The following is a 72,089-nucleotide window of genomic DNA, read 5'->3' on the forward strand; positions in this document are numbered from 1 at the left end:
GCATGTTAACATTGTGACAGTGTTTCGGTAGGGAGGGGCAGCTATTCTCTTTGTGTGTTTCTTTAAACAAAACAGAATGTGTCTTTATATGGCAGTGCAGCCGTGTGCATATGAACCATCTCTGTTGGCTCATCTCGTTTCTCTCGTCCCTTTTCTTCTGGTAAACTGAAGGACCACAGTTGTCACCACAGCATACAGTGAGAACATGATTATTCAGTAAGACAGTGAACCATCACTTTAATGTGAAGAATACAATGGGTGGCATTTTCTCAGTCTCTATCAAAATATAGTCATAACCCTGCTTGTTATTTTTCATTATTAAAGGGACAATGCCAAGCTTATAAGTCGTACCTTCATGGTGCAATGTGCAACACGCGCTACAGTAATATGTATATATTTGAATGCTTAGAACTGAGGTCAGTTCATGACAAAAGCATTTAGGTCATTTTCATTCCTAATTTACTTTGTGTATTCTGACAAAATTTGCATAATGTCTGTTCCTTTTGGAGTCGCAAACCGCCTCAAACAGACGAGGGAATTTCATTTGTTTTACACTGTTATTCTCCTCACCGCTAAATGAACAATATTGTTGCTCACAAGGGATTACGTGCACACGAATCACATCCTCTCTGTCTTTCCTTATTTCTGCTTTTATCTCTCTTCTCCCCTCCCCGCCCTTTTAAATCCTTTGCAACCAATGTCTGTGATAGCTCAGAGGAACTAAACCCTGCTGATGTCTCTCCCTTGATCTAATATGTATTAGAGGAAGATCTGTTTTGCCTCTGGGGCGTAACTCTGTCATTCCAGCTGTCCTATTCAATAGCATTGTAGTACTTTTTAGTCTGCTTGGAATTAATACATATTTCTATACTGCTGGATTAGTGCAGTAGTTCAGGATTGTCCAATTCTTTCAGGTGAGTGCCTGATTTTTTTAAAAAATTTTTTTGGAGAGCAGTTTTAAAATCATGTGTGAATTATTACAAAGAGGACGATTTTTCATCCCTTCTAATGTGTCTTGGCCCATGTAAGACATAACAAGGAATGTACAGAGATGTTCATCTGTCTGCATTAGCTTGGCTGCAGCCAACTCTTTCCTGTTATTCCTCAAACTAGCACGCAAATACTTCACTTGTATGTACAGTCCACAAACAGACCCAAAATAATCCTGGCTACGTTCATGAAAGATGCAGGATGTGTGGCAGACCGATCCAAAATACAGACCCACTGATGACTCGTGGAGTTCTATTTAGTTCGACTTTGGTATCCAAAGTGTTGGAAGGCATTTGAGGAGAGGTTTATTTGCTTTTAAAGATTTCTAGTTCATATATTTTTTTGGTTGGAGAGTTCTCATTTCCTGTCATGTTGGAAGAGAACAAGATCTCTTTCAATGTGCTCCTCTGACAGTATCTGTGTATTTGTGTGTGAGAGAGATTCTCAACTTGTGGTTAAGTCAATAGGAGAAGGGTGTTTGCTGTGGCACAGTGCCCAGACAACTTGGAGATAGAAAACACAGTACGCATGAACACAAATCTCATGCATCACCCCTTCATACAGGTAGCATGTGCATGCAAAAGAAGAAGCTGATGACACTGTAAGACACATACCAGCTGCACTACATAAACAAAACTTGCTTAAATCTTGCCAGCAGAGGATCATTAAGACGGTCTACAAACCTCCCAGGAAATACAATCTGCTCCAAACTTTTTCAGTTCGGATTTCAATTGTCAAGAAGAGAGACAGGTCAACATTCCAGCACGGCACAGTCACACACAAGAGTTTCATTACGACAACCAAACACACAAACAAACACATTGGTGTTATTGTGGGGAATGTCAAGGATCACATTTATTTCTGAACATCTAATGCAAACACACAAACAGATACATTATGAGACGCGCAGACACATTCACATGTACATATCGTAGAAGCAGGGTCCTTCAAACTGTCCCAACAAATGAGTATATATTTTACTATTAGTCTTTAATTAAAAGCTAAGAAAAATTCAAGCAGTTATCAATAGCACCTTAGAAGTTATGATTTTATTTTTATTCCCATCCAAAAATACCTGAAGATGGAAGCAAGAATAAAGTAAAACAAAATGTTTTACGAAATGTAAGAACACGGCACATGATGATTTGATTAACCTGACAAGTCAAAACCCCGTTAACCCAGAAACTCTGACTTAAGGCGACCTAAAACACTAAAGGTTTAAGGACATGACAGAAGAGAAACTGCAGTTACAGTTAGTGTTTTCTTTAGTTATTTTTTTCTTTTCTTTGCACGGTCAGTATCACGTCTTCAACATTTCACAGCACAAGCTTCAAATAAAACTTGGCAGTTTTTGGAGTGAAGTGGAAACCAAGAATGTTTTGCTGAAATAAATATTTCATGAAGTATGAAATGCGAAAAAGGCAATATTTGTGTGCCGAGTGTGTGTGCGTGAGAGTGTACAGTGCTATGGGTCATTATGATAATTTCAGGCTGCGGCAAAGTTATTATTTTCTGCTGAATTGCAGATTCAGACACACCGGAAGACCAGAATGAGATGTAATATGAAGGCATCTTCTTTCATTACATTCTCAATATGAATAGGAATGCACATGTTCAGCCATGATGGAAGTTTGAATGTAAAAACCCAGTAATTTTCTTCAGTCTGTCTGCATCCACAGGAAACCCCAAATGTAATCAACCCAAAACAAAGATCCAATGGCTTTTCTATTTCTATTTATATAACACTAACATTTCTGTGTCAATCTTGTGACCAAATATAGATATCTCTGACAATTGTAAACACACACACACACACACACACACACACACACACACACACACACACACACACACACACACACACACACACACACACATATACAGACTGACTAGCAGAATCTACAGCTTTACCTCAGAATCCAGCTGCTTCTTTTCATAATGAAATATCTGAATGGAACTTTTGGATCGATTGTATGAAATGTGATTCAGACCTTCGTGGTCCCCAGTGGTAAAATCCTAATGTCTTTGGTGACTTCAGTTGATGACAGGGTACTAATTAAACTGAGAATTCTTGTCGGATTCAGATGCTTTGAGATTCTACTAAAATAGCACACGGTCTTCCTGTAAATATGATGACATGCTCACACAAAGTTAAAAGTTGTGTAAGTCCTACAGAGCTGATCGAATGATGTAAAATTGACACTTTTTGCTGAGACTGCCCTCCCAAAAAAAAAGCATCAGAATTGGTGTTCAAATGCACAAAATGACCTTCTGTACATTTAGATTTACCTGACAAGGACCTGTTGTGGCCATGTGAATTATTAGTTTTTCTGATGTGAGCAACAGCAGATGTAGCATGATATCACACTGCTGTAAAACTTTGGAAGGAGGCGGTCGGGGATAGATGGGTCAACAGAGTGTGTGGCTTTGACATGTGACTCCACACATCCGGTTTCCTACCAACAGACAACAAGAGTTTCCAGCACCAACTCATTCCCAGGGCGTCAAATATCAAACTTTTTTAACAACCTTCTCTGATATAGAGATATGAGACGCACCAGGCTTTCAAGTAACTCCGATGTAAAACCCATCTGCGGCAATATTAGACGCTCCGAGCAACTGCATCCAGAAGTCAGTTGTAGTAAAGAGCGATAAAGTCTGCATGCGGAGGATGTCGGGGTGGATGGGTGGTTTAAACAAACACAGGACTTTCCCCCAGTAAACCACTGTTTGTGTATCGTGTCAAACCAAACGTATACTTTAACTTATTTACATTATGTAAGTACATTATGTAAAGTACTTAATTTACAGCATATAACTGAAGTTACATTACAAAAGTATCTCACCGTAACCATGATCTTTTAGCTTTAGCAAGTAGATTTGTTGTCTAAACCTTTAAGTGACGCCAAGAGGCTCCCAGTGTGTTGAAAAGTGCAGAAAAAGGTCCTGACCTAGCGTCTGTATTTGACGAGTTGGTGGTTTATTTTTTCCAAAACCAACTCAAGTAGATCATCTTTGACAACCATGATGACGAAGTGGTGACAGATCAGTAAATGCTCATATTCAAATTTAAGTTACTGGTCAAAGATGTCGTCGGGTTGATATGATCAGAAATCATTCATATTGGTCTTTTTGGAAGGAAATGACAAACATCTTTTGGTATTTTGTTCTGAAGACTTGTAGCCCTACGAGTGGTACAAATCTATGGTTACTGTTTAATAGCAATCCAGTTTAGTTTTCTTCTATTTAATGAGCATTACCGCCTCATATGATCGCTAGATATTTTTAGTTCCTCTTCCTACACATTATGCACATATAATGAACACTGATAATGAGCTCTATCTGCTGAATCTGTTCCCTAAGCTTAGGTTTATGTGATGTGAGTGTGTGCTCTGTATATGTGTGTATGACTGAAAGCCTTGAGGAAAAAATTCACAGGAGAATGCAGAATGAGGAATACACACACACTCACACACACATGCATACAAAAACACGTAAATGTGAGTATAAATACACACACCCCAAAGGAATCTCTGCCAACGTGTGATTAGATACGCATCTTTTCATGCAATCTGGAGCAAGCAGCAGGATCCTGGCAAATAATATTAGTTCTGCATAATTCTCATTTTGTTAAAGCTCTTCCATCTTATTTTGGATTCTGTTTCCATTCATACGAGTTGGACGCTTCCGTGTCGTTGTGGATATATTTGTGTGTGCATTTGAGCGTCTCTGCCAGAAATGTGATCTACGCATACCTCGGGGGATATGTATTGTAGTGACAGAGAAAGTGGCTAATTTGAGCACATGTCATGACTCATGATGTCAAACAAGTAAAAGAAAATAAGAGTTTTACCCCAAAAATAGCCTCATCAAAGTGATTTCACTCACAGTCTGTTCTCCCAAGTCCTTTTTATCTAAAACGTTCGTAGGAGCGTCAAGAGCACAAAAACGTGAGCTTTTATCTTGGCTGCCACATTCTTTTTAGTCATATTTGTAAATTTTAAGTCAACCCTGTAAAACATTCAAACCAAGTAAGACCTTGAACTGCTCGTGAACTGGAAGAATTTGTTATTCTTCAAAGGGAAACGTGGCGATATAGAACACCCAAGTGACCTCTGATGAATGTTTAATATGAGCACTTTCTAATGGTGCATTAAACATATGGGCTACCGGATGAGTCACCGCAGCATGACCACTTTGCACCATAACCAAAGGGTGTTTGCTGCAGTGAACTAATGGATGCCTGCACAGCATTGATCAAATAGGCTCAATTTGAATAAATTGAGCCTATTTTTAAATAAATGTAATCTTCACTGCATGCTGACAGTAACAAGTGATTATTGCTTAAACGTAAATTAACTGCAATATTTCCTTGGGACTCAAATTGTCACTTTATCTCATGGAAATTAGTATAGCACTTCTGTATTATTCTTATAGAGCTGTAATAGCAACATAGAGCTTTTGATTCTACTCTAACAAAAGATAGAATATAGTATATATGTAGTATAATAAAGCTCTATGGACGTTACATTCATCTCTTGCCTTTGAGTGATTAACCGTCAGTTCTTGTTGTTGTTTTTGTGCTTGGACTGGTTGCAAATAGAAATGGAAACCAAGGCACTTTATTTGAATTATTGATATTCAATGAAATTATTGATAGCCCACAGAAAGAAACACTAACCGAAATAAACTGCGAACACTTGGAAAATCACTAATTTGCGTTCTGAAAGCCTGACCTCAGAGGACTGAATCTCGGAGCAAATTATTTTCGGTTTGTGCATTAATAATAAATCTTATGTAATTAGCATACCCCCCCTCTTCTCCATCCCGCGATAACACTCGCAGGCTGCGCGCCCAGTCACGCACATGTACCGCGCGCTCGTGCCTCCAGTCTTGCTGCCAAAGCCCATAGTCGCGTTGTCCCACACAGCGCGAGCAAACGGTTGTCGTTTTCAGCACGGGACTGATCCTGCACCCTCTTACTGCAATATGGCGACAGAGGTACGAAAACAAGCTCTTCCGCTGCCTTTTTCTTTTAGACATTTATAAACAAAGCCGACAAAATGATTCTGTACCTCCGTTTGTTCTTTTTTTTCTTCTTCTAAATGCAGGTTGAGAAACGCAGTCTTGTAAACTGAATATCTTGCTTGTTGTGCCTCCAATTTATGTGTTTTATTGTGATGAATGTTGAATCTTAATTCAATCAAATCGGCCGACTGGACCTGGCTTATTGCGAATTTGAAGTTGTATAGCAGAGTGCTGTCACGTTATCTTCACGCGTGGAAATATTTGTCTTACTTTCATCTCACTTTATGAGCTCTGTAATTACAGGCAGATATCCTCAGTTTTTTCCTTTTTTTAATTTTGTACCATACCAAGTGCTTTTTAATGCATTTTCTAGTAAGAAACAAAAACAATGTCATTAATGTGGAGAATATCCAGTATAGGCTCAAAGCCTTGAAGCCTGATGAGAGTGATGATGATGGTGGTGATGATGATGATGATGATGATGATGATGGAGCAGTCAGCACCATGGACAGGGAAAGTCTCTCCCTCTGTCTTTCCCTTTGTCATACTTTTAAATTAGCTTGACAAGGCTTTGTCCTTGCGTTTTAAATGAGCCACATAGTGAATCCGCTCTCAATACTCAGCTCTCTTCATGCCTGTATTACATGCAATCAACATGATTGGCAACTTACAGCATAAGCAGAAGATGCATCAGAAGAGAATTCCATGATTGGAGTGGTATTGTTTAGGCAATGTCACATATAAAACTAGTTACTCCAAACAGCACCAGGAGTGTTTGCTGGTGTATTTTTAGCCTCAGTAATGCCTGGTAGCTCTCAGGCCAGCACTTTTCCTCCCCCTCTTTGTGTCCTTGGTGATGTCACCATAATGCTGGAGACATAGCTGCCTTAGTTATCATAATTTTAATCTCACTAGAGGAGACAGCCATTTCTTTGCAAGTTGGAGCCAGTTTACACTCGTGCAAGCAATATGTGCAGGCAATAGTGTAAGTTTGTGTGTTCATGTGTATTTGGATACATCTGAAAGCATCCAATCTATAAGAGGGGGTGAAGCTGAAGTTCAAGCATAATGCTGCTGCAGGTAAAGGTGCAGAGGACAGTAAGCTGGGCATGATTTATGATTATGTTGTTTTTTTTTCTGAGCCTGCAAGACATCGACAGAGTGACCCTGATCTCCTTTGGTGGTATGCCAGCATCCCTGTCCAAGCTCCATCAATTACACACATACACGTGCACAAAAATGCATGTGTGTGCAGCCAGGACAGGTTTTATGTCCATGGTCCATCAATTATCGATGGCATAGTAACTGCAAAGAGGCTGCTGCAGTTTGTAACCGTCAGTGATTGGAGTTTGAGATGAGCAGCACAGTTTACTTCCTCTTCTTGATTTATCCACCTGCCTCTCTCTCTCTTTCTCTGTCTCATATTATATTAGAACGATGACATTTATTGTATTCCAAGTCTGAAAATGAATACGCTAAGCGACTGAGTAACACTCAGCTCATACCGCAGACTGTTTGTGCTGCATGGACGGTCTCTGGATCCATTAAGTCCACTACTGCCAGATCCTCCTCTCAGTCTGTATGCTAGCCCTGGCTCCAGTGTTGCACTGTTGACGAATAATGTGTCGAAGCACAGCAATCATGTCAGAAGCTGGAACAGGCTCAGCTCTCCACTGGAACAATGCTCCACCTTTATCCAAAAGAGATTTCCTCTTCCAGCTTTGGCCTCACAGACACTGATCCTCCACGTAGATGTCATGGAAATTTGACTGTTTTGTCAACACTGTCTAAACTTCAATGATTTATAGACCTCTGGCCAGCCCAGCTTGGCAACGAACATGAAACATGTTACTCCCAATGGCAGAAAACTAGTTATGAAGAGATGAAAAGAGAGGGCTGAAAGTAAGAAAAATGCTGAAAGGGCTTTGAAGCTCTGAGTGTATTTACTGCGCATGCTGTAATTGTGTGTGTGCCCGTTGCACTATCTGCCCATTGGCAGCACTCACCCATGCTGGCGCTATGTGTTCCTTGAGTCGGAGTGACTAGACTCAAGAAACATGTCATGGCAATGAGAGAAACACAGACCCACAGATCCAAGCTGGAGGAAATGCGTAATGGGAGGATATCAGAGTAGGAATGACACCGAAAATATAAAAAAATGGAAATCTATTTTTATTTTGGTCATGAGGGGTCATTGATACATCATGTGTCATGTTTTACTTCTGGTATTAATTGAAGTACAGTAGTTTGGTTATTCACTTCTTATTTGTCTGGTCAGCCAGTGACTATTCCGACTCATAAAATATGAAATGCATAATTTTCTGTACTTTACTTGTGTACTGTTCTGTACTGTTTTGTTCATTTGTTGTTTGCTTAATGTAATATGTTTTAATACGCCTCTTAACTGGTGATAACTTTCCCTCTCTAACTCATTTTCACTGTGTTCTTCAATGTGCAAACAAAAATTTAACATAAAGTAAACCGTGTGAGAGTGGAAGCAGAAGTCAGACAGTGCCACATGAGGCAGAGCTTCTTAATAGCGTCTTGTGTGATCAGTATGACATTTCAACATTGCCGTCTGCTTGTGTACTATATTTAGACACAGTAATAGACTGGATTTGAACCCCGATCACCCACGCAGGAAAGTAAACAGCGCTCTGCCAGCAGAAAACATTTATCTTTATCTTTATTAAGGCGAAAATGGACACAGACAAGACCGCTCTCCCACTAACATCAACACCACGTGACAAATTAAATATTTGATGAAGTCCTCTGTCATCAAAGCAGAAAGAGCACTTTGGGAGTTGTAAATAACTTGTAAGAGGGCACAAGCTCAGTCTGAAAGACGTATCAGTTTTGACCTTTAACCACAACGTCCCTATTTGATCAATCAGTTTAAACTCTGGACCAAAAGTCCACTAAAATCAGGGGAGTGGATGTCCTCAGGAATCGCATGTTTGGACAAATAACTGGACTCAGTGTTTGGCTGCCACAGAGACACATGACTCCTGCTTGCTTTGCTCAGCTGTGAGCGACATGTAGCACAGAGATGTAAGACAGAGGTCAGTAGGCCAACAACAAGCCAAAACACACCGTGATGTCCCACTGGCCTGAATGCAGAGCATGTGACACTCTGAAGCCTCTGAACTGGACTCCTAGCAACAAAAACACCGGCATCCTTTCTTCTTTCTTCCTCTATTTCCTTTATTGTTGTTGTTCTCTTTCATTATCTCGTTCTTCTATTACTTTTACCTTTCCTCTACCTTTCATTGCATTGTCCTTATTTATGTCCTTATCATACTTATTACCTCTTCCCTTCATTGGTTACTTCCATATGTCCTCATTTCTTTCTTCCAATGCTTTTAATCTCCTTTTCTTTCCATCCTACTTGACTTATTTCCGTCTCTCTTTCCTCCCCTCCATTTTCCCTAATTTTTTTTTAACCAACCTGAAAGCATGTAAATCCACAAAATTTGACATATGAGGTTTAAACTCAATTCTTAATTCAGATACTTGAGTATTTTTTACTGCTAATATCTGTTAGAAGTAAATACGTTGAACCTACTCAAGTACAGTTTGAATGCAGGCCTCTACTTTTAAAAGAATATTGTTCCCTGTTGTATTGCTTACACATATACTTCCATGTATATAATGTATACACATATACATACAGTCACCTACACACATTTTTACAGTGACGAACAAAGAACATTTCTAATCTTGATGAATCTAACTCTCGGCCAACTGACTCTCGGATAAATGTTTCTCGATCGTGATAATTGCTTCTATTAATAGAGTGACTTGTTGTTCATCATGATGGCACGAAGATAGCCGGGGAGGGGCAGTGTTAAAGAGACGGAGAAGGCAAAAAGAAGGATATTAAAAGCTCTGGCAGGCAGAACGATCTAGTGGCTGTGAGGTGATTTTGGCTTTTGGCTGACAGAAATAGCAGCTTGGATGCTATTCTTGGTTGTGAGTGATATTCCCTGTATAGAGATGAAAGGCTGCCACTGTACTCTGCCTTCTTACTTGGAAATGACTCTCTCGGGCTCATACATGCAGAGACTCTGCTTGCTTTCAATTAGAACTCTGCAGAAGCTAGCCAAACTATCCATGAAATTATGTTTAGTGAATAAAATAAGGGTGAACACGGGAAATATGTCGTTTTCATTTCATATTTAAAGGCTCTCAAATGATAACGTGCCTCTCTTTCTGTTTCTCACTATATTTTCTCTCCCCCTCCCTCTCTCCCTCACTTTACACTCCTACTGTATCTCTAATTGCCATCCTCTTGAGGGGAGTAATTTAGATCAGCAGGGGGCAAGTTACACTGGCCCACTTGCATGCTGCTGTATTCTTCTCAGGGGAATAACTGTTTGGGTGTAAACCACACCACTCACAAAAACACCAAAGTGCTGTGAAGGGGTGTCTTTCAAAGTGTTCATTATTACTGGGATTATTGATGCTGGAGGGATGCAGTGAGAGTGCTAACTACTCCTGCGCTGCTGTTGATTCTCTAACATTCTCTCACCGTGTAGCCCTGTTGCACCTGTGTTGTCAGTTAAAAATACAACTCAGATCGAGCATTCAGTATAGTAAAATGGTTTCGGGTCTTTTGTATCTCTCTGTTGTATCTGTTGTGTAGCACTAGATCTACGAAACACTAAATCAAAGAGACCTGCTACGCTATGAAGTCATGAATATGAATGCATGTTGGACCACATATTTAACGTGAGCTTTTCCTCTGTTGTGTACCTGCTCAGTTTCATAACCTTCAGGAGCTGAGGCACAGTGCATCGCTGGTCACAAAGGTGTTTGTACAGAGAGACTACAGCGAAGGAACCATCTGCCGCTTCCAGACCAAGTTCCCCTCAGACCTGGACAACAGGGTGAGCACAAATACAAACACACACACTCACATATACACAGCCAGGCAAATATGTTGACAAAATCCCAACTCGCCTGACACAACACCAACACTCTCCAACACAGGACGAGTGATGGCTCAATATAGGTAATACGATTACTACAATGGTGCACCGGATGAAAGAACACCTGTGAATGATGGATGTGGACTTGTAGGTAAATGCACTCTGTCTTTCCTCTCCATCCACAAATGGATACAAACTTGTGTGGCATGACCTCTCACATCCTGCAGTTCTATCGCAAAAGAATAAATTAGCATTATAACTTTATTAAAAGTCTTCTGTTAGTGCTCAGAAGCAATAAATAATGAGCCCTAAAGCTTTTATTTCCTCTCTCCTACTTTGGGAACTGCGAGAGAATTCGTTGTTTATTTGCTCTTTTTACCTTTCTGTATTAGCATCTGCAAATTATGTTATATAGGGATGTCATTGCAGATGTGTCTAGCAATTAGCATTTGAAGCAGGCAGTCCCCACACCAGAGCCAGAAAGAAACATGAACACAGAGAGGAACACAGAGGACCATTAATACACATTTTGAATATAAATATTCTCTGTCAGATGCTCAAACCACTACCCATTGCTGTCACACGTATGAGTAATTTTCCATTTTAGCCTCAAGTTTCTTCTTAGTCTTCAAGTGAGGTGTGTTAATAAATGGTTTGACAAAGTAGGAGTACTTTGGGTTGAGCAGAATGCAGCTGGTATGTTTGGCGGGCTGTTTTATAGCTGAACAGCTTGCTCCCACAGTTATGCCAGAACACTTCTCACTCTCGCGGTCCTTATGTGTGTGCGCATGCCTCCATATCTCTACCTGGATCTTTGTCTGTGTTTGTAAGTAGATTGAGCGAACCTTGCTCGAGGAGACGGTGAAGACGCTGAACTCTTACTATGTGGAGGCCGAAAAAATTGGAGGTCAGTCGTATCTGGAAGGATGCTTGGCTTGTGCAACAGCTTATATCGTCTTCCTCTGCATGGAGACGCGCTATGAGAAGGTAAACAACAAAATGGTGAATTATTTGTTTTTTTGTTTTTTTTGTATGGTTACTCAGTGTTTTCTTCTTTACGACGGATAGAAGAAACGCTCGCAGGCTTTGGGAGAACACAGAAACTCCCCACAGAAAGGCCCTAGTGTGCTGCCATGACAAATATTTAAATCATTTTAATATTCAAATATTAAAGATATCAAATTAATTGAATGGATCTGGATCCTCTTAGTGTGTGTAGTTGTAGGAATATTTCAGCTCAATCATAATATTCATGAACTGTACAGCTGGTTGTTATAAACTCCACTGCCCATCCTCAAGACTTATTTACTGTCCATTTTTATGGAAGCCTGCTCTCTCTAGAACCCATAAACATTCAATTGTGTGTTTTAATGCACTATGGCTCTCTGAGGTCAGAACACACAGTTATTTACACCCACTGACACAAGCAGCACAGCCAAAAAAACATGAGATACGATCTGATTCTCTCTTGCGCAATTTTCGACTCAGCTGTCCGTCCACTAGCTTTTGCAACCAGATCTTAAGCCCACACCTCCGTGTCGGTGGGCAAGGCATAGCACGCTAACTGTAACATGGATTTACCTTCCGCAAAACCAAGGTGTCCATCTTGAGAAAGGACAGGTGATTAAACCTCTGTGTGGCTGTGTTGCAGCTTGTCACTACCTGAGAGCTTGTCATACCGTGAGTTTGATTAATCCTCTTGTGACTGTGTGGGTACCTGCCAGAGTTTTTAGATGAAACTAGTGTAGCGTGAAGTCCCAGCATGCCTCTATGTTCTGATCTCTGTCACCCACAGCATTCATCTCCCTAGTCTTGTTGCGTTTTGTTTATCAAAGCGGTACAGGGGTACTGCCAGGGAGCTTGACCGAGAAGTCACAAAAGGACTTGTTGCTGTGTTGAAGCCATGCACAAACGGCCCGGCCTGAGGCTCCTTTCATCTCCCTGTCAGCTGGGTGCCGCTCCATTGAGTCGCTCAGATGCTATCAACCCCACAGGAGAGATGTTTATTTACTTGTTTAACTTGATCATCTTGGCTGGATGATGACTGACGATGATCAAATGTACCCACCCAAGTTGATGCTGTTTGTGTAGGTATGTGTGTGTGTGTGTGTGTGTGTGTGTGTGTGTGTGTGCTGATAAAGAGGCCACACACCAGTAAGCCTGGATCAGTGTGCAGATTCACTGGAGCTCCCAATGCTTACATCTCACCCTATCAAAGGACACTGATTGCGCCCAGCAAGTCAGAACAGATACATGAGCGCACAAGCATTTATAAAACTTCCCTCACGCATACTATATGCCCTCCATCTCCTATTTTTTGTTCTTCTATTATTCACAAGAATGTGCCTGCGCATATGGGACTCACTCAGACATATGTATACACACATAATTCCCTTTATATTGCACTTGGTGACATAAACAACTTTCATTCTAGCAGAGGAATAAACACTGGTTGGCATGTGTGTGAAACAGACTGTGACACCTTTGCTTCTTAGGCGATATACACACACTCACAAAGCCTTTTCCTGAAGGGCTGTCACAGACATGCCAGTACAGCAGCGGCACAGCTTGTATACTTGACTGTCATATTGTTGCACTGAAGAGGATTGAGCTGCCCTGAGAGCTTGCTCGCAGTGAAAGGATTGGCCTTTTCCCTGGACCACAATAACCCCATTAGTCAGGCCTCTGTGTGTCTCTTATTCTTCTCTTTGATGGCGTTTATAACGAAAGACACCGTTTGTATTGTGTTTGTGGAGATACAGTCATTGTTCCTCAACGAATATTGATTGCTTTCTGCTTAGGTACACTTGACATAGATCTGACTGATATAAAGCAGCTCAATGGAGCGAACCACCGGCCTTTTGATTGCTCCTTATGGCTTTTCACTAAGGGATCATTAAGGTCTTGTTTGCTCCCCGATTGTAACAGCATCCAGACGTTTTATTGGAAAAGGCTCTTCTCTTTCCTCTTCTTCCAGTGGGAGAAAGAAGTATTCGTCTGTGGTTTAGTCTCCACTAGCAGGGGTCACTATATTAGCAGCTGTGCCTGCAGCTGTAACAGGCCTTTGACATCCCAGAGGAGCGCTGCTCAGTGTGTTGCTCAGTCTCTATTGTTTTAATCTCTCAGGGCTGAGTGCTGCGCTGACCTTTAGTTAACTTACAAAAGGGGAAGTGAATCTGTCATGTTTAATAAATCAGATGCAAAGGTGTTACATCTCAATACAGCAAACTTCAAAGAATAATTGTAGTTTGAAACTTGGATCTTATTTTTGTAGTTATAACAATTAACTGATAAAAAGAAGTCAGTCAGGTTTAAAAAAACAAAACAACTAAATTATCCAGATTCTCAGGTGTAGCTATGGGTAAATGTTTGCTTTGTTTCTAGCTCAACTGGACTCGCCATGCTGCCATACCTCAACAATTAACGAATGTGCTAAAGCTACAAAAATAAGAGCAACATTGTCCCCCCACCCCTTTTAATATACAGTAGAATATACAGTATGTAATGCTGTGATTCTTTTTTTTTTGTTCTTTAAGTGATACAAATGTGTGTTGTTTTAGTACAGACAGACTAAAGATTGCGCCTCCTTTTTAAGAGTGGTGACAGCTCTCTCTGTGTACATGAGGCCCAGTGAAGCGTGCTTTAGCTGATTGACATGGTTAGGCAGAGGCATGGCACATCAGCATTGTAGATGTCCACAGAAGCATAGCTGAGGCTGAATAAGCTGCTCAAATGATGACACTTTAGCTAATATCTATCCATTTAGCATCACCGGGCATCAGTCAGCATTCATTTGGTTGCTATCAGCAGCACCATGGGACGACATCACGGTGCTTGAACACTCTTCTAGTTTTCAGGGCAAACTGGAGCGCATTTGTAATGCGTGGGAGAATGAATACAGGCATGCTTGTTTGAATTTGTGTGCCAAGGCATTGCCTGAACTCAGTGCTCAGCTTCACTCCATTGCTGCTTTGTGGTTTTTAGCACATTTGATGCAATACTCACTTGCAAAACTGAGAAATGACTCCAGTGCCAATGCAATCCAAATAAACTGTGCACCTCAAATTTTAGATTGTTTCCAAATTGCTCCGACAGTTAACCAAGGCATGACATTTAGCCTGAGAGAGCCATCTTTGGAATTAGAAACTAAAGCTTCCAAATGGAAAACTTCAGAAAGAGAAAAGCTCATGCTCGTCAATTTTAGTAATTCAATTCATACAGCCTTGCTTGACATGTGGATGTATAAAAATAACTGTCGTACTTAGAGCATAATGGAATTACTTTGAGTTTAGAATATAATGTTCTGGAAAAATAAAGATGGGCAATGACTCGAAAAAGTCAGTATCGAATGCCGTATATGCTTACTATGCGCAGAAGTATTTCAAACTTATTTCTTCCATTTTTCATTTTTTCCACCCAAGACAACAGACGAGGAGGTTAAAGTTGCTGCAGCCCTGCCCTTGTTTAGCCTCCTTTAGGTTATTACATGTAACACTTTGTAAAGCAATATGAAGTTAATAGATCCCCAGTTGGAATGTCTTTTCAGATTATTTTCTGCTAGATCACACGTTCTGCTTGTGTTTTTAGGTTTTCATTATGCCTCCAATGTTTTTTATCAAATCTGGATTTTCTCCAAATGTACCTCTGTCCTCTTCTAACCCCTCCCGGCCCCCCTGTTTCACTCCAGGTGCTGAAGAAGATATCAGGCTACATCCAGGAGCAGAATGAGAAGATCTACACTCCTAGAGGTCTGCTGCTCACAGACCCCATAGAGAGAGGAATGAGGGTTGTATCCTTAACTCATCTGCTGCTGTAAGTGTGTAACAAATAGATAAAGGATAAAGGGCAGTTAGGCATATAAAATACTGAGAGGAGGTGGTCGTAGTTTAGAGGCTACAGAAACCAGGCTTCATGAGTGGAAGGTCACCAGTCAGAATCACTGGAACTTTTAGATACATCTGGCTGGATAAACGACTACAACCTCTTCCTCATGTATTACCATCAAGATACCCTTGAATCAGGCACTTAAACTCGAGCTGCTGCAGAGGAGCTATTCAATGGCCAACTGTCGTTCCCAGGAGGAATTCTTAAGCAGGGCAAGGCCGGAAAATGCATGCATGATCCGTAAAAAGGAAACAGGGTGATGTAATATATCAGCAGATGAAGGTGTATATGCATTTGTTTGCTAAGGCCTTGTTCTGTTTTTTTTCATTCCAAAATAAGGTGCTCTATCACAATCTTTTCAAATGTTTCTAACCTGAAGAGGCCAGATATGTGTCTCTCCTTGTCAGTTGAAGTGATCCCAGCACAGCTCCTCATGTAGTTAAAAGGCAGAGAGAGACAGAGAGAATGTGTCCTGTAGACCATCACACAGATCTGGCGCAAAGAACAAGCTCCAAGCAAAAAGAAGATTCAATTGTATTCGGAGCACCTTGGAGACAAGACTGAGACAGGGCATGAGCGGAAACCTGTGACGCAGAGGGAGGAAACAGCAGCGGCAGCAGACACAGTGACTTCTTGTGTGTTTTTGTTTTATTTTGCTCATTCACTGTCACTGATCTCTCCAAGTAGGAAAATCTCATGAGTACATCTCATCTGAGATCAGTTGTTTAGGCTGCGCACCCTCAGATTAACATGACAACACCCTGGGATGAAAAATGAAGTGTGAGCAGTACAGAAACTGGTTGGTTTGAAAGTCTTGTAGTCTGCTGTAGCTTTAAGCTTGTAAGTGAGCAGAGGATTTGGATATGACAGGATCCAGACTTGTCAAGGATTGTGGAATTGTATCTGCCAGCACTTTCTTAACCCTGTATTTTAATACTCTCTCTGTCATGATGATCCTTGACATTCTCCGTGTCCTCAGCTAGAGATCAGCGTGTTTGAAGACCGGGGCTCAGGCAGCTCCAGTCCCAGCAGCAGCATGTCGTCGGCAGGCAGCGGCGCTCGGTGACTGGAGGGGCAGCGCCAGGCTTACGGGTACCACCACAGGGGCAGCGGGACGCTTACCAACATCCGCATGCTGAAACATGAGAGCACCAGGTTCTAAGACAAGTGGATAGCAAAAAGGCGAGGAGGTGATCCACAGCATTCACACTCTCCCTGCTGGGGCTTACGACGTACCACCTCGAGAACAGGAGCTGGCTTACACAAACACACTGGATAACTGAATATACAACAGAACCCACACATAGACAGCAGTCACATGTACAAGCCTGTGAGGGAATATATTTCACTCTCCAACAGCTATCCGAACCAAAGTAATCACGATTTCTTTTGTTCCAATTTTTCTGTTCACCTTTTCCTCTCATTCCATCAAGTCTGTTGTTTCCATGAGTCACAGCATTTCCGTCCTATGGCTGACTCAGCAGGCTTAGCTTTGATCAGACTGGATATTTATGCTTGATAGTTTTCAGGACAGTCACTGTCACTGTATCTATCTGCTGACGCATTGGCAGGGAAGTCTTGAAGGAGGAAAACACCCAGCCTCCTGGGAGACCCAATGTTCTCAGGTCTTGCTGAATGATTGCATTAATGTCAGGTGGTTGGGGTAAAGCCGCTTTGAATGCTGGCAAATTGGGCCCGCTGTGGGACCACTCAGTTCTATGCTCTGTTCACATGCATTTGGCTTCAATATCAAACAGCTAACAGAGAGCACCTTGGATGATTTATCCTTCTCATTCACAGCAGTGGATACTAGTGATCCACATCACAGCTGTAGGTCACACTCCCACACACACACACACCCACACAAATGTACAGAACCAAATGTCTGCCAGGTATACAGACATTCATACATACAGACACTAGCAACATGCACACACATGCATATATATACACACACCAGTGGCTAGTGGCCATGTATTCCTGCACACAGATTCTGGCAGACATGGAGTTGGAGTCGACCTAGCCAAACAATATTCTCTGTGGTCTCAGCTCATTGGGAACGCAAGCAAACCCAAGCAAACATGTACATGTATCCAGTGTGTTGTGTATGTGTCTGTGCCATCAATCCCTGTCTTTCCTAGTGTGAGATGAGAGCTTGCTAATCATTAGGGAGATGTCAAAAAGCATTTATCAGTGTCCCAAATGAGAACCGAACATACTGACACATTTGGTTTCGGGGAAAGAAAATCGTGTGTGCTGTTACTCTTCAGCTGTTTACTGAATGTTACCAGTATGACTGTTAAAAACTGGTGTGTGTAGGAGAATCAGCACACTCAGAGATCAGTACCTCAATCAAAAAATAGACATCTAGAACATAGTCTTTATTTGACATGCACACGATAGGATTGAGAAATGCAGGAAGATGTTGCAGAAGAAGATTTTATTTTTGAAATTTCTCTATCATCAAAGTCTCTCGGTCCATTGATGCCATCTGTCATTTGTCAGGTTTGTATCATCAAAAATTTAAGGGGCGACTTCTTATGACATTTTGTGAGTGAAACACAGTTGTAGCTCCCTCTAGGGTCAGACTGAGAAAGTTCTGAAAGTAAAATCACTAGAAATGCTGAACGTAAAAACAAAGATATTAGATTAATATCATTTCTAGCTCCTTAGTGAAACCTTATATTCATCTAAAACTACTTATTCACACTATCGCACTGCCCTGTAGGTTCCTTTCTAGTATGACAATGCAGCCTGAGGAGCATAAGTTCTGTCTCTCTTCGTATTAAAAATAGTGCATCCTGTCTGGCTTCTGTGTGTGTGGAGGCAGAGGACACAAAAGATGATCGTTATGTTGGAGAAATGTTGAAGCCAGTCGACAGCACTCACACACACCTACACACACCTACACACACACACACACACACACACACACACACACACACACACAATGTCTAACCAAAGACCAGAACTGAAAAGCTATATCCCTGTTTTAGTGTCTGCATTTTTTCTTCTGTTTCCACAGTTTCTGTCTCCTTCTTTATTTTTCCAATTTCAGTTTTGTTTTCTTTCAACTCGTGTCATAACATGATCTATAAATCAACTCTGGGAGTGTAGCCCTTTGCTTCTTGTTTAGCCACAGTTAGCTTTGCGCAAAACCCTCAGCAGAGCCTCTGCCTTGCAACCAGCCAAAGTGTAATTTCAACTCGACTTTTTACTTCCTGGATGTTAGAGAGGAACTGACAAAGACCACAGCAGTTGAGTTTAGTTGTGCTTGTGTTCAGCCTCCTGTTCTTTTTGATGCCTTCATGTTTCATCCCAGTGGAAATGGATACCCAACCTGGAGCTGATGGACTGACCAATTATAAACTGACTCAACACTGCCAATTAGCGGATAAAGGAGCTCATTGGACAATGTATTAAGAAAAAGAAACAATGAGTGTGTACGGGTGAAGAACTGCACTGTACATGCTTGTCAATGATTACTCATGCTGAGTTTGTGAAGTGTAAAGAAGAGGATGGAAATGCCATAATGCTATTCAATTTCAAATCGTCACTGTTGCCCAATTTTATTCCCTAAATACATTTTTAACATTTTGATATTCTCTATATTTTGGGCATCATGTGACAGAGCAGCTAAAGCATATCGTCTGTACAGCTGTGAGTTGCTGTTTATCTTCTGTAAAATGAAGATTACGTTTAATTCTGTCCTAAATAATGGTGATAATGTAGCTTATGATATTGTTAGTAATCAGAACAATGTCAGTTATTATTATGGAGGTAAACAGAGGGGTGATGATGATGATGATGATGATGCTGCTCAGGGGAAAAGTCTGAAATGTGCCAAATCCAAAGACTAAAGGTCTTAAGGGATATGTTCACATTTTTAGCCAAGCTAACGGTTCAAAGTTTGGCACAGTTGGTCTGACCTCCAGCCATATATACATTGAAAGAGCAGGTACAATTACAGAAGCAATGTTTACAACAAAAAAGAACTCTTTCAATGGCTTTTTAAATGAATATATGGGTGTGTGAGTAGTTTACTGTAGATGAACTAAAATCAAATCTGAATCTATCCTTTAAGGCCAAGGTGAAAAAGAAGCACTGTGTGACAAGTTATCAGGCGGTATGTAGCTCGTTCTTTCAAGAACGACTTTGATTAATGATGACAACCAAGGGAGTGAAGATTAAGATTTAAAATGTATTCTTGTAAAAAAGATGTGCATTGAGATATATGTATACTATCACAGAGAAGATTAAACGTTGGGTCCTTGAGCCTCTATCATGCTGACTATTAAGATAACCTCTGTGCCAACAGTTTAGAGGAGAGGCGGACATATACAACTTGTTGGCCAACTGATGATGTATAGTCCATTTCTGTATGTAAATTCCCACATTTCCTATATTTATCTTGTACTGTATTTGAGAGTGCAGCAAGTTTGTTCAGACTCGTGGAGTCATCAGTACTGTATGTATTTTATGCTGTTACAAGTGAGAGATCATTCATAGTGCAATATGATGTCTTCCTAAAAATGTAAATGAGATGTGTAGCGTCTGTGAGTTGCTTTAAGTCGTTGGGGAGACAAAACCTGCATTGATGTTAAATGCTGCATGATGTGTGTGTGTGTGTGTGTGTGTGTAAACAAAGCGAGTGCCAGATGACAAGAAGCAAAATCCCTAATCAACAAAGTCCCTCAGTTGTGCTGCTAAGAGAGAGGAATTTATATCTTATCTTGATGCTATTTATGTGTTTACATCAGATAATTCACATATTATTGAATTTTCTCAAAGCTGATTATTATTCAGAGCCTGTGGAGAGGAGTTTCACCTGCCTCCAAGAGATGAATAAAGTGTGATGAAGTTGGTGGAAAGAGAATTATTGTGACTGCCAGCTGTTGGTATCTAACAATGTTCATCTCATAGTGTTTAGAAACTCATTCAATGCTGTGTCTCTGGTCTGAGTTCATGTGAGGCGACACTACCTCTCTCTCTCTCATACACTTCTCTGGATGTCCACAGAAGGAAACTTCACAATGAGGCCAAGTCGTATCACCTGAAGGCGGGATGTCCAGGTGGTCAGGACTGGAAGGTAAACTCGTGGGCCTCAATGTTGATGTTATTGTACTTCACATGAGTGTGTCCATTTGTTGCTACTATCTGCAGTATTTTGTACATTTATTTGACAACATTAGTTACTTTCCAGATTCAGATTATAAATACCAAAGATACATCAACTAATGAATTATGAAGTTGTATTATTATGGATTAAGCTACCAGCAGTATATATAGAATATAACAGATAGCCCCACCTATACCACTGCCAACATTAGTGATGTACACATTAACACATAACTAATTATGATCCAGTGATTTGATGTTTATGATTAGTCTGTATGATGGTCTGCATAATAATTACTTTAACTTTTGGTACTTTATTACTACTATATTTAGATGCTAATACTTATGTACCTAATTTTTTGTAAAGCAAGATGAACGGCTTAGTGAAGTATGTTGAGTCTAAAAACAGAGTTTTCAATGTCACGAAGATGGCCATTACCCCCTGGCTTTTAACTATGGCTGGATCGCCATGATAACGCGTCACACCTAACTTGCTCAATAGCAGGTTGTGTTCAGAGTTTCTGATTTAAATTGTTTATTAAAAGCATCTTTCACGAATCAACTCCTTTGGAAACAGCGTGTGGATCTAGGTGCCAGAATTATAAGATGTTTTCATTGGAGGAAGAGAGTGTTTAGAGACCAAATAGATTCATTGATATTCTCTACGAATAATAGATTCTCAGCCGGGGGAATACGTTATGCAAATGTTTGAACCGTATGTTATTAATGCCTCCAAACAAAGCCATGCAATTACAGTAGTGCAAACTGTATGCATCGCCACAGGAACCTACATGTATACAGTTGGTGATGCAGAAAATCTGAACAAGAATATAGTTTGACGCAAATTATTTATTTTTGCTGCCGCTAATATTAACACTTTATATTTTTCACAGCATATCATACACTAAAAGAATGATGAAGGCACAACAACTGTATCCTTCCACTTCGGATCATGTTTTCATGCTTGGTCCTGATTTGCTGAGGTCCATTTTACACCTCTGGTACTGCAGCTGGTACAGCAGACAGATTAGAAAATGGATAATATTCAATCAATAAAGTTTCATTTAGCCAAAAAACTATAGTGATTTCTATAAGTACTTCATTGTGGTGACAGTATCAGCCCTAAATCTAATTCTTGAGTTGGAGTTTCAGGTTTTGTCAAGGCCAGCCAAAGCAAGGAATGCCCAGCTATGTTGACCTTGCTCTTTACGCCCCCCTGAGGGGCGTAAAGAAACACAGCTCTAAGTAAATAGTAATGCTGTTCCATGTTTGCTAGGTGTGTAATTGCAAATAACACTACGGCCCTATCAACTTTATAAGGTGATGATATGTTAATGTCACTGGCCGCAAGTGGCCAACAAATTATTTAATGTAGGTTGAGGTTAGACCGACTTGTTTCATTGAACATTTTTTTGCAGCGCCAACCGTCCAAACTGCTCTTTGTACACGTGTGTATGTGTGAGCATGTGTGTATAAGAGGTGTACAGTAGATCCATCATAGCCTGCTCATAAGGCCAAACATTAGCGATAACATTCTGGCAGATATTGAGGCTTAGTGTTGATCACAGGAGTGGAGAGAGTGAACTGATATTTTCTCAAAGACAGCAGAGGAGTGAAGAAACATCTCAACACCTGTGGGGAAAGGTCACTCTCACGCTAACAAGCTACTCTCTCCCTCTACACAGACCTCTTTTGTTGCTGAAAACCTTTTTTTCCCCCACCTTCTGCTGCAAGTTGTTGCTACAATTGTTTTGAGTTTCCAAGTTTTAAAATTCCTCGTTTTTTGGCTGCACCACACTTTCTCTGTCTGTTCTGCTTCCTCTACTGCCTCCCTGCTCTTTCATTCCTTGTTCTCTAAACAGGAAAAAAGTGGCCTGCTTTACCTTTTCCACAATTTCTTTTCAGTCTGAGTCACAGACGCCCAGTAGGGAAAAAAGTCACTTTCTGGTATTGATTGATTAAAATGTTTATTCCTGCAAATGACAGAAAATCAGTATCCCACCGCTGCCTCTGTGTTCCAGAAATATTTTGACTGGCAGCGGTGCCTGGCAAACGTAGAGCAGTCATTATAATGACGTTTGCAATTGTGTGCTTGCATGTAATGCATTAAACAGGAAGCTCCTCAGGAGAAGCAGTTGGCATCAGAGAAAAGTCAGGCCTGTAGTGACATTAGAGGAGGATGTTTACTCGTATATTCTGCTCTTGACACTCACCTGTGACTGGAATCACTCTCAAATACGCATTTGGTTCACCTCCCTCAACAAAAACTAACAAAACAACAGGAATTCAGTCACATAGAGTGATTTGTTAACGCTACCGCAGAGTCTCATGAGGCATCAGAACTGACTGTGCTCACTCAGGCCCAACAAACATTTATCCACATCTGCCCAAATTCAAGATCACGTTGAGTTATGATTGTGCATTAAACCACTGTGATGCAACAAACAGAGAGATTCAGTGCTACTGCTCCCTTCCAAACACAGACAGTCTGTACACAAAACCCAATCCACACACAGACCGTTTAAACATACAGACAGATTTTCAATATTTGTTTTGAAATTGTGCCGTGAAAACCACCATGCTGAGTTGCTCTTTTAAGAGACAAAAAGGTAACACATTGTGGAAACTGCATGATTTGTCTCTCATGTTTTGACCACACTTGATTTATTGTGCTAAGCTGGGTTTGGAGACTCCTTTAAACCATTTTTTTCCCCCTGCTTTACTGCTGCCCTGCCTATTGGCTTTGGCATGAATATCCGCTCATTGCATTCAACCTCTGTGTGATTGATAGCCCTTGTGTTTGCCACTGGACCTACCCAGTGCAGCCCAGAAATCCGCTACATTAAAACACAATGTTAAGCGTCCAGGGCTGGGAATGTGTGGTTCCAGTTAAAATGTCACTTCTGATCACCATGGTAATTGTGTGTCCTTCGTCTTAGATCTGTTGCTGAAGGCAAATAAATGGTGCTGTGTCAGTCACTGCTGCCTCCCATCTGACTGACCCATGTGCTCCAGCTTGAGCAGAGTTTGCATATTCGTGGCCTTGTCAATCAGGTGCATTGGAGACTTCTTATTTTGTAGTTAAAGAAAGTAATAATCAGAAATAATAACATTATAGTCACCAAGTGCATTGCTGCGATCTGGAAACACAGCAACATCTCTAAAAAGAAGTCCAAACGGGGCCAGATTGATGAGAGGTCAGACAACTATACAGGTTTAAAACAATGACTTCCTGGCTTGACTTTGACCTGCTATATTTGCCACATTTGTGCTTGCTCACAGCTTTACTTTGCAATGAGTGAGTGTTACCAACATTTTGGATGGTTTAGATAAATGGCCAAACTGTTGGTGGCCAGGCTCCCAGGTTTCAGCAGCTACTTTCTTGAGTACAATGCTGTTATAAGGGATAGAAATGATAGCTAGCGACACAAATAAGTTACAAAAACCATACTAAGATTTGCTCCAGCTTCTTGTGACTCTGTAGGTAAAGAAAATTAATAAATGGCAATGCATTAATAATGTACTTGTAAAAATGGCTTGAAATTAGCAGCAATTACAAGAACCTACTTACCAGCCAACTGTTGTGTGTGATGCCTTTCATGCTTAATCTGTAATGTCATTGATTTGTTTTAGTTCTCATTTGAAATTAGTCAAATAAATTGAAATCATATTACTTAAGATGTGCTCAGGCAATTATAGGAAGGGGTGATGAAGCGTTAATTTGATCGCCGGCTACAACAAACCCCAATGCATCACCAGAACTAGGCCTGCACTGACCTGAAGACAAAGGAGACGAGAGTTTGCACACTGCACCACTCCACTCAGGAAGCTCAGAAAAACCTGCTCGATGGTTTGCATCAGGGACAAGCTCGGCTTTTTTTACAAAACTAAAGAGAAAGTAAACATACATACTCTTTGGCTGCAGCAAAAATAAATGGCCACTACAATGTATACATCCACATTTATACAGCTTTTTCTTCTCGTCTCCTTCCGCTCCTTTTTTTCTGGTAATTTCCGTACAGTACACATATCATCTTAACATGTATATCTGATCTTCTGTCATTTTCTGTGAATGCTTTGTGGCGTGTGTACATTGTGCAATTGCTGCTTGTGGGACATTTTGTAATTAGTGGTCTGAAGATGGCAAGAAAAAAAAGGGCATTTGAGTTATTTTTCCACATGGAGCTCATACACACATACAAACAGACTGCGGACACACACACACACACACACACACACACACACACACACACACACACACTGGTCCAAACCCCCCTGATACACACACATTGAGCATTGTGTTCCAGGTTTCATTTTTTACACAGGGACATCTCCACTTGAATTCATTGATTCATTTCAGCAGAAAGAAACACAGCTGGAGCCTCTGGGACGCAAACATTGCCGTGGCAGTGACTATGACGCGTGCGCGCACACACACACACACACACACACACACACACACACACACACACACACACAGATCATCCATCCTGCAGGTCATTGGGCATAATTCAGAAAGAGTGAAAAGCTTACCTTGCTCTTAGTGACGTCTATTCTGTTATTGTAGTTTCTAATAAACATGTTGTTTTTCTACCTTTCTGTAGTCACGTACTTCCACTCTATCCCCAAAACATGCAACTCTACTTCTTGGCATGTCTAAAGTGGTTGAGCAAAATAATCCATCACTGTGAATACTGTGTTTTCATTTATTTTCTTCAGCGTTGCTTCATATTTTGAATAAATTCCAGTTTCACTGGACACAGAAAAGCTTTATATTTTGAATTGTATAATGACCTGTGATTTCAGAGACCCCACGTTTGAATGGCCACACAGTAAATACTGTAAACAGTATGTTTGGTTGCATATGGCATGGACATGTAGTTAAGAGTTGTCAAATATAGTGAGCAATCTTCAGTAGTATCCTTTCTCTGCTGTACAAACTTCAAAATAGCTGAATTGCCTCAACCCATTTCAACACATGTATAGGAAAAGATACAAACTGGATTCATACAACCATGTCTTTGACAGATGACTGCATTGTTATTTGGTTTGTGGAGATTAAGCAGGTGAATGTAAGCAATAGGGTCGAAAACACAGCTATGTGCTTTTAAAGCGTGCAATTTTGATAAATACTTGTGGATCTTACTGTTCATGCAAACTTGGAGCTTACATATAATAAGTTCAAGTCTGACCCAAGAGTGTGATTCAAACTACAAAAAAGGTTCCCGCTCTGTCCTTACAATAACATCTTTACAGCCACCTCAGTTCAACCTCTTTGACATTTTTGTTAGTGAACAATTCTGCGTAAACATTTAAATATTTGACAAATATTGGACGTGATCTTGGTATCTCTCTCACTCCTCCAGAGTCTTTGGCTGACGCAGAGAGCATGACAACATCGGCGACGTGCATCCGTGAGATCCGTGGTGAGTCATTTTAATTGCTGTAACACGTCCATCATTGTTTGTTTAATAGTTTTTCATGCTCTGTTGCTTCTTGGTTTTCATTAAAAACATCTCAGAGAGAAATAAGTTCAGTCTCTAAATCTCGACTGAAGTGTTTGATATTTACAGGTGGCATCTGTGGTTTCGGTCCAGCTCATTAGCAGACCCGGGGACTGATGTCAGTCTGGTGCTGTTTCCTAAATGGAATGTGTGAGGTTTTTGGCCAAATATTTAAAAAATATATAACACATGCCTCAGCGAGTGAATAATCCATAAATCATCACACACAGTCAGTGCTCAGCCAACACTCGATGAATCTATCCTCTGCTATGACGGTGGTTGCAGTCTAACTCTGGATGGGATGAGGAGAGGAAAGGGTCGTCATGTTGTCATTAGCATTAAATATTCTTAGTTAATGTTCACTTAATATTTACACTTCATGGGATAAATCTGGTGATATTTTAAATAAAATCTGCAATGAACTGACCCTATTGCTCTGTGCCACAGACCTCTGTTGTTGTTCAAATATTATAAAAACACAGTGAGCCATGCTGTTGCACTGAGTGACACGTTCCTTCATTACAATGAATTTGGGTAATGTAGTTTATTTTATTATTTTCTGTACACTATCCTGCTATAACAATAAAAACACAATTTACTCCTTTTTGAGTAACATTTGCTAAAAACTATAGTGCCCAGTTTAAGGAAATCATTTATAAGAAATTAAGGAGACTGACAATAACATAATATGGAATATCACCAGCCTTATCCTTTAAAGTCTGATATTATATTGGAAAAAACTATATTTCAGAAAAAATCATGGTCCTTCAAAATCCACATCTTAGAGAAATAAGCAACATACATTTGGGATTCATATTTGCAGTAAAAATATTGGAAGCTGATGCTCATTTAAAATGTACAGTTCTAAAATGTGTGCCAAATTATTTAAAAATTGCTAAATAAATTATGTTTCAAGTGCACCTTCCAGCTACTGTACTTAAAATAAATAGAATTGTACCTGCCTATTCTTGTGCTCACACACATACATGTGTGTTTATATTCTTCAGTGTGCTGACTTATTATTAATAGGTAATAAAGCGTTACCTACCATCGGAGACAGATGGTCTGGCATATGTTCCTCTACCCGACTGCCTCTTTGGGCACAGTACACTCACACTCACACACAGAATGTAAAGACCTGGTCTTCCTCAGCATCCCAAAAGCCCATAATAAGAATGAGAGGGACATTGTAAGGATTAACATAGTGACATTGTGGACATACAGATGGGGTCTCAGCATGTCTCTAATGAATGTGGTCTGTGGAGCCAGTAGATCTGTCTGCTGTACTGTATGTGCAGAGGTTTATACGCTCCAGCTCCACTTATTGACTTGGCCTCAGTTCAGGTCCTACTAAGATAAGTGCCAGGTGATGACATGAGGGCTCTGCGGGTGTGACACAGATAGTTCTGAACCCCATAGCTCCCAGCGAGCATGCTCCTTATGTATTTCTTTATAGTCCAGAGGGGGCCGGGAGCCAAGAGGTGACAAATAGCAGCGGTGAGGAGGAGGCAAGGCCGTAAATAACTGATGGAAAACGATAGCAGAGATCCACAAAGGAGAAGAAGGAGTAGATGTGGAAGTGAAAAGTTTGCTCCGAGAGTTTTTGTACATCCCCATTTAGCAGTGGAGAGAGTTGGGAAGGGGAGGAGAGAGTAACGGCTACAGTAGTCCAGTCTGGGTAGAGACGAGTGGTAGCACAGAGACGGGGAGCATCCAGAAAGAAAGGCCTGAACGCTTGCGTTCCCCAGAGGACCGCGTCCCCCCAAAGTAAGCCACCTGGGCTGCAGAGAAAGAGGCAAAACAGAGGGCAGGGAAAAGTTAGCCAGCATCTGCGTTTTTGTGGCTGAAAGAGAGCTCATTCACATGGGGGAGTTAGTCATGCAAGACAGCGGGGTGCAGAGAGGGGACACGGTCAGAGGAATGCTAGCACCTCTAAGCCTTTACTCAAAACCAGAGTAATTAAGGCAGCTTAAGGCATCTCATTCTCTGGCAGTGCTTGCTTTGTTCTCCTGATCTTTGTAATCCAGCTAAGTCTATGCCAACTCTGCCAGGACCACTCACCCACACAGGCTGACCCATCGTCGTTGGGCTCAAAGCCCTGGTTGCATCTCCTCTTGGCGCGGCACTTATAGCTGCCATAGGTGTTGGTGCAGACAGGGCGGTCAGAGGGGCACACAGTAGGAAACTGGGTACACTCATCTTCATCTGAGGGAGGGGGAGGGGAGGGAGGGAGGGAAAGACGCTCTTTGTCTTGATTCAAAACAAGGACACAAGCATAGAGTGGTCAACAGAAACATCTTTGTGTCTTACCTGTGCAACGGCCATTCTCATTCAGTGCAAACCCATGACCACACTGTAAGACACAATCAGTCTAATTAGATTAAAAGAATCCATAAAACTCGATATATATATACGTTTGTTTAATGTGATTATACAGACGGGTGACAAATAAATGGAAAAGCTGATAAAATGAGTGGAGAAACATAACTAATGCAGATGCTTTCATTCAGATTGGGGGGGGGGGGGCTTGTGCTGGCATTGTTGGATCCACTTATGCCATTAGAGAGGAGGGTTATTGCTGATCAACACAAAGTTATTATGAGGGATCAACTTAATCCTACAATGAAATATTTCTGTGGTGAGGGGAGTGCTCTCTTCCAACATGACAAGAGAGGTCCCAGAATGGTTTGATGAGTATGGAAATTGTGTGACTCATAAAGTATGCCATGGCCTTCAGTCACCAGATCCCAACCATACTGAACACCTATATGAGATTTTGGCGTGACATCATCATCAAAACATCAAATGTGGAAACATTATTTGAAACAATGCAGTTTATTCATCTAGTCGACGTCCTGAGACTTAGAGAATCAAATCCAGTGAACATGGAAGCTGCACTGGAGGCTTCTAGAGAACCCAACACCTTACATAGACATTTTATGTTTTTTCTTTACTTGTCACCCAACCGTAGCATATTTAAGTTATCGTGATGGCTTTTGTTTTTTGAGTGGTAGAAACATCAGATAATCTAAGTGATTATCTGTGAGGTCTCATCATGACCAGGCTAACTGGGGGCAAAAATGAACCGCTGATCCTCATTAACCTCGCAATCTTCACACTTTGTGTGCAATGTGTTCACTCTCTCTATGCTAGAATAATACCTGGCCTAAACATTAGCTGTGTTGGGATTTGACTTAACACAATTTAATTGGGAAAAAACTTAAATAATCAGGGTATTGAAACTAGACTTTGACTCTGGTATTCTCTTCAACACAAGATTAGTAAATGAAGCAGATGATGCACTTACCATGTCAGTTGATGTTGTGATTCAGTGGCGCTCCTGTTCTCACAGACATTTTCAATTTGATTGGAACAAACCAGGTAATGCACTGTAAGCCAGGAGTTTATGAGTTCTTTTGAGCCCCCTCATCTCAGTGCAACACTTAAATGACCATTGGGAGCGCCAAAGAAGCACATTCTCCGATTTTGCACGTGGCTAAGCCTACAAAACGATCTTTGAGATGATGAGAATGTAGTACCATGAATCACCGCTGTACCTCTATTTCTACAGTAGGAGTGACTTCTTCCTCATCTCTTGGATAGTGGATCTCCAGCACCGTATTGATGTCTGAAGGCTCCAGGGGTCGCGCAGCTGAACGACCGTCTGGCCAGTACACCTCGACATTGGTGGCAACATCCTTACCTGGTCAGACAAACAGAACAGAACAGACACAACACACACAGAGGAACATTCCTGTAGTCATTCTCAAGGGCTCATAAAGCTTCCTCTCTTTTTCACTGACACAAACACAGTGAGAGACAGAGTGGCACTCTTCTCTCTCCATTAACTACTTTAATCAGGCATAGAGACAGCCCCTCTCCAGAGGGCCTCTGCAGCCCTTAATTAAAGTGGCATTTCTAATTTAAACAGATCTTGAGTTACCTTGCCAGACAGGGATCTACACAGCAGGTGTTCTGCCTGAGAGCCAAAGAATATTTCGCCTGTTCTGCACCCGTGGGACACCCTCTCATTTAGTGGTGAGGAGTCTATCTACCAGGAGTGTTGTTTTTTTGCAAATGTGGAGTTCTTTCCTGATGCCGTGAGGTGTAGAAAGTTTGCTCATTTAGTGTGTTGTGAGGAATCATCAAGCATTCAAATTGAGGGGCCTCCAATTGGACAGTCCTGATACAGAACAGGGACAGGAGGCAGCAGTGGCTGAGCTGCCAGGCCTGGTTGACCATCAGCTGACAGTCTTATGAGGGCAGAAGGAGACAGGGACCTAGTTTCTCTCAAACCAGGACAGCTTCCAGCTGCAGCACCTGTCCACCATCTCTTTTGTCCTCCGAGCTCCCTCCCACAGACAACTTAGTCTCCCATGGGTGTCCAGTCAGGCTGGAGGTATTAAAACAATGCTTTCCACAAGGAGCTTTCCTTTTCCTTCTGACTACTACTCTCTGTTCATTCTGTCTATTTCCCTTTTCTATCCATCCCTTACCCAGCTAAAGCAAAGAGCATTGCTGGAATGGTAAGTTAATTAATCGATTAATCAATCAACAGCGACTTAGTCAACAACATGAAGTCTGTTATGCAAAAAATGGCAAACAGTTGCTGGTTTCAACGACTCAAATTCAATTTGCTGCTTTTCCCAAATGTATATGATTGTAAAGTGAATATCATTGGGTTTTAGGCTGTGCATTAAAAAAAACAATCTGAAGATGTCATTGATAGGCTACAGGTTCAGGACAATTTTGTGTGAAATTAAAACTTACCAAGGCCAAAGTGGGCGACAGGCTCCATCTCACACAGGTACCCTGAGCCGCCGTCGATGATCCGTGTGTGTGGGCCGCTCTTTTTAGTGTACAACACCACTTTAGCTCCTCTGGCAAAAGCACCAAACTTGGTCTTGGGAATCACTCGCAGCCACGCGTTTGTAGTCCCCTAAAACACAGACAGAATGAGAAAAGGGAGGATTATGGTTAAGATTACACTACGCTGAGTGCCACGCTGATTTTGAGGCTTTTAATATGTCTCACAAACACTCACCTGGTTGACTCTGTAGACAGAGAGCGGCTGTGCTGCACTTTCACCGTGAGAAATCAGCAGTTCCAGACGGCCATCACCGTCAAAGTCTGTGGCTACAGCCCCTGTAACGATGCAACTAAACACTTCAGCAAACATACCTACATAACATGTATTATCCTCATGCAGGGGAGTATAATGTTTCAACAGTCATAGAACTAACTATGTGGAACAAGTCTTTTTTTTCTTTCTATGAAGCGCATGAGGAAGCCCTAGTGGAGCTCTGGTGCCATCTAATGGTGAGATGTTGGAATAGCAAGTATGAGGTTGTTGTAAGACGGCTGTCTGTTCTGCCACTCACCGGTTCCTCGTCCTTCAGGTTCTGATGCGTCCCCAATATTCAACTCTTCTATTTGGGGGTCTCCATGCTCTCTCCTGCTCACCCTATCAAATCAATATCACAGCAATTACTCATCAAAACAGTGTAAAACATCAATACTAATGCAGTGTTCAACAGTTATAAGCAGTGTTGGAAATAACCTAAGTTAATTTATTCAAGTTCTGTTAAATTTTTAGGTAGGCCTACTACATTTACTTGACAACTACAGTTAGTAGTTACTCTACAGATTGAGATTGTAAAAACAAAACATATGATTACGTTTATAAAATGTAATAAACTGTTACAAAGTAAACTACCTAAGAATACCTAAAGTAGGTCAAATGAGTTCCCCTCAACGAGTTGCAACATTAAATTGTTGCTTTCATGTTTATGCATCAGTGCTAATACTCCATTAATGTAATTTATAATAATATTATACCTACATTTTGCTGACAATACTTTCATACTTTCATTCCTCTTCACATCAGAAATACATTCATTTTTTTGTCCCTTTTGTATTTAATACAAGAGGGAAGCACTTCTTATATGATTATTAGTATGTGTTGAGACATACTTAATAAAATATGCTACCTTAAATAATTAAGCATTGACTTTGATGTATTTATTTTTTACTCATTTATTTTTCAATAATATTGTTTGTGGTTTTATTGGATTGTAATTGTCATCTTCCTAAAAAACATTTGGTGAAAAGTTTTTGTTTTTAATTACGCCCTTGATTTAAGTTCCTTCAGATAGACATGAGTTGGAAGAATTCATGCACATTGACTTTAGTGCCTTTACCTTTAGTGACAAAGCATTTCTATATCCAAGTTTCCTCAAGTTATAATTTAATTTCACAGTGCAATAATGTGCTGATCCTGCCTGTTAAACCCTTCAGCCCAGCTAAATATTGATTAGTTGTATTGTAGCTTGGGCACAATAATTTGAGCTTTTCAGTGCCAAGGAGCAGAGTTATATTAGCTGATTCATCTTCACACTATAGAGCCACAGGCTGCGGAGCAGTGACCCCTGTCGGACATCATCGTAGACAAATTCTCCACCAGTGACCTGATCCAGGAAACCTCTGGGGCTTACACTGATTATTGATATTCAGTATGAATCATGGCAACTTTCATCATTGCTTCCGTATCTTGTTCAGAAAAATATGCCAGATCAGATTTTTATTCAGACAGGATGGGTTTATAATACTATTAAGACCTTACAATTCATATCTCATATACTGTATTGCATTTTGAAGGCTGAGTTCATTAATATTATCTAGAGAGGAAGCCAAACCGTGATCCAAAAAGAGACCTAAAACTGTCTTAATGAAAGATTCATTCATGTGTGGAGGAGGAGGCGGGATGCCAGACTAGATAAATATCCTTGGCTGGGAATTTTAAATTCTTCTCAGCTTCCAAGACATGTTTTAGAATATGAAATAAAGACACAAGAGTAGTCCATTTACCTCATGAGCAACAAGCTACTAAACCTAAGTATCATACTTGTATAACGTGTGTATCTATATATGTATGTGTATTGTGTTATTTCTGTGTGAGAACCTAAAGAGCCTGTTGGCGGAGGGACCCCTGTAGGCGATGTTATTGAAGAAGACCTCCATCTCGTTGTCATTGTCGAAGTCAGCAGCCATGACGGTGCGAACCGGGGACGGCATAGAAAACTTCTGGGATGCAATGTCCTGAGAAAGAAAGAAAACGCATGGTACATCAGTGAAACACACACACACACACACACACACACACACACACACACACACACACACACACACACACACACACACACACATGCATTTACAGAAGCCAAACACATGCATTTAGTTTTTTTATTAATTCTTGAAATGCCTTTTCAACAACCAAATTGTAATCAGACTTGACCTGTCCTGCAGATGTATGAATCATCAAAATGTTTCTTCATTGCAATGCTCTTCACATATTTGTGCATAAGGACATTTACTTCACACCTAAACCTATTGGTTTCTCTCATATTATTCAGTTGGTTTCTCTGGGTTTTTTTCCCCTTTTTGAATGAATGTTGTCGTAAATTAAATATTTATTATTATCGCTTTGGGGTTAGAGAAAGGTTTAGGGTTATTTCGTAATAATCCAACGCTTTAATAAAGATACAGTAAATGTCCTTTTTCTTAGTCTATATGCTGATGACAGCATATTCTAAAATTATATTTTAGTATTTATTTCTTTGCTGGGGAAAATGAGGTTTATAGACAAAGTGCAACGCAGGGTATAAGTGTGATTTATGCTTGCTGCATCCACGAGTGTCACAAGTGTCCACAAGGCCAAAGTGACGTCACTCCTACAGACCCTTTGCGTCCCTTCGCGAGGGTTCTTTGTAGTCTGTTTTCGGTCGTCTTTGCACATCTAACGTTTTCAAACTATGGAGATGTTTGCCGTGAGGAGAAACCTACACAGAGTTTAAAAGATCCCAAAATTTCCTATCACGGTTCCACGTCAGCACGAAGCTTCAGACCATCACAGAGACTCTCACGTATCAGAGGATTATCACTGGAACCTGTTGTTATTACAGCTTGCATCCTATATGTGATGCTAGCTGAGTGTTGTGTCCACACTATGAGCAACAAAAGCAACAAAATCCGCCTAGCGTGGCCAGCTACATTGTTGCAAGTTACTGTTGAAATGTTGATCAAGCACTTGTTGATGTAGTTATGTTGCACTGGGAACAAGCTAAAGCCATTGCTTTAGATGGAATGGAACTGGGTAAAACAAAATCATATGATTGGTTGACGCTTCACTGCGTCATTGGAGCGCTAAAGAAAAGTTGAGATCAGCTCAACTTTATTTTGTAGCACGTCGCGCCCGTCACGTGTCGGGTGTCAGCTTGCAGCTTCATGTCACCGGCTTCCATTGAAAATGACTTGTCGCCCGTAGTGTGAGCACAGCATTGGTGACTAGAGAGACTGTTCCATAACAGGAAGGTCACAAGTTCAATCTCCACAACATGTCCATCAATAATCAGGGTCCAGTCCTTGAGTTAGACGTCGATCTGTCATCTGCTCACTCACTCACCGTAAGTTACACTGGCTGATAAAGTCTAAAGATAAAAACAAAGGACTTTTTTTTTTTTTTTTTTTACATCCTTTGGCATCAGAAAGACTGCTGCTCCGAAAAAGTCTCCTCAGCAGAGTAGTTTTTGAACAAGAAAGTAACGGATATCTCTCCGCTTCAGTGACACGGTGATAAGTCGGGGAAGAGTTATAGAGCAGCCCTTCACTCCCTCCAGTATTTACTCCCTGTTTTAATTATAAGGCTCATAAAGCCGGGGCTAGGGAGGGCTCACAGTGACCTTCTGCTTCTCAGGTGAAGGAGAGGGGATGGCCAACTGAGGGCCACAAGGGAGGGCCAGTTCTACATTTACTTTATTACAGGGTGGATGAATAGATGTTCCATAAGGAAAGAGAAAGGGACTCTCACCAAACAAATATGAAGCACAGACACCTAAGATTTAAAGAATTTAAAGAGGCGAGATGGTTTCAGAAAAAAAATAAAATTTCTTCCAATAATATTTTCTTTAATATTAAATTAATAAATTATATTTTAAATGTGTTTATTTGAAAGCATGCACATATAATACAGTACTTTATTACTGTTTGATAATTTGGAAAAATCTCTTTAAATACTTACTATTTACTGTATGTGTGAGTGTGCATTTTTATGTGTGTTAAACCTACTGCAAGGAAAACCTCGGCAATAGATTTTAATTAAAGCACAAACAGGCCTAATCTGCACGTTCTACTGCCCAGGCAAGCTGCTGTTTCAGCCCAATTTAATTAGCGGTTTACTGGAGTGATACAACAGCTTCATTATACATGCCAAAGGTCAACACGGCTGGTAGGAGTGTCAGCTTGTGTGGGGGGAAGGGGTCTTAAATGTGTTGTGGATTTGTGATTTAACAATCTTGGTTTAAAAAAAAAGAAAACATCGGCTAGATAATTCAATTTGTCTTTTGTGTGTTTGTGTGTATATTAGAGTGCATTGTCTTTGTGTGTGTGTGTGTGTGTGTGTGTGTGTGTGTGTGTGTGTGTGTGTGTGTGTGTGTGTGTGTCACACTGATGGAATTGTCTCTGGGCTAAGCATCACACATTAACCCCTTATTTGACCCCTATAAAGATGTCTCGTGTGGCGTTTATCTCTTTGGGAAAAGATGCAGTCGCAGCTGCTGACAGATAAATCACTGAGCACAAAACCTCCGCAGATTTACACGCAGCAGAGACGCTATTAACCGTACTACACAAACACATGCACGCTGCTGGCTGTCTCACAGGAGTTGTCTATAGTTTAGTTTATTGAGTAAATCACCGTCCATCCCTCTTTAAATCCCACTCAATCCCAAAGTGAGCCAGCACCGACTCATGCTAATTCACAAGCCGTCCGTTAGCATTGATAACTCTCGTGATTCTTAGAGTTAATAGGTGAGGCTTGCCGTCTTTGTGCTGCTTGTTGATTAGACATTGATTCTGGACAGAGAAGAAGAGAGAGAACCACAACCTCACTCTGAAATGCCTCTGCCTGATATCCTGAGAGGGGAATCACTCGATACAAAGACTGTAGACTCTAAATGAGTGCTGGTTACTCTTGATTATCCACAGACCGACCTGTGAACAGTTTTCAGGTTTGTGACAACATGTACATTTGGTCATTTGGGTCAACTGGTAATAAAGGCCTCAATATGCTTCAAACAACGTGCTTGTCAGTTTGTCTGGTGATGTCTGAATCTAGGGTGGGGGGGGGGGGGGGGGGGGGGTGCATCTGAAGAATTTTAAACTTTTCAAAAACCAACAGTCAGACAATCATGCCCAATCTACGCAGCTACTGCCCTGGTGTGAAGGTGTGAGAGTTATTACAGTTTCAACTTTTCTCTAAAGCCCCTCTTGTTCACAATTCATATAACTACTTCTGTCACTGTTTTGTGTGTGTAACTGAAATTGTCTGACCTTATCCCTTTTCATTGTTGTTTTGCCGGCAGCCTTATCACCTTACCTTTTATGTGAACATTTGGAACAGATATATACAACCAGCCGTGTTTGTTGAAAGCATACTGAGACCTTAAAGCCTATTGATTTAAGACGTTTTTGTTAAACTATTGGCGTTTTGTGCATTAGCAGTTGTTAAATACCCAGGATTGACTGTACCCACCTTGAACTTCTGTTTGCGGTTATTCAGCTGCATATACAGGCGATGAGGTCCATTCCAGTTCCCATAGACGATATCTGTCTTGCCGTCACGGTTGAAGTCTGCCAGAGCAACCCCTCTGCCATGCTGCATTGGATCCTCCACGCCTACAGGTATATGGTAATACACTCTATCAAACAATAAAGCCTACCTTGTGTTCTGTTTTTGCAGGATGTGTCTGTGATTAACTGTTCAAAGGCTATGATCTGTTAAACTGTACATGTTCCTCTTACCAGCCAGCTGCGCCACATCAGTGAAAGTTCCATCTCCGTTGTTCCTGAACAGGAAGTTGGGACCGTACTCGTTGTCGCAAAACACATCGGACAGGGTTTGACTGACAATGGGCCCCACCACGACACCTCGCCCTCCTGCACAAACGGAACAGAGAGACAAGGCTCAACAGTAAGAGAAAATGAGTCAGTTAAAAAGAGTGTGAATGGACTGTTTTAGTAAAATTGAGGTAGGATTGGTGAAACAACGGAGTGAACAGAGGGAGAGAGACCAGCGCCACGACAAAAGTGAACAGCGAGAGATCATTACTGTCTTTCCAGACCATTTCCTCTAAGCATGGCAGGTCTCTGCTGACACAGACACTGACTCTGATAGGCTGCACACACACACACACACACACACACACACACACACACACACACACACACAGATAAACACATCTAGGCTCAGGCGCAAACAAATAAAAATAATGCAAAGACGCAACACATGCTGAGAATCTTTTGTGTTAACCAAAAGCTAACAGCAATTTTCTTATGAAAAGATCTTTGTGACTGTTCTACACTCTCAATATCGCTCCAGGATTTTCCAATGACATTCTATAAAGTGAAGTGTCTCCCTAAAGTGTCTCATCTGAGACCAGTGGAGTCTAATTATGGAGTTGAAAGGGCTTTGATTGCCCTTCCAGTATGCAGAGTCAGTGCTGTGAGTGAGGACTCGCTACTGATTTACTGGCCCGCTCCATCAGCCCAGACAAATATCACTTGCCCCCTATGGCCATAAACCACTAATGTCCCTCCAGAGATATGTAACCATTAGATATGCAACTTCGCTGCCTGTCCCTTTGCTCTGATTAACGGCGGTTTGATGACAAAGCCATCCACCGTACATCATTCACAGCAATTCTGGGCCGTCTCACCCTGCCCCTCTGGTGGCTTAGATGACATCTTGAATGTAAAAAGATCCATTGATGAAGAAGATTGATTCTGTTATGCTCAAATACAAAGTCGTCTCCCATTTCCAAAATTTACTTGGACATCAGCGTCAAGGACTTTTCAGTGGTCACAATAAAGTATCACGGCGGCAGCGCTATTATCAAAGACACAAATCACAGTGAAATCATTCATTTTGGCATTTATTGTTCTCCTCTTCGATACCAAAACAGGTATCCATCACAGGGTTAAGTGAAATGTTGATCCAACTGAGCAGAGGTGCGGTGATGAATTTCAGTGCTACTTGTGAAGTAAAAACAATCTATTTCAAGGTCATCAATTCAGCTTCAAAACCATTAAATGGCAATTCAGATTTTTTATTTTCTCACAAAAACAAGAGCTTTTGCAGCTTAAACAACAGCTTAAGTTTAGTGACAATGCAAACAATAAAAATACAACAAATGGTCGATATAAAATAAAAGATGCTAGGTTTCGGTGGGTGTGAGAGGCAGTTTATGGTATGTGTGCAAATGGAATAAATTAAACTGTTACATTTCATTTTTAGACACCTGTATCTTCCTTAAAGAGAGGATTATGTGAACTTGCTAAAATGGATTTGGCTTTTTGGGTGAATTGTCAACTAGAAATGTCCGACAGGGAAGGATGTTTCTCACCAGTGATTTTACTGGCGACTCAAACCAATCAGTAGGAGGGTCAGGAGGGATTCTTTGACCAATCTTTTAAACAACAATCAGCCACTTCCTGTCAACATTAAAAACCTTTAACCTCTGCAGAAACACTTTCAAACTGACTGAGCTGTGTTGTAGTGAAGTACGTAGTTGTATCCACACCTTTAAAAGTCTGGGGTAACCACAGCAGACTGTGATGGATGCCATCTCTGGGCCGTTGAGCTGGGCTGATGTATGTGTGTGTCGCCCTTCGCCTTCGCTTCTGTGTGACTTTGGCTGGAGTAAACAGCTGACAGGGCCAAAAGAGCCCACTAACACTTTTCTCTTTTTCTCTCTCTCTTTCTTTTCTCACGCTTACAGTCATCTTGTTCTCTTTCATCTCTTGCTTCTTTCTTTTTTTCCTCACCTGGCACCCCTCCAGCACCCTCACTGTACTGAAGTCCTATATTTCAGACTCCATGGGTACAGCAAGCACATGCTCTTAGAATCCACTACAGATGTCTGTGTAAATCAGACTGACAGTCCAGTAGTGCTGGATGAAGGTCTACGTCACACACACACACACACACACACACACACACACACACACACACACACACACACACACACAGTAATTTCAGCATACCTACCAGTGAACTTATTGACTCCAGCCTGCTCTGCCACATTGGAGAGGGCAATGACGCCCTGTGAAAGATCACTGGCTGCCTCATCCATTTCAATAAGAGCATGAGGACCCACGTTGCCACTGGCATAGTTGGCTATGTAGATGGCATACCGGCCTGTACCCTGGAGGAAAAAAACAAAAGGGTTTACATTTAGATTTGAAAAATTCCAGAATTTGAACATACCTGCAGCTCTCCGTTCTGAACACATCTGCACATGCTTCCATAGCGTGTGCTATGTGCACACGCCATATGCACACGCCATACAGTAACCTGTATAAGTGCTAGTCATTCATTTCAAACATCATCCCAATCTTTTTGTGACCCCCCCCTTCCCTTCCACTTCCTTTTCTGTGGCTCTCAAGATGTTGGTTCCTGAATATGTAAATCTGGCCATGAAGATATTCTTTCATTCAAAACTGCAATAATAATTTGTTGCACTTCTTTCAAATCGTTGTTTGATAAAATGGAAAATTCAATTATAGCCAAATACAAAATTGAGCACAGTAGCTCTAAGTAAACTAAAACATGATTACATATGTTATTCGAACATCTATTTTTTTGGGGCTATTTTTGTGAATATTATGCACAGTTTCACCTTCTCTCAATCAACCCTTTTCTTTCCCCTTTATCTCCCTTTACCATGTTTCCTACCTTTTACACCCTCTCTCTCAGTCTCTCTCTCTACTCCCTACTTCCTCTGCCTCCCTTTGGAGATTAATTTCACACTCCATTATCAGTCAGAGTCCCTGCAGACACAAACTCACAGACGGAACCACACTAATAGACTACACACTGGATTCCAATGAGCTTTCCCACCAGGCCTAACATATTTCAATCAATACAAACACATGCACATATGCAAACACACACATATATACACACCATTTCACTGATAGCTGTACTGTATTTTTACAAGACAAGAAAAGTAAATGAGTCTAGTTGATGTAAATGTCATGAAGCGTCACATTATGGCCTGCTGAGGTGGGAGCACACACACACACACACATGAGAATGAACTACAACAAAAGACCCGAAGGCCACTGGCAGTTACTTAACAAACTTAAAAGTCAACGATTTTTCAATAAGTCTTCACCCAAGGCTAATTTCTGTCACCGGAATTGGCATTGTGAATAGTGTGACATGCATGCCTGCAAAGTGCATGCAGGGGCAGGGATATGAGACTGCGTGCCCTTTACATAAGTCTTTACAGCTATCGCTGAGAAGCCTGAATGAGCTATTACCTCTAATATAGCATTTCCATTTTTTGTTTTGAAAGGTGCTTCTTATCGAGCTCATTTCAATTAATCTGGCTTTTTAAAATCCACTTATTATCCGAATCTCGCTCTTGCCTGCCAGCGCAAAGTGAACTGATCAATCAGTTCAAAGTGAGTCCCCTCAAAATGTCACATTCATCACTTTGTATAAGACTTATGCTGGGACGTCACTTTCAAGGAGACTGGGAGGGATGAAACAGTTGGATGACCAATTATCCCTCTTTTTTCTGAACGATAACACATTATTTATGAGTAAGCAAGAGCAAACACATTAGCTACCTAGCCTATTATACAACATGCTCCGGTTTTGGCCTATGCAACCCTCTGTCGTCGTTCCAAATCTGTTGTAATAATACTTGCTCAGCAATAGGAACATGTATTCTCTCTTCCGTTAGTCTGCATGGAAGAACACACATCAGGGGTTTGGCTTCCTCTAAAAGCGTTATGCCATTAAAAGCAAATATCTTTCCAATCAGTCTGGCAGCTGCACAACCTATTCATGTTCAGTGAGATGGGACTCTGGTTAAAAAAAAAAGATCTATTGTAATCCCTACTGTCCTCTTCCCACTATCACTTTCTTTATCCAATCCCCTGATTGGAAGTGAGAACTGTATGCGCGTGTGTGAGATAAGAGACAAAGACTGAGTGTGTCAGTCAGAGAGAGTAAAAAGGGAGTAAAAGAGGGAAGAAAACAACAGAAAAGAGACTGAGAGAAAATGCTACGGGCAGAAAGCAGTAGTGTGCAGTCATCACTCCACCCCTCGTACGATGTTCTATAAAACAAACGAGCCCTGGCTTCTGTAATTACACTGGTGCGATGGACAGAAGAGAGAAAATGGCACACCATTCCCCCAAATGAACTGTCATAGCACATGCAGAGAAGGGCGGCGTAGGCAGGGCATGAGTTATCACTGGTAAACAAACAGAAGCAACCATGCATGTACGCAGAAGACACTCTGGGGAGTTTGTGTGTGTGTGTGTGTGTGTGGTGTGGATCTGCATGCACTCTACTTTTCTTGTGTGTTTGTTTGTGTGTGTGTGTATGTGTGTGTGTAATACCTTTCTGTCCACACAGGCCACTGAGCGCCCAGCCATTCGGTTGGCCACATCTCTGTGTTCGTTAATGTCATCGTTCAGCAGATCTTCAAAGCGTCCATTACGGAACTTAAACAGCTTGTCAGAGTATGTTGCCCGACCTTGATGCAGAGAGACGCATAGTTCAGGAGAGGCAAAGATTGTTGAGAGAGTAAAGAGGTGTTATCTAATACAAGAACCTTGGGTGATTGGAAACACAAGAGGTTGTTGGGGCTGAAAGTGACCTCTATCATTTTTAGGTGAGGTGTTGTAGTTTTGACAGTGTGCACTCTGTAGCTCTCCGATTGATTAATAGCAGCACAAAGCGTATCTGTTATCTGATGAAGATAAGCTTAATATCTGCATACTGATTCTCCTGCTTTGTCACCGTACAAGAAAAGAGGCACGACACTTGTGAGAGTGTGGGCACACATGCATTACTTTTGTGAAAACGTCCCAGTGTGTGTGAAAGCATGGACTGTACCAGAGAAGGCGTTGTTGGTGTTAAGGACATAAATCTCCTCCCGACCGTCTCCGTCGATGTCACACGCTGTCACTCCGATGGCGTTGCCTTGGCGGTCTCTCAGGGCGTAGAACGGGGAGCTTCGGTTGTCAACAGCGATGTTGACAAGCCTTTTCTGCTGCTTGTTGTATTTCAGCACCAGGTTTGGGCCGTTGTAGCTGTCAACAGGCACCAATAGCACAGCTGTCACATTTGCATTACATAAGAGGAATTTTGAAAACTAAATCATGGAGTGGAATTTTGATCTACAAATCACTAGTAGTGACTAATGTTGCCTAAAAATCATGAAAACAATGTTTATGTTTTTTTAAATTTGTAGATGAAGATCCGTAGCCTGATGGCCTCTGGCTTGAGGCTACACTAGCCACTACTAACAATCGCCAAACAAACTGTCAGCATGTAATGTAACTCAGTAGAGTTGCATTATGGGAACTATAATTGACAGCAAGTCTCAAACAACAATTTAAATTGTCCCAAAGTCACTGTGAACCATCAAAACTCTAAATGTTATCCTTTTACTTGGTTATAATTCAGATGATTAGGATAGAAATTATTGTATTTTATTTAATGAAATTCTTGGAATTAATAGTTTTACTTATAAATTATAAGCTGCTTAGAGCTAGTGTTACAAAGGTCAACAGATCATAACTCCCTCTGTAATATCTATTTTATGTTGCAGTGAAAAAATAACCTTCAAACAAGTGTATTTATTCAAGTTTCTTGCTAAATACTCAATTTTACAAGATTACATTTGAACACATCATGGTAGTGTTATAATTTACCTTCACCAAATACTCATACTTATTTTGGACAAATTGCGGGCTTTTTTCGCTGACTTTCACACTGAATGTTTCGTCTGTGTATTTGTGTGTGTGTTGCTGACATTACGGTCTGCGCCGGTGTGTGTCAACGTAAACACCGAGCGATCGGTACATCTCTAGTAGGAGTGCAACGCCACTCTTTGAAGTAGTTTGCTATTACTAAAATTCAAAACATTCTGTATCAAATTACATTTTTATAATTGGCATAGCTAATTTTCTTTAGGGTACCAATTAAATCAATCATCCTTCGACTGCACCAGGGTCATTGTGATGCAAGGGGAAGCCTTTTGCATAGTATCTTGATGCAAAAGGTTCCCACATGGTTAATGTTGTATCATGTGGTAAAGGTTGTAAAACTGTCACAGTTAGATTTAGGCGACAAAACTACTTGATTAAGGTTTGAAAAAAGAACATGGTTAGGGTTGAAAATAAATGCAACTTAATGCGAGTCAGTGAAATAGCATCATGTCACATAACATCGTCAGTAAAAATGACTAATTACTATTCATTTCAAACGGGACACGAACGCCGATCCCCTGGATGAAAGTGTTTGAGGCTAGACTGCCAAGGATGTATGTTTGACATAATCTGTTTGACAATAAGAGTGACAATAAAAGAGGCCACAATGAACAAAAATCGGATCTATCAACACTTTAAACACTCTTCTCTGTTCTGAGTGAATAGTCAAACAAAAGTGGGACCACAGTGACTTCACGTGGCTTGTCCCTCCTTCATCTGTATAATAAAGAGTGTAAGATTAACATAAACTGAAACACTCTACCCTATGATTCTTCTAACCCCAATGAAATGACATCCTCTATGAGGTTTAGTGATGCCCTCCTGTCCAGGATAGCTGCTGAATAGGGTGTCTGAGCTGAATGACATTTATTAAACAGGGTCATTTTGGTCCATCTATATTCTGTTAAGCATTGGGAAATTCATTGCCGCTTCACTGGATAGAGGCAGGCTTGCCAAACTGTTCCCATCAATGGCGCTCTATCCAATCACATCAATTTTCATCAGCTGAGTGAGCCTCGGGCACACTACCATCTCTTGTCTTTTAGTCTTTTGCCTTTGTCTTCAACCTTTAGCTCGGAAAATGACAATGCACTTTTGTTTCAGCCTCTGATTTAGAGTTAGATATCAATCATCACTTAATTAATTGCTCTAATTGCGTGTAAGAAAAAAAGTATTGTGCTTGTGATATCAGGGATTTAGGATTCACTAAGCTTCAATGAAGAATATTAAAAGGCTGCTTTGCACAACCTGCTTCCCCCTTTCTCACCCAGCTACAAACATCTCCAGGTCTCCGTCCCCGTCCACATCGGTGACGGCCACGCCGTAGTTGAGCTGGGTGGGGTTGTTGTCATAGTCGGGAGGAAGGACGGTCTTGGTTATAGCTGAGAACATGGGCTCTGATCGCTGAGCCGAGGAGATGGCAGGCAGGAACATAACCAGCCACAACAACATCCTCACCTTAAGGAAAAAACACACTGTTTTTAACAGATGAATTTGAGGAGGGCTACTGCCCTTTGTCTATTTTGCTGCTTCAAAAACCTCTCAAATGCATTTTCCAAAGAGCAAAAGTGCAGCAATAATAGGTCTGAATTAAAAAATTAGAACAATGCTGCTGCTGTTCATCTGTAGAAAACACACACACACACACACACACACACACACACACACACACGTAAAATCATCACAATTCCCATTACACACATTACTCTTCGACTGAACTACAGCACACTGTTATTCTGGCTGTCGAGGCAAATGAGAATCTGAGAAGCTGTAAGTCATACACTTGCAAACTGCAACACATGCTCTTGTTGCTAATTCTCCAAATCCATCGTGAGGCAAACATCAGCGGATAGTTGGCACAGCATCCTCCAATACTCAGACATAAAGATGAAGATATACCACCACAATCAGCAGCGTTCTGCAGACTTAGATCTGAACAACCCATCACAGGCAGACGGCTGAAAAATTACAGGACAGAAAATCCATACATGGAGCAGGGCATTAGCCAGAGGCCAAGTGAACACAGAGGAAACCAATGATGGGATATAACAGAACTGAGATGCTGTTTCCTCAGAGACGGGGACCAAGTCTAAACTGGGCAGGCTTTTTTTGGATGAAAGGAGTGTGTGATGTATAAGTGTCCTTTTAGTGGCCAGTAGATAAAAGGTGGACATGGAGGAATTGATCCAATCGACTTGTGAAGTGCAGGCAGGTAGAGGTGAGCTTTCTGATGCTTAAACTGAAAAGAGAGAAGAGAAAAAGGGGATAAAGGAAAGAGAAAGGTCACCTCATTAAGGCTAAAATAAAACACTCATCACCAACAGCGCTGCAAAACTTCACACACACGCACACACACACACACACACACACACACACTTAATGGCATTTACAAGCTGACTACTTGATTTGCTCTGCCAGTGGATTTATGTGCGCAGCCCTCGTCATAGTGCTCGTTCCATCTGTAATGCCATTGAGCCGTTCCCATTTCTGCTGCTGCAAATTTCCCATTTTCTTCTATGTGTCCAGGTGATGTATGGCTCTTTAACATCTCCCTCAACAATTCAATTTAAGATAAAACCGCATTGCCGTTTGAGTAATACTCTCAAAAGCACGTCGGCCGGGAGAGGAAGCACCTCCGCTGACACCTGCAGAAATATGGTCCGGGCTAATGCTAGCTCTGCTGGCAGGCGGCGCAGTGATAACGCTGGCTGGAGAGCTGGTAGCGATGTGTAGACTGTGGCTGTTAGCAACAAGGGTTAATTAACAACACTGGGAGCTCAGGATGAGGCAGTTTCTCCCCATTAGAGCAGGATGTAATGACAAATGGGCTGGGCAGTTCCCAACTATAGAATGCAGCTTTACAGACTGTCTCCTATACTCCATGTTAGATAGGGCCTGCAGGCTATAAATTAAAAGAGAAGGAAAAGGAAACTTGAAAAGTAAAAAGAAAAAGTGTGGTGGAAAAGGGTTCGCTCTTTATTTGTTGGTTGACAATCCTTTTAAGATGAATAATTAGATGAGCAAACAACTACTCTATAGTCACATGTGGGCAGCTGAAATTTAATGTCCATACTAATAAGGATAAAGTATGCCAGGGCTTTATTCCCATGGTTGGTAGGTAGATAGATCCTGATGCATCAGTCTGTGTGTAGTTTTTGAACCCCCAGTACAGCATATGTACCCTCCACTTATAGGCTTCTGTTTAAAATTCCAACTGATACAGGCACAAAGGAGCTCTTAAAATGATTCAATTTGCAGCACTGAGCTCTGTATTGTCAGACGGTAGCTGCTCACACTGAGAGTACAGAATTATAATGTGATTATGATATTTTTTACCAATGATTTTCATCACAGTCTAAACCAAATGTGATAACTTTGATTTTAAGGATACATGAAGAATCCAGAACAATGGAGTTATTCCACTTGATAAGACAAAAACATACAACTCCATATGGACACAATCTATTCTGTGGAGCAGTCAAGAACATATCCAGTTAACATGAATATTCCGGTTTAAAGTGCTATCCACATGGTCACTAAGATACGTATAGGACTGAACTTGTGTAATTGGCTGGTTTTGTATAACCACTGGACTGTGATCATCAACTTCAACTGTAGCATATTTCAGTTCAACACCTGTCTGAAAGAGAAAAAGTTAAATATTCCTAATAGTTCAGCCATAAGAAGTAATAACTGGAGAGAAGAGGGATGTAGAAAAAGGACAGATTGGAGCAATTGGGGACCGGCCAGATAAAATGGTGGGGTACTACATCATCCATTCAAGGACATATAGTCGCTTTGCCCCACGTTCACTGCAGTAAGGTAAGGACACCCCACTTGAGTTGCCAAGTAAAGTTGCAATGTGACTTTTCAACAGTTGATGCACTAGGATGTTACATCTGCTGGATCAACAACAGTTCCACTATAAGAACAGGAAGCATCAAATAAAGTAATTTGTAGTAAAACAGCCATGAAATAGCCTTGAGAAAAAAAAATCATTGTTTGAAGCAGAGAAATGTTTGCGATTTGGTTATTTATGTTGGCATTAAGAGGCCATTACCACAGCGTGCAACATCAGCATGTGCTTTCTGGAGCGTTCAAGCCCAGCTCTGATCCTGATAACACTGCGACAAAGAGCCTGCAACATCTTCAATTTCAAACACACGCTTCCAAAGGCTCTTCTCTGTGAAGGACACCCTCACTGCAGGACACACACACACACACACACACACACACACACACACACACACACACACACACACACACATACAAAGTGCTGCACCAGTCCCAGTGAATTACACTTAGCAGTCACACTGAGCATTAATGTTAAGCTCCAATTCATCCATCATTTACCAAAGTGGATATCACACAATAAAACACCTCATTCCAGCAAAGACGTGCAGCAACTCACTATAGAGCCTCAACTGCTTCACAACCAAACACTGATCACATCTTTTAAAACATTTGATGGACAAATGATTATTCAGTTGCGATTGTTGCAGGAGTTTTAAAAAAAAGTTACACACTTGAATTTCTGACCAATGTGATAGGTGACACTGTATAACTTTTGAATGTACGATGTGTAATAGGATGCATAATAATAATAATAATAATAATAATAACAATAATAATAATTAATATTACTATTATTACATCTAGCTATATATAATTTTTTGTATTTTTCAAAGATTAAATGGATTCAATTCACAATTCTAAATGAATAAAAGTAAGAAAGCAAAAAGCAACTAATTGAAAATAAGAAACTCTTGGGGAAAAAAAATCCACTGTGTGTGAAGCAGTGATTCATCCGTGCAGGTGATAATATAATAGTAGGCTATTACGCGCTATCTGAATGAAAACGGACAATCAAGCATCGTAATCTGTTCAATTAGTATTCGCTCTGTGCAGAAAGTTGCTGGCAAATCCGGACGGCGATCAACTTTCTATCGGCTCTCTCTCTGCAGCAGATCCCTGCGGAGCGCGACAGTCATCCTGAACCAAGAGGAAGGCAGCAGCTTCAGCAGCAAACTCAGGTACTCACAGATGCAGAGACGCTCGGAAACTCCGACAAATCCTCCAGCGATTGACAGCAGCCAGGAGAGAGAGAGGGGGGGAGAGGGAGACTATGTTATAGTCAGTTCATTGTGCGGTGGATGCCGCAGTTATCTCAAGGGTTTTCCCCACTTATTCCCTTTACACAACTTCCAAAAGATTTGCTTTATGAAATTACTTGTGTGATATTTCAGCCAACCGCCGGACAGCTTGTGCAATATTTAAACACACAGCCAATAACAGCGCTGGATAGCAGCAGGTGGGCGTGTCCCCAGGTGCTCATTATAATGCTGTCAGCGGGGCGCAGCTGGGAAGAGGATACATTCAGTACCGTCTTTATTTTTGTATTTAAGTATTCATTTACATGTGGACCAGCTACCGTAGATCGATTAGCTAATGATTGTATTATATTATATAAATGAATATAGATATATGAATATATATTCATAATCAAATGATGCCCACAATGACGCTCTCGCTCTCTCTCTCTCTCTCTCTCTCTCTCTCTCTCTCTCTCTCTCTCTCTCTTGCTCTCTCTCTCTCTCTCTCTCTCTCTCTCTCTCTCTCTCTTGCTCTCTTTCTCTCTCTCTCTTTCATCTTTTTATTTTTACAAAAAAGTAATAGTTTGTGGGCGTATCACTATAACTTCAGGTAAAAAAAACAAAGTTTTTCAACTTCTTGATGCATTATGCAGTTGTGTGGTGTTAACTTGGTTTAGGGGGTCCTTACTCTATATGCAATTATATCTGGTCCCACCCTACAAACACTGTAGTTTGTAAACAAAGCATTAAACAGAATACTTTGTTCAATAATAATCAAAATGTTTATTTTCATTCTCAGAAAGTCTAATCTTCTTTACATTTGAATATTCTTATTTAGATTGATAAAAATAACTTATTTGCACTTAAATGTTTTAGTTTGATGTATTAATAACCTGACTGAAGTAATTAATGTTATTAAAGGAAACACTTCCATATACACCTATCCAAGAAGAACCAGAGATCTGTTTCAACTTATTTTAAGGAGGTAAAGGAATAAAACAGCATCACATTTGCATAGAGCAGAGCTACAAGCACCAACAGTAATATCCTCAAAATAATAAATAGTTCTTTGTTGAAGTTAAGATCCAAAAAGTTAGTGTGTTCTGTCTCATAATGTGTCACGTGTGCGTGAGTGAGTGTGTGAGTATGAGAGAGAGAGAGAGAGAGAGAGAGTTTGCAGGTTTAATGCTGCCAGATCCTTATGTCATGCTCCACTGAGTCCAGCCTCCCAGAGACCCCCAATGAAATGAGTTGTGTGTGTGAGAGAGAGAGAGAGAGAGAGAGAGAGTGTGTGTGTGTGTGTGTGTGTGTGTGTGTGTGTGTGTGTGTGTGTGTGTGTGTGTGTGTGTGTGTGTGTGTGTGTGTGTGTGTGTGTGTGTGTGTGTGGTTGTGCACAGCCTGGTGAAATGAGATGTTCACATCCCAAGGACGTCTCCCACCATAATTTAAACTCACCGGTGCTGGAAGACTTCAAACTGAAAGTGCTGAAGTCATAAACCAGCGCACTTCTGTCTTTACTGTTATTGTCTGTGATCTACTGGTGTAAATCCACAGGCAGGTGGCTGTGACTCAAACAATGCAAATACTACAACAGACATGTTAAGCGTCTCTATGCTGTGATTACTACAAATTTCCTCCTGGCTGTACAATTAAGTTAATGACCCAAAGTGAACACTACTTTTACTTGTTTCCATTGCTCTTGTGTTACAGTTTATCACCGTGATTTACAGGTTGCAGGTTGTTCTCTGACACGGTCGCAAAATGTGAAGGGTTAGAGAAAAAGAAAATACTCCAGGCTTGACGTACTGCAGCGCATGATACCTTCAGCTATTTACACCCTGATCTACAGTCTCTCACAGCAGAGACCAGAGTGTTTTTATTTATGAGGGGACAAAGAGACATCTATCAGCACTCAGCTGAAGCCAGTGACAGTGTATAGTGTGACTTTGAGGCGGAGAGTGAATTGTATTCCTTCCCCTGGGGCACACTGGGACAAATCCCAGACAAGATGTTGTGGTTTGTGACTCGACACACACTCATCCAGTGCTTCTCAACACCTTATTTCACCCTCACCCGTCGCCAAGGTCACGCCACCCCTCCCTCCTTAGACGTGATGATCTTAAAATAGAGCGTCTTTGAGTGAAGATGAGGAATGTAGAAAGCTCAAGGGAAGAATGGATAAGGGAGTTTTTTTTTTTACTACAGCAGGAAAAAATCTCCCCTTTCCTTGAAAGATGTATAGCGCTACAGCATCATGATGAATCCCCTCCGTGGTGGATAGGAGAACACTTTTCATATCATTAAGCTTTAGTAATGGTCCCAGTGCCGTGTCCCCTCTGGCAGGGTTGCCCGACATTCACTCCTCTGGCTAACAGCCTGCTGGCTACCGACAGTACAGAGACCACAGAGTCTGCTTCCTGAAGCAGTGGTTAGTGAAGCTGCTCAATCCAGAATGTATTCTCCACAATTTTATTTTATATGTGAAACTTACATTTTTTAGTTTTTCAGTTTTAGGTCTTTTAAGAATGCACAACATTTATGTTTTACTATTTATGAAAAGTAGAGCAAGCACACACACACACACACAGACAGAAAGTGAGTCCCATTTTGTATTGTATTAAATCTCTAAGTCAACTTTCTCTCAAAAGCAGCCAAGATGGATGGATTTCATTTGTGTTGATGGTTACATAATTATGTGTTATTAGTAATGTAGGAGTTTTGTTGTGGACACAAATGTCTGATATCTGGTTATGTAAAGTTATGTAATTGATATGTTTACATTGACAACCCCATTGCTGAACTTTTCTGTATCTGATTTGTTATTATTTTGTTCAATAATGTGTCATGCATATTTGACACAACTGCATGACACGATGATGATACATATAACTTAAACTTTTTATTATTTTTCCAGAAAACATTTTTGTTTGTTGAACAGTTCATCTCTTGTTTTTCACCCTCCCAGTCTTTTTTTTTCATTTCATGCCCAGAATACATTTGAAAACATTTGATTTTCTGTGTGGATGATTTCCATCTCTGATCTTTGAACCTGTGCACAGAGACTACTCTACTATACTCACCCTCCAGGGTGTGAGCGCATGTGTTACAGCTGCTGTTATGCACTTTCTATAGCACACACACACACACACACACACACACACACACACACACACACACACACACACACACACACACACACACACACACACACACACACACGTACCCTCATGCTGGGATATAGGTTTAGCCAACAGGGTCCTTCATAGATCAGCCTCCCCTGACAGCTCTCTTAAATGTCCTTGGCAGCCCCCCAACCCCCAGCTCTCGTCCCCTCTCTGTTCCTGCACCTTTTCCTCTCTGGTCGAGCCTCTGATGGATGCTGCCATGTTTCTCTGCCTCTCTCCTCGGGAATGCTCCTATAACCACTGGGCCATGTAATGCATGACACAATCTGTATATATCCCATTAAGTGTCACTATGTGAATGAACCTGTTTCTCCACATGCAGTTCGCCTTGTAGAATGACATGCAGAGGATAGAGGCTGAGCCTGACCAGCTCCTCTAAAGTCAAAATAGATGTCTCTCAAACCCCGAGTTAGCCGTTTAGATATTCCTACAGCTAATGTTTTTATTGGGAAAAAGTTCAGCAGCACTGAGTTCATATTTGAGTTTATACGCTGATAATTATTTACATGATCTGCTTCTGTAGCTACATTTTTACCAAGTGTCAGTTTTCTTTTATCCAAAAACAACAACTCATCTCCTGAAACTCGACGTCCTCACAAGACTGTGAAGAATTACACTTGAAAAACTGTTTGTTTTCTCTTCGCCCTCCGCACTGCCCAACTAATATCTGTTTTTTTTTACATCATGAGGTTTTGTACACACTCTCTGCGTTGCTATCAATCACATTTTTAATTTAATGTATGAATATGTGATTTATGTTGCTCAGGCAGAAGATATAAATCTATTTTGTGGAGAGAGGGGGAGGTTGGGGGTAAGAGCGCTGATGTTCCCTTATTGATTGGCTGGCTTAATAGTGTTTGTTCTTTATAGCTGATCTCAGGAAATAAAGCAAATAAATAGTTGAGAATCAGTTCAGTCACTGTGATGCTCACGAGGATGGGAGAGAGACGGAGTGAGGAGGAAAGAACAGGAATAGAATAGTAAGAGAATGAAACAGCAGCATGTCCTCATACAATATAAAAGATAAATACTGTTGATTCATATGCATATTGTCAAATTACAGACGCTTAATTCAATTCATCCACACAGTAAGAATTCAAGAATGACCTTTTCTCTTTTGTATCCTCCAAGTCCAACTAAAACCAGGGCACACGTCACATTTTGTTTCCATCACTTGTAGATGAAGCTGGTGCATTGAGCTATAATACACGTTGCTTGCAGGTATATTCCTTTGTGTGTTATTGACATCTTGCCGCAACGTCATAAGTGACAGGACATGATGTTTCTCTGTAAACCCAGAAGCCACATGGTTAGATGTCAGTCTTGAGTCACATCTTTTCTGCTAATGAAGAGTGTCAGGCCATTATTTGCTCTAAGACTGCTTTACAATTCTCAAAGGATTTGTCAAATTGATGTGAAAACAGAACTGTGGTTATTGCCCAGCACTAGGCTCCTTGGGGGAGTGATGGATAGAATTTGTCTTGACATTAGTTAAGTTAGGGAAAAAGAAAGAAATTAGTTTAGGTTCAGTATACTTGATTTTATGTTACGTATTAAAGTCATAACTGCATGGATTTAAGATCAGATTTCACGTGTTATCGTAGGAACAAATCATAATTTTAGTATTTCTCTGGATCATACACGTCGTCTGTCTCCAAACCTTAACCATAACCCATGGAAGAAAACTCTGAAAAGACCTCAGATCAGTGACTTTTTCCAACTTGGTCAACACTGAGAGGAGGAGAGGACAGCATAAATCCAGCCCATTAGCCCTGAGGTCTGTTGATGACAGTTCCCGCCCCATGGCTGATGTAAACCAAACTTCCTGTTCGGAGATGAAGAAGCCTGTCAAGCAGCTGCACCCACCTCGACCCCTGTCACCCTCCCTCTGTGCTGCTCTGGCATTAATAGCAAATCAATTCTCAATGAGGGACGAGGGAAACGAGGGAGAAAAAAAAGGATGCGTCCATCTCCGGTGGAGGGATGTGCAAAGGCGAAGATGTTGGAAGGCAGGCTGGTTGAAGAGAGCTACACAAGTTATTTTAAAAGCATGAAAACACTTCTCCTGACATCCCTGTCTTCTCTCTCCCTAGCTCTATGTCAGCTGCTAAGGATAAATAGCAAGTTGACAAGACAGATCGCTAAGTGAAAGTGAGTACAGAGGCATTCCCCGAAACAAAGAGAGCTGCAGGTTTCATACTGTGCTTGTTGCTTTCTAAAAAGGTTGCAGCTGTCAAGTGACTTGGCTGTAAAACTGACCCTGACATAACTCCACAGAATACAGGATGCACATCTTTACTGCACTTTTCTAACAAACCTGCTCTCTTTTCTATAACACTCTTCCTCATATTGTTTTATATTTCTCACATTTTTTTGTGTGTTTTTCATCACTAGAGGTTTTCTCATTTGATCAAAGTCTCCCAGTCTGCAGGCTTCTCCAAATGACCTGGTGATTGGAGTAGAGAGTTCTTTTTCATCTCATCATGCCTATTAGTGTATTGATCTTAGCCTGGAAGAAATGACATCATGTCCTTAGTTGGCCTGTTTCATCATGAACAACCCGGATGCGTTACATTTCAGACATTTAGTGCTAAATACTGTGCAAAGCCTCTTAACCTTTTGACGCTATATATGATCTTTAGTTTAAAATTGGTGTTGGGAGGCTTGGTTAAACAAAGTTTCAACATATATGCCCTGTGTTCTGTAGTGAAAAAAGAAAAGCTTTAAAACTGTCCTGCCAGCCGCAGTCGAGCACTGTTCCTCCTCCTGTGTTTCTGTCGCTGTCTCCTCAGTGGGATAATCAGCCATTCTCCTGCAAGGTAATTCCTGCTCAGGAGTGCATGTGGCCGACACTGCGGAAATTCATTTTTTGGTTTAATTTCAGGCCTATTGATCGTGGAGCGCTTTACGGCTGCATGACATCCATAATCACAACAATGGTGTGACAGGGGAGATAAATAATGTGGCAAAGGCACAGAGAGAAGGAGGGATGTAGGGATGAAAGGGAAGCAAATTGAAAAACAAGGAAGAGCCAGGTTCCATCTCTTACTGCGTTCTGTATTAATTACTGAACCCCACCCTATTACACCCTCCCAGCCCCAACCCCTTCACCTGATTGATCTCCCCTCAGAGGCCATAGATTAGTTTTCTTCCCAAACTTGTCTGAAATCTGTTTGTTTAAGCACCCATTAAAAGATAGGAGCCAGTGCTCTACAGTAATTACCAAGGATACTGTTATATCTATAATTATTATGATTAGTGAAGCAGAATTAAGTCACTGCTGTAGAAACCACAAGGGGCCAAAGCCACAGCATGATTATGAGGTTTTGCATATACTAATGCTGCACTTGAGTGTAAGCTGGAGCGATGTTGCTGAAATGAATACAAGTTGATCCAGGCAACAGTGGATGCATACTGAAAAGCAAAAATTATCAGACCAAACACTTAAATTGTAGGAGCATGAAATGAATTTGTCCTGGTGGAGCATGTTGACCAATATACAACATGGCACTGGCTCTTGGGTTTAAAATGAGATACTTTCACATTATTTAACTTTTTATAAGATATTCGTGGAAATATGCACACATTCCTGGCACGCTATTGAGTCATTTTCTCCTCAGTAAGCATAAACGCCTTACCAGTGTGGTCAGTGTTTGTGTGGGCAGAAACTTTAAGAGCCCAAAGAGCTGGTTTAGTCCAGCAGCAGAGGCCACAGTAGGTCTCCTGATTCAACATAGCCTGTTTATGTATAACTTCACCAACATTGCTCAGTTGTACCTGCCCCCAGCTCAGGAACAGCTTTAGAGCTACATTATAAATATATCATGTAATGAGATGTGATAAACTGGAGTCCAAAATGTGACCTTTGGTAGTGTACGTGCATTTAAATGATAGTGGTGTCTAGTAAACAGTGGTGCCGGTGATGAGGCAGTGCATAAAGCATGCCTCTTCTTGTTGCTGTAGTCTGAGGGGGCTGAAGGATCCCGCTCATAAAATGTCTCAAGTCAGAAAGGCGATAAGGATGCAGAGTTAATGCGACTTGGCACACAGTTTTATTTGTGCAGAGGCGGAGAAGTCCCGCTTCTGGAGAGGCATAGAGCTGAGTGGATACTGTTGCAGGACGGGAAGCAGTGGGGCGATGGAGGATGCTTAGCTGACACAGAACAAGTAGGCAGGAGAAAGAGGAACTGACCATTTGTGTTACGGTCTGATGAGAAGTACTACACAGGACTGAATCGATGTGGGACTAAGAGCTGGTCAAAATAACAATATTATATTATCACCTTTTACAAAAGAGATTCTCATTAAAAACAAAAAAAAATCAGTTACTGAAGTTTTAGTGTTATGTTTGATACTTTTTATCTGACGTATTGCAGAACTGTAAAAAAAAAAAAACAACAGTTGAAATATTTTAGAAGATTTTGCATATTTTTGCCGTATAAAATTTTTTGTTGAATCTGAGAAAATAATTCTGATGACGTCGTAGCGATCTGTGGCTTGGGCTTGGAAGTTTTAAAAGTAATTCTATTTAACAAACATACCAGCAGGTGAATTGAAGGTGCCGTCGAGTAGCAATGTGGGACATGTAGCATCCAATGTTTTTGAAACCAACAGTAAGGATATCTTAGCCTCTGCAGAAGAGATTTGGATATTTTTATTTCTATTTTTATTTGATTATATTTTTTAATAAAAATCCCCAAATTCTATAGAATCCACATCTAAACCACAGGAGTACATTGTGAAAATTGATTTAAAAAATGTTGCCCAACTCTGATGAAACTGGTCATACCAATGCTGCATGTACACATGACAGAGCTTTTATTGGTGTAATGCAACAAAAAGCAGTGAGATTATTGTTGATTTACAGTCATGAAGTCACTGTAAAAAACTTCATCGCTTGTTTTCTTTTCGCTGAGCTGCAGGAATTTCCGGCTGCTATACATGCATAAATAATGAGACATGGCTTGATAGCTAAACCGTTTCTTGTTGGCGTTAGGGATGAGCACCACTGGGAGTGAATTGTACAACAAGTCTCTACACCACTGATCAGCTATAGCTATTTGTATGTGAGTCAACACCCAGCCTGCTGTCTTTTTAGGGAGGGCCAGTGACCCTATCATGGACACGACCTGTTAAGAGAAGCAGCCGTTTCTTATCTGCATGCCCTTGGAGTACGCGCCCATTGATATGCCACCTTGACTCTATCTTCATGCCAAGATGCTTCCAATTATGCGAGCCGCTGGAGTGAGGCAGAGCATGGGGTTTCTGTACGATGAAAACTGGTCCATGGGTAATGTGATCCCGCTTCTTTTCCCCCCACAGGGATGGTTGCTGCTCATGGATGGGGGGGGGACAGAAAAAAACAGCCAATTCTCAACTCAACACTTCCCAGTTCACCACTTTTCCCAGAATCTCATGATCCCGTTAGGTAGACTGATCTATTTAATAAATGGTTCATCATCGGGGCCAGAGCTCTGCAACAACCTGCGTCTATTATATAAAGCAGTTCAATACATCATATGTGGGGATTTTTCGCTGTGACATCAGTTCATGTGTTATCAATCTTTCTTTAGATGCTTCTTTTTTTTTTCAGGCAGCCTGATGTCACTGACAGCCGGTCAGAGATGAACGCGCACTCTGGGAAGCCCCGAGACTGACAGCAGGCTGAAGTGACAAGCTCAGTGTTGGACAGCCACTGGGAAAGTGAGAGATGGATGCAGAAGAGGTATGGAGACTTTTTATAGCCTGTGAAAGCTTCTTCACCTACCAGGATGTTTGTGTCAGACATTATTCTCTTCTTTCATATCTATTTTCTTTTCAGGCTTCTGCTAATCTTTCTCTGTTCGCTCTCTTATCTCAGTTTTTACTGTGGACATGAAAAGGATCTGCATTTATTTAAATATTGACACTTTTAGTGAGAAACGTCTCCTCTTGTCACATTCTTTTTCTATTTCAAATTCTTATTCATATTCCATTCAATTCCCTCACTTCCAGAAGAGGGCAGCACTTCTTTACCAAATGTAATAGTAACCTCTGCCGTACGCGGTATTCTGGCATGTGAAGCTCTCCTGTGTAATTTATTGAGGAGAAGTATGCAGACAGAGGTCATCATCATCAAAGTCGAGAAGATGCTGCTCATTCCCTGCATGCTTCTCATCACTTTAATCTCATCTCTCCCACTTCACAATTTTGAAAAGGAAGCTATGCAGACTAAACTGTAGTGTGTCATATACACTGTGATTTATGAAAAGTGCACAATGCAATTTACAGCAGACTTCAGTCACTTCCACTTGTATTGCCTGTCGCCCTTCTTCTCTCACTCTCTCTCCTTTACTCTCCCAACTCGCCTAACTTTTTTGTTTCCCCCCTCTCCCTCTTTGCTTTTACTCCACCCTATAATCACGCCGGTTCATGGCTCTCATTTGGAGCGGTATATATAGCAGTAATTGTCAGGGTGCAGTACAGAGACTGGGCAGGTTATGTGTACTCTCTCACAGGGCTGTTTTGCAATAAATCTCATAGTAAAGAGGAGAGGATAGGAGTGATGGGGGGTAAGTAAGTGCACAAGCACGTGCGTGCACACAAAGACATGTTCACTATACTCAGGCAATGTACAGTAAGCAGAGAAGTAGATAACATTTTACAAGCACCTGAGGAAAGGCATTGTGCTAATTTGCAAGTGTTCTCTCAACGACTATTCATTTACTCTCTCAATGGGCCTGACATGGAAAGTGAACGTGTCTCATAATGTGTTCTTCACTCAACAGGGTGGGATAATTATGCTAATTAATTAATCATTCATGAAAGCATCTCCCTATATTAACAATCCCAGGTGATGAGTTAGGGCCTGTACGTCAGGTGGTCCGCTTATGATCCATGATACACTCACATACTGTACACATGCAAAATGATAATTCACTAAAAGTGTAAGAAAACACTAATGAGCATTCATCAGTTCTTAGACTTATACAGCAGCAGCTCATCACCCCTAACGTGATAAAAAGCACATCATAATGAAGGCAGCACAAAACCAGAAATATCCAACGGTTTTCTTTATCAAAGCAGCCATGTGGCTTTCAGCAAAGACATTCCTACTAAATAATCTAAAGTTTGATCGCAAAAATCCCTCGCCATGTCTGTCTGCCTTATAAAACATGGAACACTGCTCCCAAAAGAGATGACGGCAATGACCCAACCTGTTATGCACTCCAGTGTGTGTGTGTGTGTGTGTGTGTGTGTGTGTGTGTGTGTGGGACGGGGTGGGGGGGGTTGGTTTCTTGTAGCTTGTATGGACAGGTCTGTCATTCAGAAAGTGCACACAGTCTCCATTGTGGAGCTGTCTGTGGTCCCCATCGGGTCAGGGTGGGGTGGCAAAGGGGGCCTCCCAAATAAAAACACATGCGGCAAACAGGAAGTGGGCCTGTAAGGATAAAACGAGAACTGCGTGAGCGAGCGTTTATGAATGGAGGTTGGTCATATGTCCTCAAATGTTTCACCTCAAATTGCTTTCTTTCTCCTATTCTGATTCCTCTTGATAGATTGATTCGGTTTGTTTGGGTTTCACTTTAGATGGTCCACAGATGTCCGAGTTGCGCTGGAGATGTTATCAAGTTCTGACTTACAAAATCACATTCTCTTCCTTGAAACTAGTATATAGTGTTTGCCAGTGTGATGAGATCATTTGAACTCTTTCCAGGGAAGTGGCATGTTTCTAAGGAACAAGTGAAACTGCACAAAAAGCAAGTGGATTCATCTTAAACCTGCATTTTCTCCAGTTAAAATGTTCAACAGAAGAAAAAAAAAAATTCAAGACCTAATATTATCCGTGAAATCCAAACTTGCTCACAGTATGTGTGCCCTTGCATGTGTGTTTATAGGAATAGGTTGTGCTGAAAGTGCATGAAAGGATGCTGAATGTGTGTGAGTACACTCTGTGAACTCAGGTGCTCTGCCTTCAAATATTCCTTTCCTGTTTGCCCAGCATCTGTTTCATCCCAGCGAGTGACCACTTCACAGCTCCACTGTTTTCTTTCTGGGTGGACTTGTCAGCTGTGATCAAATCAGACTTTTGTTAAGAGTAAATTTCCTTTCCAGACATAGCTGATTACTCCACCCACTTTGATATGCTTGAAGTTGCTCGTTAATTCATGGACACTTTTGTGTATTTTTGTCTTATATTTTCTCATTTCCCATCAGGGGCAGTGTTTGCAAAAGATTAAGTCACAGAAAAGCTAACAGCTTGAAAGGGTTGTCTTTGGGCAGCTTCATCATTTTAGGGTAAACCTTGTAAAATAACTCACATGTATCAGAGCAGGTAGAAGGAAAATGCTACATATAATAAAGCACCTTCTATCTTCTTGACGCAGTGGAAACACACAATTCAAGCCACTTTATCATCAACAAATATTCTGCAGCACCATGTTTTAGCAGCAAGTAGGAGGCAGGAAGCAGCGGACAGCTTAGTATGTGATACTTTTTTTATTGATTCACAGTAATGATGAATGGATTGATGATTTGGTCTTTAACTGAAATTTGCCTCTGACTCAGCCAGTGACTAGCCACAGTTATCCTCACGTTCCTCCATACACAGGCACAGATTACTTTTTGTAGGAGTGTATGCATCACAGCTAAAAGCAACCTAAATCACATCACATGAGATATTATTTGTTTTCTCTTTAGATGAGGTTAAAGTCCCTGAGAGCACAGCTTTCTATGAATATGATTGTAGATAAGCACCGTGTAGCTCACACTCTCAGCTTTAAAGACAAAATAAAAGCATAACTGGCCATGGAAACAATGTCCCAGTGCTATGCCTATAGCGTGGGTACAATACAGTAATATGATGAGAGTGGTTAGTATGAACCAACTTAAGATATGGAATGGCATATAATTTTAAATAACACACAGAACAGACCGTAATATGTCAAGAGCAACTGTACACAAGCAGAAAAAACAGAAAAGCATCTCAACAAACACTCATTTTAGACTTTCAGATCCTTCTTCTTACATTAGGGTGTCCAACAGTTTTGAGTAATAGGGCTGAATGTGTTTGTGCATGCACCTATTGTTTCTAAGCCTTCTTCATGGAGTCATGAAGGCCCAGTGAGGAGGAAGACAATGTGCTAAAGTAATTTAGTCTGCAGTTGTCTTTATGAATTTGTGACTTGTCCTTTCCACAACGTGTCCTGGAAACTGGCCATTAGAAAACCATCTTAACAGGTTTGACCACTGAGACATTAAGCCAAACACATCAAACACATTAATGGGGTAAAACAACATGATTAACACAAGTTCCATGTTGTAAAGACAATGGAGTTGCATCATTGTTTGGTATGGAGTCAACGCGTTAGCATAGAAAGTGTGGAGGGATGCAGTACATTATAGCAGCCCCAGCTTTAGTACAAATAAGGCCCCTGTTTACTGTGTTGAATCGTGAATTTAGGAGTTTATTTTTTTCTCCCAGACCAACATGTTGTTCTCGTTGGGGAGCTGAAAATGTCGGCTTGTGGTCTCAGTATGGCTGCCTACAAAAAGGCAGCTCTGGTAGTAAAAAGTGTCTGTCTGCATAATTCTTTCTCCAAACTTCATCCCTTTGTCTCTTTCTGTCTTACTTTCTCAATCTTTCTTTTAATCACTGTCTCCCTCACTAAATCTCTCAGAATATAAATCTCTCAAACTTGTAGTTTTTGTAAAGATGGAAATCCAAATTCTCGCTCTTTTTATTATTCCTTAAGTAACAATTCCATAGTGTTTCTTTATGAAGCACATACTATAGTCCTAACTTTAACCGTAACCTTATGTCTAACCCAAACAGACGCAATCAAAAGGTTTTTTATATGTTCTCAAAACCTGCGGCCTGCCCGCCACAATACTGTGGTTTTTTCAGGCCGTTTTTTCCTCCATCAGCGAGGCTGGAAGAGAAAAACTGAACAGTTACAGCTGTTTTAATAACTAAAATAAATCAACAATTATTCATATGATTCATGGGAACGTTCTAATACTATGTCCTGTATGAAATAATTTTCCCTCTCTGGTTAGTAACGTCAGAAAAACAAAAAAATATTCAGTATTGTTAATTAAGCGCTAGCTAAGAAACTCTTTACTGAGCATGCTGTGTATGTGTGAAACCATGAATAAATAATGTTGCAGCATAAATAGTACATTGAATATAAAAACAAAAAAAAATTGTATTTCACTTTCTGAAATGTAAAACATGATGAAGAGTTTTTAGATAAACACCCTAAGAATGCAACTTGGTGGCTAATTAAAAAAGGAGTATGGGGGCAAAACTAGAATACTGATGTTTAAAAGATAAAGTGCTCTGTTTAAAAAAATAATTTGACCTGTTCTTACCTAATCTAGATGAGAAGCAAAACATTGTAGCATAACTACACTATTATAAAACAATGATTTTGTTAAAACCAAAGCAATGATAAAATATCTAATTAACTGTGAAAGAAAACTACTCAAAATGCATTGTACAACACTGTTCACCTGAAACGTAGTGAGGTTAATATAACGACATACACTATTGTTAAAGAGCACCAATATTGAAGTAATGTAAAAGCGCAACAGTTACAAAATTCAACAATTTAGGTAAAATAATGCCAACAGAGCAAATTATTATTTGCTACATTTACATTAAATCCGTCTTTTGCAACTGAAATTACGCAAACTCACAATATAATCTTTTTTTTCTCTGATTTTCATATCTTCTAGATTGGGAATAACATTTCCCAACAGCACCGTCTTCCCCGTTGTCTTTGTGACAGATTACTTGTAGCGACATTAAGGTTGTTCATGCGTAAACATTTTGAATAACTAACTGAAGTTACTTGTCGTCCACATTCACAAAAATCTGTATAGTATGAATCAATATCCAAAATCTTCTTTCTTAACTAGAGCAAAAAACATGTTGAGCCATCTGGCAACTGTTCCACTCTTGTTGTCAATGGAGTGTCTGCAATGCTCACTGCTGTGATATGATGTGCTGATGAATATTTTATCCACATATGCCAAGAAGATGATCAGGCGCCATTTTGTATGTTGTCTGTTATTGTGGGTCCTCTGGTCCCAAGGGCCTGGGGCCATCGACCTCAGCCCATCCTGAGTAGTCTCTGGGCCCCATTGGAAGGCCTTTGCACTGGGCCCTCGGATGGGCTACACAAAGTTGTTGGTGATTTGCCTCTGGTGCTCAAACAGGTCCTCAATCTCTGCACTGTATGCATCACCTATAATGGAGAAAAGAACATGATCAGTGACAGAGGAGGGAAGAAGTAAAGATGAAGTGAGGAAGAGGAAAGGATGTTTCTGTCCTCACCTGCATGACATCCATACATGTAAGCTCTGTGGCCATCGTATTTGCACCGACATCTCATGACATTGTTCATAAAGTCAGACTCAGCCATGTCCATCGAGGGGTTGACTTCCACCTGCAAGACGACAGGATGCCATTGATTTAATGTCACAGTGTTTCTGACCTCATGAGTTGCAGCTGCATACTTAATCAAGCAAACATTCATTAGGAAATGGGAGAATTTATCACGTTGTTGTCCTCACTTTCATCTAATACTGTATCTCCAGCAGGCACATGGTCAAACAAGGACTAAGTCTCCCCTCACTGCACACTGAGAAAGCCATTTGAAATAAAGAGCAGTTGGATGTAAAATTGTTAGAGGGCCTGTTATTAAACAGCACCCGTGGCTGGTATTGTTTTTATAGTCAATCCCTTTCTCATCTATAAAAAGCTGGATGACTTTTCCATACAGTATTTCTATTTGAAAAGATAAATACGCTGACTGATGTTCACTTGGTTGCCTACAGCTAAGCATATGGACTGAATAACATGTGGCGGTAAAACACTTGCTTTTCCCATGCAAAGCACGAAACATGCTGGTAGATCTTTAAGGAAAGCTTCATCGTAAAATACTTTATAACTTGTATGAAAACATGTAACAAAGACACTTCTGTCCACACAAAACACGACAACTGGCTGCATAAGAGGTTATGCAACTTTACAGCTGAAGTTCATGGAATGTGGTTGCTCCTCACACCAACATAGGTATGCGATAATAATTGACTGAATTGGACTGAAATTGGTGTCTGTTGCAATAGAGTAGTTATGCATAAGCATGTTTGTATGTCTGAGTGCTGCCCTACACCATACTAATAGTCTGTCATTTGCAGAGCAGCTACACAACTGCTGATACAACCATTCTGTTAATCTGGTCTGGTGATAATACTGAGGAGCCATTTTCTCTAATAGCTGCTCTGTAAACTGCTACACCCAATTTAAGTACATGTTACAAACAGCTACAGGAGAACGAAGGCAAACTACACAAAAAAGGCAGACAACTAAAAAAAAACAAAGTGAAAGTGAATGCACAAAAGCTGTCTCTTAATTTTTCAGGGTAAATTACAGTGTTGGACCAGAGAGGAGAAGAGGACCAGTTCAGTGGTAGAATGTGTTGCTCACTGAGAAAGTGGCAATAAAAATAAAAACAGGGCAGGAGGAATTCCTTGGTGGCAAATTAGCCGTTGCTAATGGAAGGGGGGACTCGCTGCTGTTTGACTAAAGGGAGGCAATAGTTCATTTGGGTAATTGGTGTGTTTCATTAGCAGTGGGTGGTTCAAGGGTAGGTCTGCTGAATCCTTCTATAAAGTTCAGGATCAGAGGAGTCAGGCATCATCTGCACTTTACTAGATAAATGAAAGAACCCAGTTGAGAGAAGGACAGCTGTTGCAAAAGATGTTTGTATTTTTCCAATTCTGCAGCCTTGTTGAATAACTCCCTGCTTGGCTTTCCTGTTTCTTGTTCTTCTCAGTTAAATTTGGTTTTGTACACTTAGTGCTTTTTCTCCTCAAATGACCCTGACCTTTTCACCTTCAGTAGTTCTTCCAATTTCGTTCTCCCACTCTGTGCTCTATCATTCATTCCTTCTTTCCGCCTCAACATTGTGCTGTAGCAATGCACGACTTTATAATTATACCCCACTCAACATGCTTAAAATACATATAGTCAACACATGAATTTATGCGTATATATGTGTATCACGTCTTGTTACGAGTAAATTAAATAAATCCATCTTCAATAGAGAGTAGAGAAGTGTAATTACAAAGACTGAGAATGACCTCTCAGACAAACAGGGTGACAGCAGTAATTATCAGACACCCAGTTACACTGTAACCAATCTGCCACAGCTAGGACGTAATTGGCAGCATAAGATCTGAGAACTGCTGTGTACATGGTGGGATAAGTAGTCTGAACTGGAAATGGATGATAATGGGAGATGGAGTCCTTGATGTGTTTTAGTGTAGCAGCCACAATGACTCGACTGAATGACCTGGGTCAAAGTAATGACAGACAGAGGCATGGTTGAGGTGATGACTGTGATGATGGAGGTCTAGAGGTTTAACTGAAATAGACGGAAGTCCACCTTAAGATCCTGTGAACCTCTTTCTCATTAACTAAATCTTTGGCTTTAAAGCTAGGGCTGGGAATCTTTCATTGCAAATGTAGTGATTGGACGGGATTACAGTCTTGCAACAGGTACCAGATTTTTTTCTTATTTTTGTCTGAACATTAGATCTATTGATTGCTTTCGGGTATAATGATGATTTCAACAAAAATGTCTTTTAAGTTGATTACCAACACAAGCTTTATATGAAAAGTTAAACATTTTGGGAAATATGTCATATATGAATCGTATATTCGATTTCCTGAGCGTTAGATGAGAAGATTGATACCACTTTCATACCTGTACTCTAAATATGAAGCTACAGCCAGCAGCCAGTTAGCTTAGCTTAGCACTAAACTGGAAACAGGAGGAAACAGCTAGCCTCGCTCTGTCCAAAGGTAACAAAATCCACCGACAAGCACCTTTTAAACTCACTAATTATCATATTATATATTGTTTGTTTAATGCGTACGAAAACATAAGGGTAAAGACTTCACATCAACGTTTGACGAGGGGTTATGTGTCGGACTATTTCATGGCTTGGTGCAGTTGGAGTCTTATCATCCCCATAAAGTATCAAGGTAACTAGTGGAAACTCTAAAGGACAAGACAGGACACCAGACTCCTCACTGCACCTAAGCTGCTTGGAAGTTGAAGTTTGCACATTTCCCAAAATGTTGAACTATTACTTTAAAGACAAAGTTAATGGTGATCGATTTACGTGACATGAAAAAAAAAAAAAAATAGTTTGGAATGTACCCAAACTACAAAAAGGGAGCGAGGGGAAATATAAAATGACTTGTGACCTGGAAGATGTAGTCTCCTGGCCGTACATCCGTGACGTCGACCCACTGACAGTCGATATCGTGGCGATACGTATCCCAGCATCCCACAGAGATACCCTGATCACCCATATTATAGCAGGAGAACCGCTTCTGGAGTCCTAACACACAGACACACACACACCAACAGCATTATCAATCACAACATCAAAGCTCATTTAATGCCTAGCACTCCCTGTTATTTCTAAGAGCCTTTAGCTTTCTGAATTGCGTCAGACTACATATGAACTCTGTTTTTTTCATATGCGCTATTTCATCCATGATATAACAAATAAATGGAGAGTGAACAAACAACAACAGCAGTGATGTAAAACATTAACCACAAAGTAAAAATCTTAACAGCAGTAGTTGAAATATTGATATTAATTTCCTGTCACTAATGGCAAAGACTGGGACTCATGAATAGTGGTGAACATTACCGTCAGGGCAATACGTGTCCTCCAGACAGAAACTGGCCTTGTGTCCCTCTGCAACCCTCGTGCCATTCAGAGTCAGCAGGTCGTAATGTGTGAACACCTCGATACTGTGGTAGTGCCTGGGATGACAGAAGGGAAAGTCCAGGTGAGAGTGTGTGTATGTGTGCACGTCTATGAGTGTGTGCATTTACGCTAACTGAACACTGGCTCCCTATGGCTCGTATCCTAGTGACCTCACTGCTTGAACATAAGCGTGGGTGTCACCGTAAAACCTCTCACAGAAGCTTGTTTTAGCCCCAGCCTGGTTGAGCTGTTTACTCGTTGTGAGTGAATAGAGGGCTTTGAAACACACATCTCTAGCTCTGATGTGTTGTTGTAACAAACTGAAATGGACCTGATTGTACATGGGCTACCCTGTCCTTTGTATTACATGTGACTGTGGTACCTGTGGTAACTGGATTGGTTCAGCCGTCATTTCCACAGTTATATGCTGCAGGGTGGCTAATGAATCTGGAGAGATGACATCACTGTCTCAGGCCACCCATAACTTACTGAGACACATGTCACACAGCCAATACTGTGGGCTTCAAATGGTTCCTTCTTCTCTCATGATGACAGACCTCAAAGTGCTCTCGTCATCTGACAAGAAACTAACTTACTGAGAGGAACAAGGGGATGTAGAGTGGAATTTGTGAAGAGTAGATCTGAGGACAAAGTTTAGTCTATTTACAACTAACGGACAAAACAGCCTGAGTCCTGGCAACGAACAAAGGCTCCTGTGTTTTTAATGTCTGTGCTGCATACTACCTGCAGCCCCCTCACCTAACCCTGTGTGCACTGACATAGAGATCACACTTCAGCTTGTTTTCTTTTCTGGTAGCAATTGAATGCAATTAAATTAAATATAACTCAAATTACTCAACATGGAGGGAGTCATGTCATTATTGCACATTAAAGCAATTTTGAACAAGGATCAGGTGTTTGTCACTATATTTTTGACAGCCTCTAAAAACCACAGCTCACCTGTATCCAGGACACTCGAAACCAGTTTTCCCAAAAAACACTTTTTACCACAAGGGCAACCACAACATCCCACTTATAGTAAGTACATAAACAGTTATTTCCATTGCAACATCCAATGCAACACCTCCATGAACTCCTGTGGGATGCTCTACCTGTGACACTGGTGCCATGTCCAGCTCTCTCTTGTTGCTTTGGGTCTGAAATCGGAGCGACCCAGGTTCATAATGCGGGAGGAGAAGCGCAGCAGGCGTCGGTGGCCATAAGGCCAGTTCATCCTGGCAGCAGACGAGGACAGACAGTTCTCCTCATTGGCACAGCTCAGCAGGTGGAGGGGTCTGTCCTCCAGGTAGGCTGTCTCCTGGACCAGCTGGGCGTCCAGAACGAGGTCAGGTGCCGCTGAAGCAGGTCAGATGTGATGGGGTTATGTTAGGATTCAACCAGAGGAGAATACGGGGAGCCTCAAGAAGATGGCTCGACTTACTGTCTGAACAGCTGACCCCAGCGGCCTTAGTTCCACCTCCTCGAGGACAATGGACGTGGTTGTTGCGCCGACACTGTTGAATAGAAAGCTCTGTGCCCACACAGTGAGATCCACTGAGAATCACTTCAGCTGCATTTGGCTCACCGGGCCAGTACCAGGTCTCCTGTCAGAGGAAGGGCGTGGGGGTGGAGTCAAAGGACATAAACAGCTTGTCAGGTTTTCTATCATTGAGCAGATTCATAGCTCATTGTCCACCAGAGTGAATACAGGGGATGTGACTATGGATTTGCCTCCATGTGTTTATCTGTGTGTTTCATCAATACCTCAGACACTGCTGATGGGATTTTGACAAATTTTGGAGGAATGATACCTCTGAACACTCTAGTCCGACATTTTCAAAATTACACTAATTAGTTTAGAGATGGGAGTGTTACATTGTTTGTTCATTCAGGACATCATTCCCATCCATTTAGATACTGATTATCAGACTTTGATAGAAAGTTATTGAAAATGACCCCGATTAAGGAGTGGCACTACAGTCAGAGATCAAAATGACATGCTTGCTGCCACCTTGTCAGTTATGAATGTAGTGGTTGTCAGGGAGGTTGTTACCTGATGAGCACTGGCAGCGAAGCCCAGGCCGAGCTGTCTGCATAACACCATGGCCTCGTTGATGCCCCAGTTCTCACTGCAGACAGAGCCCCAACGCTTACGACCCCCAACATCCATCAACACCTCCACACGGCCTTCTGATGGGACCCTACCGCCAACAAGTCGCGCCTGGAAAGGATTTAAACGGGTGATGCTTTATCAGTGAAAGCTGATGAGTGTATGTCTTGTGATATTATTATTAGTTTTCATACCGTGTTCTCCATTCCGGTCTTAGGGACGTTACAGCGCACTGAGGCGTCCTGGCTGTGTTTGAATGTCCACGGTTGGACTTCCTGGAAGTAACAGTCTAGGATGGATCGCTCTGACCCCATACACTGGACGCTGTTCATATGGATAGGTCCTGTTCCTGAAGAGGGAGAAGGAGAAGAGGGAGATTTAAAGACTCTGCTGACAAAAATAAAGCAGGGAAATACAATATTTCTTGTGCAACGTAGACACAAAGGCATTAGCAGACTTTATCATGCAAAGAAGTGCACGCACACACACACACACACACACACACACACACACACACACACACACACACACACACACACACACACACACACACACACACACACACAAGGCTCTGTATTTCTTTCACATGAATGTGCTTTCTCTATTTTAGGGTCGTACCAACAATGAAAGGTTCCTATCTGTCGTGACACAATGCTCCTGCAAGCCAAGCAGCAGCACCACCAACATCTACTTTAGGGATCTGTCACACCTCATTACCACCATTCTGTTGCTTCAGGCACAACAACAACAACTACAACATGGTGTGTATAGTCCACCACCCTGGGTGAACAAACAAGGCGAAATCTGTGGCACCAAAATGAAAGACTTTCACTAGTAGTCGTTTGCCATTTAAAACCAGATAATCTCTAAACAGCATAGAAGATGGCGGAAAAGAAAAGCAAACAGCTGCTGCCATAAAGACTGCAGTAAATTAAAACACAGAACTAACTATGGCTTCAGTGTTTTCTCATAACAAAAGGCACAAACTGAAAACTTGGACCGAGTCAGCATTGAAATAAACACAACCAAAACCACAAAAACCAGGGGGAAGAGAGAAAAAACAAGAAAGTAGGGCGAGAAGGAAGATGACTGAAATGGTAGCGACCAGATTGCAGCCTAACCCAATCTGTCTCTGTGTTGGTTTTGGTAGATTGTAGGCCTGCTTCCATACTGGTCACTATGCGTGGGTTCATACGTATGAAAAAGACACATCTAAACCACTTCCGCCTCTATCTGCATCGTAAAGGCCACAAACTAGATGCAAACTCTCACTGTTTAACTTATCAAGACAAACATGGGGCCCAGTTGAAGGGATCCTCAAAATGAGCAGTGACATGCTGTATTTAAGTTTAGGAAATCCACGAAAACCAGAAATAAATTCCAAGAAACTGGTCTCACACACACACACACACACACACACACACACACACACACACACACACACACACACACACACACACACACACACACACACACACACACACACACACAGAGGCAGTCAGGATGTTTTACTCCCTTATGTAAGTATAGTACTCTATACACAGTAAAATAAGAATGTTGATCAACAAAGGAGGTCTCTGTACTCTAACTCACTGATGGTGAAGATAAATGTAATGATGATGTGAGTAAGAGTTATTATATTATAATATTACAATATTTTCTTCACTTTAATTCTATTTCAATTACACAAATGATCAAATCAGGAACTTCATCATAAAGCGTCAGAGATTGACAGACAGATAGAGCTATGAGAGCAACATTCAGGCATAAAATAAATGTGGTAGCTTAAATTTAGTATTTACAAGAAACGGATTGAGCTTAATTACCATATAATTTAAATTGGCAGATGACACAGATCATTTGGACAGATTAGAAAATTGAGTTAAGGGGATGGAAACAGTGTCACATTCTTGTTGAAAAATAGTATAAATAGTTGGTTGGTGGTTACAAGGGAAACCCTGTTCTTTTCCTCTCTGAAATTATACTCTGTTTTAGGCACATTAATGTAGTCTGTGAAGTTTTTCTTTCCATGGAACGTCTCTTTCTATGCCTCTAACAAAAACTCTCTGTCATCAGTTCGATCTGTTTCTTAGCCAAGTGCTAAAATCATGTACGTTTGTAAATAGATTTGCCTGTCTGTCGGCTTTTAGATGGCAGAGGCCAACCAGCATCAACATAATGTTTCACTTTCCTCTGTCAACAGGAGCTTGATAACAAGAGGACAACTTCACTTATCCCAGAGGGGGATACTCTGTGCCAGTGTGCGGCTGCCTACCACCTGTATACCGCAGGTAGGTGCATATGTGCAAGCATGTGTTTCAACATATCTGATAAGTGAGACCACATTCAAAGCAAGAATCTCTGAATGGCAGACTCCAGCCAAACAGCCAGTCGACCATAACCTTTATCACATTTGGTCATCATAAATAATCCAACGAGCCTCTGTGGGGTCTCGTTGCCCTGCTGACTGAAGACAACTGACAGAAAGAAAAACTTCACATACTGACAGAGAGAAGTTATATTTAAATGGGATTCAGTGTGATGTGAATAATATAATAATTATTATCATAATCAATGCTTTTTGAGATTAAACATTGCACAAAACTACATTTTAAACAATTCACTCTTTCAGGAAGTCATTCTCAGTGAGGGTTTGTTCTATCAAAGAGTCTATTTTAGACCTTTTCCAACGACATATAGCCCTGTGTTTATGTGGCCTTCGAGCACATGGAAAATTATATGTCAGTAAAATGTCTAACAGGCTGCATGTTATAGAAAGGAAGCTATGAGAAGACTTTGAAGTCCAATCATCCTGCAATAGCAGTGTATATGTAAGTGTAAGACAGAGACGGATAAAAAGGGACTGTGTGTGTGTGTATGTGTGTGTGTGTGTGTGTGTGTGTGTGTGTGTGTGTGTGTGTGTGTGTGCAAGAAACAAGAGCATGTACGTACTGTATATGTATGTGAAGTTGTTTATGGGCCCTTTTATTGCGCAAGCACAACGAGAAACGCAAAGTGGTAGGTCTTGGGACTGTGTGGCTGTTTCCAAGCACACCTGCTATTTTGGTTTCTGCATGTGCACGGTGCAAATGGGCTGGGTGAGGGTGAATATAGATCAGAGGGTGTGGTGATTCTTAAATACAATCTCAGCCAGTCATATCACTGGTCTCATCACTGTGAAATAGCTCTGCAGATCACAGGCACAATGTGAACATAGAGCACCGCAAATCTGTGGCCAGAGGCAGATCGTGTGGGGTTTTTTAAACACTTAATTAGTACAATGATGATAGAAGCATATAATACAACAATTTTTGGTGAAGCGGTTGATAAGATTGCATCAATTCGATGCTATTTCAGTAGCAATTTGACTGTATTCACATTGCACAATTTTGGAAAGGAGGTTGTGACGTGCAGGATTAATTAATGAACTCTGGTAATTATACCAAGTTATAACCAAGCAGTCGGATGTGTGTAGAGGTGTGTGTGGTTATTCTGTAGCAGCTTGTTGTCGTTTGCGTGTAATCTTATCGAGGTGAACAAAGTGGACGTTGTGCGTATTGGCACTGCACTCTGGCGCAGCACTTCTCAAACTGGATGTTGCGGATTTACCAACACATCTG

The 72,089-nt window shown here is 41.1% G+C and overlaps 3 protein-coding genes across 5 annotated transcripts in view; 1 reads left to right on the plus strand and 2 right to left on the minus strand.

Moving 5' to 3' along the window:
* The first annotated feature begins 5,894 nt into the window (after positions 1-5,894).
* Positions 5,895-32,323, plus strand: golga7bb (golgin A7 family, member Bb). Of its 3 annotated transcripts, none has more exons than XM_068722487.1 (7): positions 5,895-5,991; positions 10,782-10,907; positions 11,784-11,936; positions 15,637-15,738; positions 16,813-20,922; positions 26,318-26,377; positions 30,027-32,323. In XM_068722487.1, exons 1-5 carry the CDS (start codon positions 5,980-5,982, stop codon positions 16,897-16,899), a joined length of 480 nt encoding a protein of 159 aa, XP_068578588.1. In that variant the 5' UTR covers positions 5,895-5,979; the 3' UTR covers positions 16,900-20,922; positions 26,318-26,377; positions 30,027-32,323. The 3 variants fall into 3 exon arrangements, with proteins under 3 accessions (XP_068578588.1, XP_068578596.1, XP_068578580.1); XM_068722495.1 differs by lacking the exon at positions 30,027-32,323 and having other exon boundaries at positions 16,813-17,206; positions 20,853-20,922; positions 26,318-27,126; XM_068722479.1 differs by lacking the exon at positions 30,027-32,323 and having other exon boundaries at positions 26,318-27,126.
* On the minus strand, positions 27,091-44,755 carry crtac1b (cartilage acidic protein 1b). The gene is made up of 14 exons (XM_068722442.1): positions 44,571-44,755; positions 42,426-42,622; positions 41,927-42,063; positions 39,558-39,714; positions 37,313-37,447; positions 37,044-37,186; positions 33,417-33,553; positions 31,837-31,919; positions 31,500-31,600; positions 31,226-31,394; positions 30,013-30,158; positions 28,766-28,808; positions 28,517-28,660; positions 27,091-28,236 (listed from the first exon to the last, which is right to left on the minus strand). The coding sequence occupies exons 1-14, from the start codon at positions 44,753-44,755 to the stop codon at positions 28,115-28,117; spliced, it is 1,899 nt and encodes a 632-aa protein (XP_068578543.1). The 3' UTR covers positions 27,091-28,114.
* Positions 44,756-62,581: 17,826 nt separating this feature from the next.
* The window catches only part of loxl4 (lysyl oxidase-like 4), a 10,893-nt gene continuing 1,385 nt past the window's right edge, over positions 62,582-72,089 (minus strand). Inside the window, exons 2-9 of the mRNA XM_068722468.1 lie at positions 68,664-68,818; positions 68,413-68,580; positions 67,801-67,963; positions 67,472-67,715; positions 66,300-66,415; positions 65,838-65,981; positions 62,902-63,006; positions 62,582-62,812 (exon numbers count right to left, since the gene is read on the minus strand). Of these exons, the coding sequence (XP_068578569.1) occupies positions 62,742-62,812; positions 62,902-63,006; positions 65,838-65,981; positions 66,300-66,415; positions 67,472-67,715; positions 67,801-67,963; positions 68,413-68,580; positions 68,664-68,818 (1,166 nt within the window). The 3' untranslated portion in view covers positions 62,582-62,741. The remainder of the gene's footprint in view (positions 62,813-62,901; positions 63,007-65,837; positions 65,982-66,299; positions 66,416-67,471; positions 67,716-67,800; positions 67,964-68,412; positions 68,581-68,663; positions 68,819-72,089) is intronic.

This window comes from Cebidichthys violaceus, unplaced genomic scaffold (genome assembly GCF_023349555.1).
Source record: "Cebidichthys violaceus isolate CVI_PGR_0920_01 unplaced genomic scaffold, fCebVio1.0.p SCAF_10, whole genome shotgun sequence".
In the NCBI taxonomy this organism is placed as follows: domain Eukaryota; kingdom Metazoa; phylum Chordata; class Actinopteri; order Perciformes; family Stichaeidae; genus Cebidichthys; species Cebidichthys violaceus.

Excerpts from the sequence above, each read along its gene's own strand:
- golga7bb (XM_068722487.1), top strand. Across the intron at positions 10,908-11,783 it reads CCTCAGACCTGGACAACAGG|ATTGAGCGAACCTTGCTCGA; the intron begins GTGAGCACAAAT and ends GTTTGTAAGTAG. Across the intron at positions 11,937-15,636 it reads TGGAGACGCGCTATGAGAAG|GTGCTGAAGAAGATATCAGG; the intron begins GTAAACAACAAA and ends GTTTCACTCCAG.
- crtac1b (XM_068722442.1), bottom strand. The coding sequence starts at position 44,755 with ATGTTGTTGTGGCTGGTTATGTTCCTGCCTGCCATCTCCTCGGCTCAG. Across the intron at positions 30,159-31,225 it reads TGTCGCCCACTTTGGCCTTG|GTAAGGATGTTGCCACCAAT; the intron begins GTAAGTTTTAAT and ends TTGTCTGACCAG. Across the intron at positions 28,809-30,012 it reads CTCCTACTGTAGAAATAGAG|TGTGGTCATGGGTTTGCACT; the intron begins GTACAGCGGTGA and ends TGTGTCTTACAG.